At 36.4% G+C, this 72,089-nt stretch overlaps 4 protein-coding genes and 2 non-coding genes across 6 annotated transcripts in view; 3 read left to right on the top strand and 3 right to left on the bottom strand.

The window, feature by feature from the left end:
• Window positions 1-2,163: 2,163 nt before the first annotated feature.
• On the top strand, window positions 2,164-3,402 carry LOC130955879 (40S ribosomal protein S26-2-like). The gene is made up of 5 exons (XM_057882870.1): window positions 2,164-2,303; window positions 2,389-2,481; window positions 2,573-2,657; window positions 2,740-2,873; window positions 3,143-3,402. The coding sequence occupies exons 1-5, from the start codon at window positions 2,301-2,303 to the stop codon at window positions 3,215-3,217; spliced, it is 390 nt and encodes a 129-aa protein (XP_057738853.1). The 5' UTR covers window positions 2,164-2,300; the 3' UTR covers window positions 3,218-3,402.
• Window positions 3,403-22,567: 19,165 nt separating this feature from the next.
• On the top strand, window positions 22,568-22,674 carry LOC130959268 (small nucleolar RNA R71). The gene has a single exon (XR_009078361.1). It is a non-coding gene; the product is annotated as a small nucleolar RNA R71 (small nucleolar RNA).
• A 14,468-nt stretch (window positions 22,675-37,142) lies between these two features.
• On the bottom strand, window positions 37,143-37,249 carry LOC130959002 (small nucleolar RNA R71). Its single transcript, XR_009078101.1, has one exon. It is a non-coding gene; the product is annotated as a small nucleolar RNA R71 (small nucleolar RNA).
• A 7,217-nt stretch (window positions 37,250-44,466) lies between these two features.
• LOC130954359 (uncharacterized) lies at window positions 44,467-49,672 on the bottom strand. Its single transcript, XM_057881102.1, has 9 exons — window positions 49,585-49,672; window positions 48,381-48,629; window positions 47,422-47,598; window positions 47,145-47,237; window positions 46,775-46,957; window positions 46,578-46,680; window positions 46,283-46,465; window positions 45,370-45,947; window positions 44,467-45,282 (listed from the first exon to the last, which is right to left on the bottom strand). Exons 2-9 carry the CDS (start codon window positions 48,582-48,584, stop codon window positions 44,698-44,700), a joined length of 2,106 nt encoding a protein of 701 aa, XP_057737085.1. The 5' UTR covers window positions 48,585-48,629; window positions 49,585-49,672; the 3' UTR covers window positions 44,467-44,697.
• A 389-nt stretch (window positions 49,673-50,061) lies between these two features.
• Window positions 50,062-52,708, top strand: LOC130954360 (uncharacterized). The gene is made up of 6 exons (XM_057881103.1): window positions 50,062-50,690; window positions 51,071-51,271; window positions 51,357-51,456; window positions 51,687-51,887; window positions 52,000-52,062; window positions 52,369-52,708. The coding sequence occupies exons 1-6, from the start codon at window positions 50,062-50,064 to the stop codon at window positions 52,480-52,482; spliced, it is 1,308 nt and encodes a 435-aa protein (XP_057737086.1). The 3' UTR covers window positions 52,483-52,708.
• Window positions 52,709-71,847: 19,139 nt separating this feature from the next.
• Window positions 71,848-72,089, bottom strand: part of LOC130957363 (uncharacterized) — a 327-nt gene continuing 85 nt past the window's right edge. The window contains exon 1 of the mRNA XM_057884227.1: window positions 71,848-72,089. This exon is cut by the window's right edge and continues 85 nt beyond it. Coding sequence (XP_057740210.1) covers window positions 71,848-72,089 — 242 coding nt within the window.

Raw genomic sequence — 72,089 nt, 5'->3', positions numbered from 1 at the left:
ACTAGAAAGTTTGAAGCTGAAGAGGAAGTGTGGCAAGACTTCATTAAGGTATCTTAAACTTTGCTTTTATTACTTATACTATTGATGAAGTTAGTCAACGAATAATTTCAACACTTGTTTATGTAGACGAAACCACAAGCAGAAAAATGAAAAAAAATGCAAATTAAGCATTATGATACTTTGAAGGAGTTGTTCGGAGCTGATAGAGCTACTGGTAAAAGGGCTGCTACGTCACGAGAAAGGATTCAAGAAATTGATAGAGATCACATTGATTTGAATGACTCATTTGAAAACATTGGATTTTTTGACATAGATGTTAATAGGGGACATGATACCCCAACGTTTTCTGCTAATTTAGATTCACCAAGTGCTCCTCATAGTCAACCAAATCAATTAGGTGAGACTTCGACATCAAGAGGAACAAAGCGTAAGTCTCCTATGAATGATTTTTTGGAGGCACAATATGAGAAAGTTACTTTGAGAATTACTACCATGGCCGATGTTGTCAAAGAGGGTACTTATCTATCTAGTAAGCTACATGACGTAGCTCAGAGGCAGGTTGAATCAGCTGAGAGACAAGCTTCTGTGGCTAAAAGGCAAGTTTCGGTTGCCGAAAAGCAAGTCTCGTTAATTGAAAGACAAGTTACAATTGCTGAAAAAGGGTTGGCTATTATGCAACAAAGTAGACCTCGCCTTTATAGCGAATCAGATGTATGGGATATGTTGACTGACTTGGGTCTGATAGGTTCAGCTCGGATGCAGTGTTATCAGTTTTTATGTGAAAATGAGCAGAAAAAGCGCCAAATTTTTGGGATCCCACCTGAAATGCGATTGGATGCTCTTTTTCATTTCATGACAGCTGTTGGTGTTTGCTTGGGAGATATGGTACTTTCTTAAAATATTAACCATTACAGGTATAACTTTTATACGCACCTAATTTCTGATTAATTTGAGGTTATTGCTTTCATTAATTGATTATGGATTTCTGAGTGTCATATACTACGGGTATATCTTCATGTATTTAAAGAACTCTATCATTTTCTGTTTTATTAATGTTAACCATGGTTGGAAATAAATCACTTTATGTATATATACTTTGAGATTGATTGGTTGTTTAAATAGAAAGACATCAATAAAATACATTATCATGATCAACTCTGATCTTTGAATTAATTTGTCTTTATTGTATATGCTCGTGCAGAAATCATAACTTGAAGATGTTTGGGAACAACAAGTACACTGCTTAGTACAAGTAAAAATCGATCCTGTGTTAATATTTTTGACTCGGAGAAACTTTATTTTTTTGAAGTAGATGGGTAAAGATGACTCAAGCTATGTAGAATTGATTTTTTGGAAGTAGGCGATGTCGCTGACCATCAAAAATTACCCTTTTACAAAGTGTTGTCTGATGATAAAATAGTACTCTCTAGGAGTTCTTTTGGTTATTTCTTTTTTGGTATTTTGTTATATGTTTATAAAAATTGTATATAATTTTTTGTCGCACGTACTTGGAAAGAAATGCTACCAACTTTTGATAATATTTTATTTTGCAAATATAATTTAGTGAAACTTTTTTTTATATATGCTTAAAGAGATTAATTATGTAAAGTATGAGTAGTTTGTATTATTCTTTTACGAGATCATTTATTTATATATTTTTAAGAAGAATAATATATATTTTTATTTATGACATTAAAAGATAATAAAAAAGAATAAATTCATAAAAATAAATTCAAAAAAAATAATTTTTTTAATGAAAAAAACATGTTAAAATTTTGAAATATAATTTGGATAATTTTTTTATTAAAAAAATAATTTAAATACATTAGTATATTATAATTTATATATAATATAAAGAAAAGTATTAATGTAATTTCACTTGGTTATGAATTTTTCTCTTCTTATTTTTCCTTTGATCCAAATACAAGAAAAATTTCTTTCTATTTTCTTTCCATTCATTTTCTCTTTATTCAAATAATATAAAAAAAATCAAATTTTCTTTTTATTTTTTTTTCTTCCATTTTCTTTTTTTTTTTCATTTTCTTTCCTCTCATTTTTCATCTTCTATCCAAACAAGGTGTAAATAGTAAATACTGTGATATAAAGCTGATCCAATTACAATATTTATGTGTGTGTGTGTGTTTTTTTTTTTCAAACGCAGTGTGATAAAAAAAACGAAGCCCAATTCTGGGTGTCCAATAATAAAAAGAAAACCCTAGTCGTTGTGCGTTGTGCCCCTGTCCACTGAGAGCATTATCTCCAGAACCCTAGAGAGCTTCAGAGCGTAACAAGCTTCAACCATGGTTCGATCTCTTCTTCCTCTCCTCTCATCTCATCTGGGTTTCTTCTCCTTCACTGCTTAATCGTTACTTTCTCTCTCTCTTGTAGACTTTCAAGCGCAGGAACGGAGGAAGAAACAAGCATGGCCGTGGCCACGTCAAATTCATTCGCTGCTCCAATTGCGGCAAGTGTTGTCCCAAGGTACTCTCCTCTTTATCCTTTCTCCTTTCAGATTTCTTTCATGCCCTCCTTCAATCGATGAAATTTCTGGCTGTTTTTTCAAAATTAATAGGACAAATCAATCAAGAGGTTTCTTGTGAGGAACATTGTTGAGCAGGCTGCAGTTCGTGATGTTCAGGAAGCCTGTGTCTATGAGCGTAATGATTCTTACCCGATCTGTATTTTTCTTCATTCAAGATTTGAATTTTGAATGTTATTTAATTGTTATTATGTTTGTAGAATACACTCTTCCGAAACTGTATGTGAAGATGCAGTATTGCGTTTCGTGTGCTATTCACTCTCACGTTGTGAGGGTACGTTCTCGCACTGATAGGAGGAACCGTGAGCCTCCGCAGCGCTTTGCTAGGCGCAGGGTATGTCTTTGTGCTCCAATTGTTTCTTATAGATTGCTGACTAGTGCATTGCTAAGGATCACTGATTGAACATGATTTTTAATACTGTTGATATGATCTTATTTTGAGTTTGTTAGCTCTTTGGTTATTGAATAGATGGATGTATTTCTGCTGAAGCCTAATGCGATTTATGATGTGTCCAAACATCTGCTTACTATTATGAAACATGGCTTTTATGTACTGTGTTTCACTTCCTGTTGTTTGATTAGTGTCTTTTATTTCTTTTAAAGGATGATGCGCCAAGGCCCGGTCAACCTGGTCAAGCTCCTCGTCCTGCTGGAGCTGGAGCTGCCCCTCGTGTTTAAATTCATTCTATAATTTTAGGCCTTGTTAATTCAATCTTGTTAAGAACTTAATTTTCTTTTGCTGCTTATTATTTAAATATCAGTTACCTTGGGATAATGATGTTTTTTTCTTATTCTGGTTGCCTGGAATACTGAACCATAACAATTTAATGGTTTTGATGAGAATGGTTTTAATGATTTTCTTACGTCTTCGAATGCTCAAATTGTAATTTGTCAATGGGTATGCACTTGTATCTCTGAAATAAATTTGCCCCGTATGCGCGAACTGAAATTAGTCATGTAATTGGTTCTTATTTTCATCCAATACAAATCTTCATTATACTAAAGTTTGAGCCTTAGAGATGAATGGTTTGTAAGGCAACGAACCTTGATTTTCTAGTGTTCAACGTTAGGCTCATACTATGTTATAGAAACTTGGTGAATCAAAAGGTCAATTTGTTAGATAGTGATAATCAAAATTTGTTGCGGTGATTGATTTATGTTAGAAAGTGATAATCAACTACAAAGAACGTATGGTTAATACATGGAGATGGCAACGGAGCCCCCACGCCTGCCTCTAGAAATCTTTTCCGTCCGTGACGGGTAATGGGGGACCTGTACCCCAAGTCCCAACGCATATCTGGATCTTTGATTCTTTGTCGTTATTTTGCGGATTTGGAAAAAAAAAATTGAAAATTAAAAAAGAAAAAATTGAAAAAAAAAATCTTCAATTGTTATGATAAATATAATCTACATAATTTTTAAAGATTTAAATAACAAGAACCAGCAAAGAAACATGTCGGTAAAGGTAAAGCAATAACTAAAACATTGTCTCAATTCAAATACAATACTAAACATATTCATGAAAAATCAATTCTAAAAATAATTTTTAAGGCTTCTTTCATCGTGTATTGCTAGTCATGATAGATTTTGATTTGTTTAAATTCTTTATTGAAAAGAAAATAATAATTTGTCCCCATTCAAATTATTTTTATTAATCAGAAAAAGGAATTCAAAGGACTCATCAGAAGGAACAATGCGGCAATGACGAGGCTGCTGGTGGCGGTAAGGATTCTACTGGAGGTGGCATCGAAGAGTGAAGAACGATTGGAGGAGACGACAATACTGCTGGTGGCAGCAAAATTTTTGCTGGTAATGATGATGATTTAGTAGGATATGGCGATGCTATTGGTGGCTGATAGGCAAAATTGTGATTTACTCTTTTCATAACTTGAACAATTCTTAGCAATGGCTCCAAAAACTTGGTGCACACTACTATGGTTCACTCACATTCTTCACAACTTCGCACAACTAACCAGCAAGTGCACTGGGTCATCCAAGTAATAAACCTTACGTGAGTAAGGGTCGATTCCACGGAGATTGTTGGTATGAAGCAAGCTATGGTCATCTTGTAAATCTCAGTTATGCGGATAATAAATGGTTATGAAGTTTTCGAAAATAAAGATAAATAAGCATAAAATAGAGATAGAGATAATTATGTAAATCATTGGTGGGAATTTCAGATAAGTGTATAGAGATGCTTTGTTCTTGTTGAATCTCTACTTTCCTACTGCCTTCCTTCAATCCTTCTTACTCCTTTCCATGGCAAGCTGTATGTAGGGCATCACCGTTGTCAATGGCTACTTCCCATCCTCTCAGTGAAAATGGTCTAAATGCTCTTGTCACAACACGGCTAATCATCTGTCGGTTCTCGATCATGTCGGAATAGAATCCATTGATTCTTTTGCGTCTATCACTACGCCCAACACTCGCGAGTTTGAAACTCGTCACAGTCATTCAATCCCTGAATCCTACTCAGAATACCACAGACAAGGTTTAGACTTTCCGGATTCTCAAGAATGGCCACCAATAATTCTAGCTTATACTACGAAGATTCTGATTAAGGAATCCAAGAGATACTCGCTCGTTCTAAGGTAGAACGGAAGTGGTTGTCAGTCACGCGTTCATAGGTGAAAATGATGATGAGTGTCACAGATCATCATATTCATCATGTTGAAGTGCAAAAAATATCTTAGAACAAGAATAAGCTTAATTGAATAGAAAATAGTAGTAATTGCATTAAAACTCGAGGTACAGCAGAGCTCCACACCCTTAATCTATGGTGTGTAGAAACTCCACCGTTGAAAATACATAAGTGATAATGGTCCAGGCATGGCCGAATGGCCAGCCCCCAAATGTGATCAAAGATGTAAAATCCCAGATGTCTAATACAATAGTAGAAAGTCCTATTTATACTAGACTAGCTACTAGGGTTTACAGAAATAAGTCTAAGTGCAGAAATCCACTTCCGGGGTCCACTTTGGTGTGTGCTTGGGCTGAGCTTGAGCTTTATACATGCAGAGGCTTCTCTTGGAGTTAAACGCCAAGTTGTAACATGTTTTTGGCGTTTAACTCTGGTTTGTGACGTGTTTCTGGCGTTTTACTCCAGAATGCAGCTTGCGTCGTCTAAAATCTAATAAAGTATAGACTATTATATATTGCTGGAAAGCTCTGGATGTCTACTTTCCAACAACGTGGAGAGTGCGCTATTTGGAGTTCTGTAGCTCTAGAAAATCTATTTCGAGTGCAGGGAGGTCAGAATCTAACAGCATCAGCAGTCCTTTGTCAGCCTGAATCAGATTTTTTCTCAGGTCCCTCAATTTCAGCCAGAAAATACCTAAAATTACAGAAAAACACACAAACTCATAGTAAAGTCCAGAAATGTGAATTTTTCATAAAAACTAATAAAAACATCCCTAAAAGTAGCTAGATCCTACTAAAAACTACCTAAAAATAATGCCAAAAAGCGTATAAATTATCCGTTCATCACAACACCAAACTTAAATTGTTGCTTGTCCCCAAGCAACTGAAAATCAAATAGGATAAAAAGAAGAGAATATACTATAATTCCCAAAATATCAATGAATATTAGTTCTAACTAGATGAGCGGGACTTGTAGCTTTTTGCTTCTGAACGGTTTTGGCATCTCACTTTATCCCTTGAAGTTTAGAATGATTGGCATCTATAGGAACTCAAAGTTCAGATAGTGTTATTAATTCTCCTAGTTAAGTATGTTGATTCTTGAACACAGCTACTTTTATGAGTCTTGGCCGTGGCCCTAAGCACTTTGTTTTCCAATATTACCACCGGATACATAAATGCCACAGACACATGACTGGGTGAACCTTTTCAGATTGTGACTCAGCTTTGCTAAAGTGTCCAGTTAGAGGTGTCCAGAACTCTTAAGCATACTCTTTTGCTTTGGATCACGACTTTAACCACTCAGTCTCAAGCTTTTCACTTGGACCTGCATGCCACAAGCACATGGTTAGGGATAGCTTGATTTAGCCACTTAGGCCTGGATTTATTTCCTTGGGCCCTCCTATCCATTGATTCTCAAAGCCTTGGATCCTTTTTACCCTTGCCTTTTGGTTTTAAGGGCTATTGCTTTTTTTTGCAAGCTTTGTTCTTCATTGCTTTTTCTTGCTTCAAGAATCAATTTTATGATTTTTCAAATCATCAATAACATTTCTCTTGTTCATCATTCTTTCAAGAGCCAACAATTTTAACATTCATAAACAAAAAGATAAAAAATATGCACTGTTCAAGCATTCATTCAGAAAATAAAAAGTATTGTCACCACATCAATATAATTAAACTAATTTCAAGGATGAATTTGAAACTCATGTACTTCTTATTCTTTTGTATTAAAAATATTTTTCATTTAAGAGAGGTGAATGATTCATGAAATTATTCATAGCCTTAAGACATAGTTACTAAATACTAATGATCATGTAATAAAGACACAAACATAGACAAACATGAAGTTCAAAAATCGAAAAATAGAAAAATAAGAGCAATGAGATTAAGGAATGAGTCCACCTTAGTGAGGGTAGCGTCTTCCTCTTAAAGAACCAAAGGTGCTCTTGAGCTCCTCTATGTCTCTTCCTTGTCTCTGTTGCTTGATCCCTAGTGATTTTGGTGCTCCTATCCTTAGTTGCTCCCAATAATTGTGTGGAGAAAAATGTATCCCCTGAGGTATCTCAGAGATTTCTTGATGAGGGAATTCCTCATGCTCCTATTGAGGTCCATGACTGGGCTCTCTTGATGTGCAGTCAAATGCGCTACTACTGAGCTATGGACCCTTGAGATGAATCTCTCAGTCTCCCATGACTCAGAGGTGGAAGCAATTGCCTTTCCTTTCTTCTTTCTAGAGATTTCTCCGGCCTTAGGTGCCATAAATGGTTATGAAAAAACAAAAAAGCTATGCTTTTACCACACCAAACTTAGAATGTTGCTCGTTGGTGCACGAAATTGCAATCACACTTTTGCAATCTGCACAACTAACCAGCAAGTGCACTGGGTCGTCCAAGTAATACCTTACGTGAGTAAGGGTCGATCCCACGGAGATTATTGGTTTGAAGCAAGCTATGTTTATTTTATTATTCTTAGTCAGGATATTAATTAAAATTATCAGTTGGAATTATTAGAAAAATAAAAGAGTGAGGAACAGTTACTTGTTGTGCAGTAGTGGAGAATATGTTGGAGTTTTGGAGATGCTATGTCTCATTTATTCCTGTAATGTAATATTCAACTCAATTGTTTGTAAAGTTCCATCCATGGCAAGCTGTATGTAGGGTGTCACCATTGTCAGTGGCTACTTCCCATCCTCTCAGTGAAAACGGTCCAGATGCTCTGTCACAGCACGGCTAATCAGCTGTTGGTTCTCGATCATGTTGGAGTAGGATCCATTGATCCTTTTGCGTTTGTCATCACGCCCAGCAATCGCGAGTTTGAAGCTCGTCACAGCCATTCAATCCTTGAATCCTACTCGGAATACCACAGACAAGGTTTAGACTTTCCAGATCCTCAAGAGTGGCCGCCATCAATTCTAGCTTATACCACGAAGATTCTAATTAAAGAAACTAAGAGATGCTCATTCAATCTGATGTAGAACGGAGGTGTTTGTCAGGCACACGTTCATGGGTTGAGGGAGGTGATGAGTGTCACGGATCATCACCTCCTTCATAATTAAGCGCGAATAAACATCTTAGATAGGAACACACACACGTTTGAGTGAAATAGAAACAATTGCATTAATTCATCGAGACGCTGCAGAGCTCCTCACCCCCAACAATGGAGTTTAGAGACTCATGCCGTCAAAAAGTAAGTAATTCAGATATGAAAATGTCATGAGGTACAAAATAATTCTCTAAAAGTTGTTTAAATAGTAAACTAGTAACCTAGGTTTACAGAATATGAGTAAACTAAGATAATTGGTGCAGAAATCCACTTCTGGGGCCCACTTGGTATGTGCTGGGGCTGAGACTAAAGCTATCCACGAGTAGAGACTTTTCTTGGAGTTGAACTCCAAGTTATGACGTGTTTTGGGCGTTCAACTCCGGATCATGACGTGTTTCTGGCGTTTAACTCCAGACAACAGCATGTACTTGGCGTTCAATGCCAAGTTACGTCGTCTATCTTCGTGCAAAGTATGGATTATTATATATTGCTGGAAAGCCCTGGATGTCTACTTTCCAACGCCGTTGAGAGCGCACCAATTGGACTCTTGTAGCTCCAGAAAATCCATTTCGAGTGCAGGGAGGTCAGGATCCAACAGCATCAGCAGTCCTTTTTCAGCCTAAGTCAGATTTTTGCTCAGCTCCCTCAATTTCAGCCAGAAAATACCTGAAATCACAGAAAAATACACAAACTCATAGCAAAGTCCAGAAATATGATTTTTGCCTAAAAACTAATAATATTTAACTAAAAACTAATTAAAACATGCTAAAATCTACATGAAATTACCCCCAAAAAGCGTATAAAATATCCGCTCATCACAACACCAAACTTAAACTGTTGCTTGTCCTCAAGCAACTAGATAAATAAAATAGGCTGAGAGAAATTAAGAAGTAATAATATCTAAGAGTTTTAATGGAGCTCAGATTCTTATTAGATGAGCGGGGCTTGTAGCTTATTGTTTCTGAACAGTTTTGGCATCTCCCTTTTTCTTTTGAAATTCAGAATGATTGGCATCCATAGGAACTCAGAATTCAGATAGTATTATTGATTCTCCTAGTGTAGTATGTTGATTCTTGAACACAGTTATCTTATGAGTCTTGGCCGTGGCCCTAAGCACTTTGTTTTCCAGTATTACCACCAGATACATAAATGCCACAGACACATGACTAGGTGAACCTTTTTCAGATTGTGACTCAGCTTTGCTAGAGTCCCCAGTCAGAGGTGTCCAGAGCTCTTGAGCACACTCTGTTTGCCTTGGATCACGACTTTAACCACTCAGTCTCATGTTTGTAACTTGGACCTGCATGCCACAAGCACATGGTTAGGGACAGCTTGATTTAGCCGCTTAGGCCTGGAACTATTTCCTTAGGCCCTCCTATCCACTGATGCTCAAAGCCTTGGATCCTTTTCACCCTTGCCTTTTGATTTAAGGGCTGTTTGGCTTTTATTCCTTTTGATCCAAATATTTTTTTTTAGTGCTTTTTCTTGCTTCAAGAATCAATTTCATGATTTTTCAGATCATCAATAATATTTTTTGTGTTCCTCATTCTTTCAGGAGCCAATATTCATCAAATTCAAAATATAAATTATGCACTGTTCAAGCATTCATTCAGAGAACAAAAAGTATTGCCACCACACATAGTTAATTATAATTTTTATTATTAAGAACTCGAAAAAGAAAAATTACTTCTTTATTCTAATTATCTACTATTTTATTCATGCTTGATGATGATGAGAAAAATAAATTATAACTTAATTGGGAATAAAACCAGAATAGATATACTAATTACTACTACTACTACTACTACTACTACTACTACTACTATATATATCTCCTAAGGTAAATTTCTATAAAAACATTATCACAGAGATAAAGCTAAAAATTGGAACCCAACAACCTGTTGTTTTGAGAAGTAGATGTTCCTCTAATCTGTGGGGTGCTTTTCAAGGATTAATTTTTGGCACTTCAGCTCCCTTAGATCACGCCCTTGCTCTTCCTGTTCCTTAAACAGTTTGCAAAGCATGCTACTTTGATTGTTCTGTTCTTCCTTTATTTGGTCCATAGCTTCTTGCAATTTGGAAATAGAAGCCTCAAGATGTTCCCAATATTCAAATTGAGGAAGTTCTGGGAGGACTTCCTGTGCTCTCTTCTTGATTGAATCATCCTGCAGCTGTTGTCTGTCCATTGATATTCTAGTGATTGGCCTCTTAACTGAGATATACTCTGTTATTCCCATCTTCACTCCGGCATCTTTGCAGAGCATAGAAATTAAGCTTGGATAGGCCAATCTGGCGTCCTTGGAATTCCTGTTTGCTATTTTGTATAATTCACATGAGATCAGTTGATGGACCTCTACTTCTTTTCCCAACATGATGCAGTGAATCATTACTGCTTTTTTAATTGTAACTTCAGAACGGTTGCTGGTGGGCAAAATGGAACGCCCAATGAAATCCAGCCAGCCTCTGGCTACTGGTTTTAGATCTTCTCTTTTGAGTTGAATTGGGGTGCCAGTCGTGCTGGTGGTCCACCTGACTTCAGGGATGCATATATCCTCTATAATCTTGTCTAGACCTTTATTTACCCTCATCATTCTCCTATTAAAGGAGTCTGGGTCATCTTTCAGTTGAGGAAGCTTAAATATCTCCCTGATCTTGTCAGGATGGGTATGAACAATCTTTCCTCTGACTAAGGTCCGATGGTCATAGAGAGCAGCTCCAATTATTCTTTGCCTGTCTGTCTGCCATAGATTAGCATAGAACTCCTGAACCATGTTCCTTCCCACTTTTGTTTCAGGATTGGCTAGAATTTCCCAGTTCCTGTTTCGAATTTGCTCTTGGATCTCCGGATATTCATCTTCTTTCAGATCAAATTTGACTTCCGGGATCACTGATCTGTGACTCATTATTTTGTAGTAATGGTCTGAATGTTCTTTAGTTAAGAACTTCCCTTGATTCCAAAGTGGCTTTGGAGTATTCTCTTTCTTGCCTCTTGGGGTGGGTTGTTTTCCTTTAGGAGCCATGATCTTAATGAGTATGTTTTTGTGATCACGGATAACCACACCAAACTTAGAGCTTTGCTTGTCCTCAAGCAAAAGAGAAGAAAGGAGAGGGATAGGAGGAGAGCAAGTGTGGCATGGTGATGATGAGAGGGGCGCCGGATTCAATATATAGGGAGGGGGTGGGAAATTTCGAAAATAAGAAAAAGATAAGATAGAAGATATGATTTATAAAGATAGATATGATAAGAAAAAGATATAGTTTAAAAAGAGAAAGATATGAATAATATTTAAAAAGATAAATCTGAATTTTTAATTTTGAAAAATATTTTAAAAAGATAATTGAGTTTTGAAAACAAACTTAAAAGAGTTGGATTGGATTGGAAAACAATTTGTCTTTATGGATTAAGATATATTTGATATTTTTGAAAAAGGGATTTTAGAAATTAGGGTTCTTAGAAAACTAATTTGATTTTGAAGGATGACATTTTGAAACATGTTTATGCAAGAAATCATGGATTGAAACATAAAAATTTAGAAAAATTGTAAAGAAAAACGAATTTTACCTCCTCCCCACCATCCTGGCGTTAAACGCCCAAACGATGCATGTTTTGGGCGTTTAACGCCCACATGCTGCTTCTCCTGGGCGTTCAATGCCCAGCTGATGCTTCTTTCTGGCGTTGAACGCCAGGAAGTCCTTTGTCACTGGGCGTTTTTCTGAACGCCCAGGATGCTGACAATCTGGCGTTAAACGCCCAGAAGGTGCTTTTTTCTGGCGTTCAACGCCCAGAAGATGCTCCTTTCTGGCGTTTAACGCCCAGATGGCTACCCTTACTGGCGTTGAACGCCCAGTGGGTGCTTCTTTTGGGCGTTCAACGCCCAAAATGTTTCTTACTGGCTTTTTTTTCACGCCAGTGAGCTTCCAAATTTTCCTGTAACTCTGTGAATTCAATCAATTGCTATTTTTACCCTTTGAAGATACTTGGACACATACCTGTAAAAAAAGGAAATTTATTTAATTAGTAAATAAACTCTGTAAATGGCTGGGTTGCCTCCCAGCAAGCGCTTCTTTATTATCTTTAGCTGGACTACCACTGAGCTCTAAGTAAGTCTCAGTTTCGAGCATTCTTGCTCGAAGTTACTTTCAAGATAATGTTTAATTCTCTGTCCATTAACAATGAACTTTTTGTTAGAGTCATTATCCTGAAGCTCTACGTATCCATATGGTGATACACTTGTAATTACATATGGACCTCTCCACCGGGATTTTAATTTCCCGGGAAATAATTTGAGCCTAGAATTAAATAGCAGGACTTTCTGCCCCGGTTCAAAGACTCTGGATGACAATTTTTTATCATGCCATCTTTTTGCTTTCTCCTTGTAAATTTTTGCATTCTCGAAAGCATTGAGTCTAAATTCCTCTAGCTCATTTAGCTGTAGTAAACGTTTTTCTCCAGCTAACTTGGCATCAAGGTTCAGGAATCTGGTTGCCCAATAGGCCTTGTGTTCCAGTTCCACTGGCAAGTGGCATGCCTTTCCATACACAAGCTGGTATGGAGAGGTCCCTATAGGGGTCTTGAATGCTGTTCTGTATGCCCACAGAGCATCATCCAAGCTCCTTGCCCAATCCCTTCTACGGTTAATTACAGTCCGTTCCAGGATTCTTTTGAGTTCTCTATTTGAGACTTCAGCTTGCCCATTAGTCTGTGGGTGATATGGAGTAGCTACCCTGTGGCTAACTCCATAACGAACCAAAGCAGAGTAAAGCTGTTTATTGCAGAAATGAGTGCCCCCATCACTGATTAATACTCTAGGGGTACCAAATCTGCTGAAGATGTGTTTCTGGAGGAATTTTAACACTGTTTTAGTGTCATTAGTGGGTGTTGCAATAGCCTCCACCCATTTGGATACATAATCCACTGCCACCAGAGTATAAGTGTTTGAGTATGATGGTGGGAAAGGTCCCATGAATTCAATGCCCCATACATCAAACAACTCAATCTCCAAGATCCCTTGTTGAGGCATGGCATAACTGTGAGGTAGATTGCCAGATCTTTGGCAACTGTCACAATTAAGCACAAACACTCGGAAATCTTTATAGAGAGTAGGCCAGTAGAAGCCACTTTGGAGGACTCTTGTGGTTGTTCGCTCACTTCCAAAATGTCCTCCATACTGTGATCCATGGCAGTGCCATAGGATCTTCTGCGCTTCTTCCTTAGGCACACATCTACGGATTACTCCGTCTGCACATCTCTTGAAGAGATATGGTTCATCCCAAAGATAATACTTTGCATCTGTGATCAGCTTCTTTGATTGCTGTCTACTGTACTCTTTGGGTATGAATCTCACTGCCTTGTAGTTTGCAATGTCTGCAAACCATGGCACTTCCTGGATGGCAAAGAGTTGCTCATCCGGGAAGGTTTCAGAGATCTCAGTGAGAGGGAGGGACGCCCCTTCTACTGGTTCTATTCGGGACAGGTGATCTGCTACTTGATTCTCTGTCCCTTTTCTATCTCTTATTTCTATATCAAACTCTTGCAGAAGCAACACCCATCTTATAAGTCTGGGCTTTGAATCCTGCTTTGTGAGTAGATATTTAAGAGCAGCATGATCAGTATACACAATCACTTTTGATCCTACTAAATAGGATCTGAATTTGTCAATGGCATAAACCACTGCAAGTAGCTCTTTTTCTGTGGTTGTGTAATTCTTCTGTGCGTCATTTAAAACACGGCTGGCATAGTAAATGACGTGTAGAAGCTTGTCATGCCTTTGTCCCAACACTGCACCAATGGCATGGTCACTAGCATCACACATCAATTCAAATGGTAATGTCCAGTCTGGTGCAGAGATGATTGGTGCTGTAACCAATTTAGCTTTCAGAGTCTCGAATGCCTGCAGACACTCTTTATCAAAGATAAATGGCGTGTCAGCAGCTAGCAGGTTGCTCAGAGGTTTGGCGATTTTTGAAAAATCCTTTATAAACCTCCTATAGAATCCTGCATGCCCCAGAAAGCTTCTGATTGCCTTAACATTGGTTGGTGGTGGTAATTTTTCAATTACCTCTACCTTAGCTTGATCCACCTCTATCCCCTTGTTCGAGATTTTGTGCCCAAGGACAATTCCTTCAGTCACCATAAAGTGACACTTCTCCCAGTTTAAAACCAGGTTAGTCTCTTGGCATCTCTTTAGAACAAGTGCTAAATGGTTAAGGCAGGAGCTGAATGAGTCTCCAAATACTGAAAAGTCATCCATGAAGACTTCCAGGAATTTTTCCACCATATCAGAGAAAATTGAGAGCATGCACCTCTGAAAGGTTGTAAGTGCATTGCACAGGCCAAATGGCATCCTTCTGTATGCAAATACTCCAGATGGGTAGGTGAATGCCGTTTTCTCCTGATCCTGGGGATCTACTGCAATTTGATTATAACCTGAATATCCATCCAAGAAGCAGTAGTATTCATGACCTGCTAGTCTTTCTAGCATCTGGTCTATGAATGGTAAAGGAAAATGATCCTTTCTGGTGGTTGTATTGAGCCTTCTATAATCAATACACATACGCCACCCTATAACTGTTCTTGTATGAACCAGTTCATTTTTTTCATTGTGAACCACTGTCATGCCTCCCTTCTTAGGGACGACTTGGACAGGGCTTACCCAGGGGCTATCAGAAATAGGATAAATGATCCCAGCCTCTAGTAATTTAGTGACTTCCTTCTGCACCACTTCCTTCATGGCTGGATTCAGCCGCCTTTGTGGTTGGACCACTGGCTTGGCGTCACCCTCCAATAGGATCTTGTGCATGCATCTGGCTGGGCTAATGCCCTTAAGATCACTGATGGACCACCCAAGAGCTGTCTTGTGTGTCCTTAGCACTTGAATTAGTGCTTCCTCTTCCTGTGGCTCTAAGGTAGAGCTTATGATTACAGGAAAAGTATCACCTTCTCCCAGAAATGCATATTTCAGGGATGGAGGTAATGGTTTGAGCTCGGGTTTTGGAGGTTTCTCCTCTTCTTGAGGGATTTTCAGAGGTTCTATTATTCTCTCTGATTCCTCCAGATCAGGCTGAACATCTTTAAAGATGTCCTCTAGCTCTGATTCGAGACTCTCAGCCATATTGACCTCTCTTACCAGAGAGTCAATAATATCAACACTCATGCAGTCATTTGGGGTGTCTGGATGTTGCATGGCTTTGACAACATTCAACTTGAACTCCTCCTCATTGACTCTCAAGGTTACTTCCCCTTTTTGGACGTCAATGAGGGTTCGGCCAGTTGCTAGGAAAGGTCTTCCTAGAATGAGAGTTGCACTCTTGTGCTCCTCCATTTCCAGCACCACAAAGTCAGTAGGAAAGGCGAATGGCCCAACCTTGACAATCATGTCTTCAATCACGCCTGATGGGTATTTAATGGAGCCATCAGCAAGTTGAAGACATATCCTGGTTGGTTTGATTTCTTCAGTTAAACGAAGCTTTCTGATAGTAGATGCAGGTATTAGGTTGATACTTACCCCAAGATCACATAAAGCTTGCTTGGTACAAGTACCCTCTAATGTGCATGGTATCATAAAGCTCCCAGGATCTTTAAGCTTCTCAGGTAAGCTTTTCAGAATGACTGCACTGCATTCTTCAGTGAGGTAAACTTTTTCAGTTTTCCTCCAATCCTTCTTATGACTTAAGATCTCTTTCATGAACTTAGCATAAGAGGGTATTTGCTCAAGTGCTTCTGCAAACGGAATCTTTATTTCAAGAGTCCTGAGATAGTCTGCAAAACGGGCAAATTGCTTATCCTGTTCCGCTTGGCGGAGTTTTTGAGGATAAGGCATTTTGGCTTTGCATTCCTCAACCTTAGTTGCTGCAGGTTTATTACCTACAGAAGTGGGTTGGGAAGCCTTTTTAGAAGGGTTGTCATCAGCACTTGTATGTGACTGATCCCCCACTGGCATTTGAATGCCAGGGGTGGAAGCTGGAGTGGCGTTAGACGCCAACTCCTTATCCGTTACTGGCGTCTGAACGCCAGAACTGTGCTTCCTTTGGGTGTTCAACGCCGGATTCATGCTTGTTTCTGGTGTTGAACGCCAGGAATGAGCATGGTCTGGGCGTTCAGCGCCAGCATTATTCCTCTCTGGGCTCTGATTTTTCTCAGAGGGATTTTAAGTAGCCATTTGTTCATTTCTTGGCTTTCTGCTGCTTTGAAGTGAGGTATTTAATGTTTTCCCACTTCTTAGTTGAACTGCTTGGCATTCTTCTGCTATTTGTTTTGACAGTTGCTTTTCTGTTTGCTTTAACTGTACTTCCATATTCCTGTTGGCCATTCTTGTTTCCTGTAGTATTTCTTTGAATTCGGCTAGCTACTGAGTTAGAAAGTCTAATTGCTGATTGAATTCATTAGCCTGATCTACAGGACTGAGTTCAGCAGTTACTGTTTTAGCTTCTTCTTTCATGGAAGATTCACTGCTTAGGTACAGATGCTGATTTCTGTCAACTGTATCAATAAGCTCTTGAGCTTCTTCAATTGTTTTTCTCATATGTATAGATCCACCAGCTGAGTGGTCTAGAGAAATCTGAGCTTTTTCTGTAAGCCCATAGTAGAAGATGTCTAATTGCACCCATTCTGAAAACATTTCAGAGGGGCATTTTCTTAGCATCTCTCTGTATCTTTCCTAGGCATCATAAAGGGATTCATTATCTCCTTGTTTGAAGTCTTGGATGCTTAGCCTTAGCTGTGTCATCCGTTTTGGAGGGAAATAGTGATTCAGGAATTTTTCTGACAGCTGTTTCCATGTTTTTATGCTGTTCTTAGGCTGGTTATTTAACCACCTCTTAGCTTGATCTTTTACAGCAAATGGAAACAGTAATAATCTGTAGACATCCTGATCTACTTCTTTATCATGTACTGTGTCAGCAATTTGTAAAAATTGTGCCAGAAACTCTGTAGGTTCTTCATGTGGAAGACCAGAATACTGGCAGTTTTGCTGCACCATGATAATGAGCTGAGGATTCAACTCAAAGCTACTAACTCCAATGGAGGGTATACAGATACTACTCCCATATGAAGCAGTAGTGGGGTTAGCATATGACCCCAGAGTCCTCCTGGACTGTTCATTCCCACTTAATTCCATGATGGAATAAAAGAGATGATATGTATGTTGATATTATTTATTTTATAAAAATTAATTTTTATGAAATAAAATAAAAACGAAATAAATAAAAGAAATTGGAAATATTTTGAAATTGAAAATTGAATTTTTATATAAAATTTTTGAAAAAAAATGTAGTTCAAAATTAGTTAGAAAGTATATATATATATATATTTTTTTGAATTTTGAATTTTATGAGGAAAGAGAAAAATATGCAAAAGACACAAGATTTAAAATTTTTAGATCCAATGTTCCTTATTTTCGAAAATTTTGGAGGGAAAACACCAAGGAACACCAAACTTAAAAATTTTAAGATCAAAACACAAGAAAGACTCAAGAACACCTTGAAGATTCACAAGAACACCAAGAACAAAAGAAAGAACACCAAACTTAAAATTTTTAGAAAACCAAGACAAATTTTTGAAAATTAAAGAAAAATTAACAAGGAAACACCAAACTTAGAGTTTGGCACAAAATTCAATCAAAGAAAAGTTATTTTTGAAAAAGATTCCAAAGAGGATACCCAATTATCAAGAACAACTACTAAAGCTCCAGCCAATTGGGCAGCAACTTCAGAGTTGATTTTAAAAATGTATTATATTTATAGATAAAAGTATAAAATTTTTGAAAGCTAATGTTTTGAAAAAGCACCAGAAAAACAAGAAAAGACACAAAATAAGAAAAACTCAAGATCAAACAAGAAAAATAAACAAGAACAACTTGAAGATCAATGAAGAACAAAGAGCACAAGTTCAAAAATTTAAAGAAAAATATAAAAGATGCAAAAGATAAAAAATGCAATTGACACCAAACTTAGAACAAGACACTAGACTCACGAAAAATTAACAATTAATAGAGAAAAATAATATATATTTTTTTTAAAAGAAATTTTTGAAAAGAAACTATCCTACCAGAATTTGATGACTCTATAACAATAACAATAAAAAAAATAAATTATTCCTAATGTAAGAAATAAAATAAACCTTTAGTTGTTCAAACTCGAATAATCCCCGGCAACGGCGCCAAAAACTTGGTGCACGAAATTGCAATCACACTTTTGCAATCCGCACAACTAACCAGCAAGTGCACTGGGTCGTCCAAGTAATACCTTACGTGAGTAAGGGTCGATCCCACGGAGATTATTGGTTTGAAGCAAGCTATGTTTATTTTATTATTCTTAGTCAGGATATTAATTAAAATTATCAGTTGGAATTATTAAAAAAATAAAAGAGTGAGGAACAGTTACTTGTTGTGCAGTAGTGGAGAATATGTTGGAGTTTTGGAGATGCTTTGTCTCATTTATTCCTGTAATGTAATATTCAACTCAATTGTTTGTAAAGTTCCATCCATGGCAAGCTGTATGTAGGGTGTCACCATTGTCAGTGGCTACTTCCCATCCTCTCAGTGAAAACGGTCCAGATGCTCTGTCACAGCACGGCTAATCAGCTGTTGGTTCTCGATCATGTTGGAGTAGGATCCATTGATCCTTTTGCGTTTGTCATCACGCCCAGCAATCGCGAGTTTGAAGCTCGTCACAGCCATTCAATCCTTGAATCCTACTCGGAATACCACAGACAAGGTTTAGACTTTCCGGATCCTCAAGAGTGGCCGCCATCAATTCTAGCTTATACCACGAAGATTCTAATTAAAGAAACTAAGAGATGCTCATTCAATCTGATGTAGAACGGAGGTGTTTGTCAGGCACACGTTCATGGGTTGAGGGAGGTGATGAGTGTCACGGATCATCACCTCCTTCATAATTAAGCGCGAATAAACATCTTAGATAGGAACACACACACGTTTGAGTGAAATAGAAACAATTGCATTAATTCATCGAGACGCTGCAGAGCTCCTCACCCCCAACAATGGAGTTTAGAGACTCATGCCGTCAAAAAGTAAGTAATTCAGATATGAAAATGTCATGAGGTACAAAATAATTCTCTAAAAGTTGTTTAAATAGTAAACTAGTAACCTAGGTTTACAGAATATGAGTAAACTAAGATAATTGGTGCAGAAATCCACTTCTGGGGCCCACTTGGTATGTGCTGGGGCTGAGACTAAAGCTATCCACGAGTAGAGGCTTTTCTTGGAGTTGAACTCCAAGTTATGACGTGTTTTGGGCGTTCAACTCCGGATCATGACGTGTTTCTGGCGTTTAACTCCAGACAACAGCATGTACTTGGCGTTCAATGCCAAGTTACGTCGTCTATCTTCGTGCAAAGTATGGATTATTATATATTGATGGAAAGCCCTGGATGTCTACTTTCCAACGCCGTTGAGAGCGCACCAATTGGACTCTTGTAGCTCCAGAAAATCCATTTCGAGTGCAGGGAGGTCAGGATCCAACAGCATCAGCAGTCCTTTTTCAGCCTAAGTCAGATTTTTGCTCAGCTCCCTCAATTTCAGCCAGAAAATACCTGAAATCACAGAAAAATACACAAACTCATAGTAAAGTCCAGAAATATGATTTTTGCCTAAAAACTAATAATATTTAACTAAAAACTAATTAAAACATGTTAAAATCTACATGAAATTACCCCCAAAAAGCGTATAAAATATCTGCTCATCACTCGTCCTCGAGCAAAAGAAGAAAGAATAGAAGAAGAAGAAGAATATATGGAGGAGGGGGAGAGAGATGTGTATTCAGCCAAGGGGGAGAAGAGAGGGTTGTGTTGTGTGAAAATGAAGAAGGATGGAGGGGTTTATATAGTGGAGGGAGAGGTGTTAGGGTTCGGTCATGTAGGGTGGGTTTGGGTGAGAAAGAGGTTTTGAATTTGAAGGTACGTGAGGTTTATGGGGAAGAGTAGATGGATGTGAGTGGTTAAGAGGTGATGGGAAAGAGAGATTGAGGTGATTGGTAAAGGGTGTATGGGAAAGAGTGTTATTGGATTTGGTGAAGAAGCAAGAAGGTGAGCTGAGGTAGGTGGGGATCCTGTGAGGTCCACAGATCCTGAGGTGATCCTGTGGGGTCCATAAATCCTGAGGTGTCAAGGATTTACCATCCCTGCACCAATTAGGCGTGTAAAAATGCCCTCTACATGCAATCCTGGCGTTTAACGCCAGACTGTAGCATGTTTCTGGCGTTAAACGCCACTTCCATGCTTGTTTTAGGCGTTCAATGCCAATCTGCAGCATGTTTCTGGCGTTGAACGCCACTTCCATGCTTGTTTCTGGCGTTTAATGCCAGCTCTCCTCAGGGTGTAATCCTGGCATTTAAATGCCAGACTGCTGCTTGTTTCTGGTGTTCAACGCCAGATTCATGATCTGTTCTGGCGTTGAACACCAGCCAAATGCTTCTTACTGGTGTTTAAACGCCAGTAGGCTCTTTCTCCAGGGTGTGCTATTTCTTCTGCTGTTTTTGATTTTGTTTTTTAATTTTAGCAATTATTTTGTGACTCCACATGATCATGAACCTAATAAAACATAAAAGAACAATAGAAAATATAGATAAATAAAAATTGTGTTGCCTCCCAATAAGCGCTTCTTTAATGTCAATAGCTTGACAGTAAGCTCTCATGGAGCTTCACAGATCATCAGAGCATTGTTGGGACCACCCAACACCAAACTTAGAGTTTGAATGTGGGGATTCAACACCAAACTTAGAGTTTGGTTGTGGCCTCCCAACACCAAACTTAGAGTTTGATTGTGGGGGCTTTGTTTGACTCTGTATTGAGAGAAGCTTATCGTGCCTCTTTTCCATGTTTACAGAAGGATAACCTTGAGCTTTAAACACAAGGTAGTCCCCATTCAATTGAAGGACTAGCTCTCCTCTGTTAACATCAATCACAGCTCCTACTGTGGCTAGGAAGGGTCTTCCAAGAATGATGGATTCATTCTCATTCTTCCCAGTGTCTAAGATTATGAAATCAGTAGGGATGTAAAGGCCTTTAACCTTTACCAACACGTTCTCTATCAATCCATAAGCTTGTTTATTGACTTGTCTGCCATCTCTAATGAGATTCTTGTAGCTTGTACCTCAAAGATCCCCAGGTTCTCTATTACAGAGAGTGGCATAAGATTTATACCTGACCCCAGGTTACACAGAGCCTTCTTAAAGGTCATGGTGCCTATGGTATAGGATATCAAGAATTTACCAGAATCTTGTTTCTTTTGAGGTAGAGTTTGCTGAACCCATGTATCTAGTTCACTAATGAGCAAGGGAGGTTCACCTTCCTAAGTCTCATTACCAAACAACTTGGCATTTAGCTTCATGATGGCTCCTAGATATTGAGCAACTTGCTCTTCAGTTACATCTTCATCCTCTTCAGAAGAAGAATAGTTCTCAGAGCTCATGAATGGTAAAAGGAGGTTCAATGGAATCTCTATGGTCTCTAGGTGAGCCTCAGATTCCTTAGGTTCCTCAGTTTGGAACTCCTTTTTGTACAGAGGACATCCCAGGAGGTCTTCCTCACTGGGATTCACGTCCTTCTTCTCCTCTTTAGATTCGGCCATTGTGATTATATCAATGGCCTTGCATTCTCTTTTTGGATTCTCTTCTGTATTGCTTGGAAGAGTACTAGGAGGAGTTTCAGTTATTTTCTTACTCAGCTGACCCACTTGTGCCTCCAAATTTCTAATGAAGGACATTGTTTCACTCATAAAACTTAAAGTGGCCTTAGATAGATCAGAGACTATGTTTGCTAAGCTAGAGGGGCTCTGCTCAGAATTCTCTGTCTGTTGCTGAGAAGATGATGGAAAAGGCTTGCTATTGTTAAACCTGTTTCTTCCACCATTATTAAAGCCTTGTTAAGGCTTTTGTTGATCCTTCCATGAGAAATTTAGATGATTTCTCCATGAGGAATTATAGGTGTTCCCATAGGGTTCACCCATATAATTCACCTCAGCCATTGCAAGGTTCTCAGGATCATAAGCTTCTTCTTCAGAAGATGCCTCTTTAGTACTATTGGATGCATTTTGCCATCCATTCAGACTCTGAGAAATCATGTTGACTTGCTGAGTCAACATTTTGTTCTGAGCCAATATGGCATTCAAAGTATCAATTTCAAGAACTCCCCTCTTCTGAGGCGTCCCATTATTCACATGATTCCTCTCAGAGGTGTACATGAATTGGGTATTTGCAACCATGTCAATGAGTTCTTGAGCTTCTGCAGGCATTTTATTTAGGTGAATGGATCCACCTGCAGAGTGGTCCAATGACATCTTAAACAATTCAGACAGACCATCATAGAATATATCCAGGATGGTCCATTCTGAAAGCATGTCAGAAGGACACTTTTTGGTCAACTGCTTGTATCTTTTCCAAGCTTCATAGAGGGATTCACCTTCTTTCTGTTTGAAGGTTTGAACATCCACTCTAATCTTACTCAGCTTTTGAGGAGGAAAGAACTTAGCCAAGAAGGCCATGACCAGCTTATCCCAAGAGTTCAGGCTATCTTTAGGTTGAGAGTCTAACCATACTCTAGCTCTGTCTCTTACAGCAAAAGGGAAAAGCATAAGCCTGTAGACTTCAGGATCTACTCCATTAGTCTTAACAATATCACAGATCTGCAGAAATTCAGTTAAGAACTGAAAAGGATCTTCTGATGGAAGTCCATAAAACTTGCAGTTCTGTTACATTAGAGCAACTAGTTGAGGTTTCAGCTCAAAATTGTTTGCTCCAATGGCAGGGATTGAGATGCTTCTTCCATGTAATTTGGAATTTAGTGTGGTAAAGTCACCAAGCATCTTCCTTGCATTATTGTTGTTATTATTTTCGGCTACCATCTCCTTTTCCTGTTCGAAAATTTCAGTTGGGTCCATTTCAGAGTACTGTGCTTTAGCTGCTCTTAACTTCCTCTTCAAGGTCCTTTCAGGTTCAGGATCAGCTTCAACAAGAATACCTTTTTCTTTGTTCCTGCTCATATGAAAGAGAAGAAAACAAAGAGAGAAGAGGAATCCTCTATGTCACAGTATAGTGATTCCTTTATATGAGTAGAAAAAGAGGAGAATAGAGGAAAGAGAAGAAAAATTCGAATACAGAAGAGAGAAGAGGGTTCGAATTTTTGAGATGAAGGGAAGTGTTAGTAAATGAATAAATTAAATAGAAAGAGATGAGAGGGAGAGGATTTCGAAAATTATTTTGAAAAAAAAGTTAGTGATTTTCGAAAATTAAGAGAAGAAATAAAATTAAAATTAAAATTTGAAACAATTAGTTAATTAAAAAGAATTTTGAAAAAGAGTGAGGAATTTTCGAAAATTAGAGAGAGAAAAGTAGTTAGATAGTTTTGAAAAAGATAAGAAACAAAAAAAAACTCAATTAGTTAGTTGAAAAAGATTTGAAAATCAAATTTGAAAAGATAAGAAGTTGGAAAGGATTTTGAAATTGATTTTGAAAAAGATATGATTTGAAAAAGATATTTTAAAAAGATATATATGATTGAAAAAGATATTTTAGAAAAGATTTGATTTTTAAAATTAAAATTGATTACTTGACTAACAAGAAACTAAAAGATATGATTCTAGAATTTAAAGATTGAACATTTTTTAACAAGAAAGTAACAAACATCAAATTTTTTAATCAATCACATTAATTGTTAGTAAAGTTTTCAAAATTTTGAAATAAAGATAAGAAAAGATTTTGAAAATCAATTTTAAAAATTTTTGAAAATAATAAAAAATAAAAAAGATTTGATTTTTGAAAAGGATTTTGAAAAGATGGGATTTTTAAAATTGAAATCTTGACTTGACTAATAAGAAACAACTAATTTTAAAAATTTTTGACTAAGTCAACCCAAAGATTTTGAATTTTCGAGTAAAATAAGGAAAAGATATTTTTTATTTTTGAATTTTTAATGATGAGAGAGAAAAACACAAATATGACCCAAAACATGAAAAGTTTGGATCAAAACCAATGATGCATGCAAGAACACTATGTATGTCAAGATGAACACCAAGAACACTTTGAAGATCAAGATGAACATCAAGACTCATTTTTGAAAAATTTTCAAGAAAAGAAAAACATGCAAGACACCAAACTTAGAAAATTTTCATGCTTAGACACTATAAATGCAAGAATGCATATGAAAAACAACAAAAGACACAAAGCAAGAAAATATGAAGATCAAACAAGAAGACTTGTCAAGAACAACTTGAAGATCATGAAGAACACATGCATGAATTTTCGAAAAATGCATAAATTTTTAAAAACATGCAATTGACACCAAACTTAAAAATTGACTCAAGACTCAAACAAGAAACACAAAAATATTTTTGTTTTTATGATTTTATGATTTTTTTTGTGTTTTTTGAAAATTATTTTTTTGAAAAACGGAAACACAATAAAAAAATTTTGAAAGATTTTTGAAAACTTTTTGAAAAGAAAATTACCTAATCTGAGCAACAAGATGAATCGTCAGTTGTCCAAACTCGAACAATCCCCGACAACGGCGCCAAAAACTTGATAGGCAAAATTGTGATTTACTCTTTTTCATAACTTGAATAATTCTTAGCAATGGCTCCAAAAACTTGGTGCACACTACTATGGTTCACTCACATTCTTCACAACTTCGCACAACTAACCAGCAAGTGCACTGGGTCATCCAAGTAATAAACCTTACGTGAGTAAGGGTCGATCCCACGGAGATTGTTGGTATGAAGCAAGCTATGGTCATCTAGTAAATCTCAGTTAGGCGGATTCAAATGGTTATAATGGTTTTCAAAAATAATAATAAATAAAGCATAAAATAAAGATAGAGATACTTATGTAATTCATTGGTAGAAATTTCAGATAAGTGTATGGAGATGATGTGTTCCTTCTGAATCTCTGCTTTCCTACTGCTTTCATCCAATCCTTCTTACTCCTTTCCATGGCAAGCTATATGTAGGGCGTCACTGTTGTCAATGGCTACTTCCCATCCTCTCAGTGAAATGGTCCAAATGCTCTTGTCATAGCACGGCTAATCATCTGTCGGTTCTCGATCATGTCGGAATAGAATCCATTGATTCTTTTGCGTCTGTCACTACGCCCAACACTCGCGAGTTTGAAGCTCGTCACAGTCATTCAATCCTTGAATCCTACTCGGAATACCACAGACAAGGTTTAGACTTTCCGGATTCTCAAGAATGGCCGCCAATAATTCCAGCTTATACCACGAAGATTCTGATTAAGGAATCCAAGAGATACTCGCTCGTTCTAAGGTAGAATGGAAGTGATTGTCAGTAACGCGTTCATAGGTGAGAATGATGATGAGTGTCACGGATCATCACATTCATCATGTTGAAGTGCAACGAATATCTTAGAACAAGAATAAGCTGAATTGAATAGAAAATAGTAGTAATTGCATTAAAACTTGAGGTACAGCAAAGCTCCACACCTTAATCTATGGTGTGTAGAAACTCCACCGTTGAAAATATATAAGTGATAATAGTCCAGGAATGACCGAATGGCCAGCCCACAAATGTGATCAAAGATGTAAAATCCCATATGTCTAATACAATAGTAAAAAGTCCTATTTATACTTGACTAGCTACTAGGGTTTACAGAAATAAGTCTAAGTGCAAAAATCCACTTCTGGGGCCTACTTTGGTGTGTGCTTGGGCTGAGCTTGAGTTTTACACATGTAGAGGCTTCTCTTGGAGTTAAACGCCAAGTTGTAATGTGTTTTTGGCATTTAACTCTGGTTTGTGACGTGTTTCTGGCGTTTTACTCCAAAATGCAGCATGGAACTGGCGTTGAACGCCAGTTTGCGTTGTCTAAACTCGAACAAAGTATGGACTATTATATATTGCTGGAAAGCTCTGGATGTCTACTTTCCAAAGCCGTTGAGAGCGCGCCATTTGAAGTTTTTTAGCTCTATAAAATCTATTTCGAGTGCAGGGAGGTCAGAATCCAACAACATCAGCAGTCCTTTGTCAGCCTGAATCAGATTTTTGCTCAGGTCCCTCAATTTCAGCCAAAAAATATCTGAAATCACAGAAAAACACACAAACTCATATTAAAGTCCAGAAATATAAATTTTTCATAAAAACTAATAAAAATATCTCTAAAAGTAGCTAGATCCTACTAAAAACTAACTAAAAACAATGCCAAAAAATGTATAAATTATCCGCTCATCAGTGGCGGAGAAGATTTTGCTAGTAGCGGCAAGAATTCTGTAGGACGTGATGACGAACCGGCAAGATTTCTGTGTATGTGTGTGAGAGCAAGAGAGCATTGGTGTTTGCATGTGAGAGAGGAAGACGCTGTCCAAAGGCAAAGAGGGTGAGAAAAAATTAGAGTTCTCTAACTTTATATATCTATGATGAGTAATTCAGTCATTTAATATAAACTGGTATTATACCGGTAATTATGGAGGTAGGAATTTTTTCCTCTGCTCCTGCCCTGTTTATTTAATGGGTCCCTCACCCTATGAAAATCTCCCATACACCGTTTTCTGACAGGTAGAATTCCTATACTTGTTCTTCAGTGGGTAAATCCTTTCGGACCAATTTCGACAAGAAAAATTGTCATCTCTAGTTGGCTAAGTCATTTAAGAGTTGAGAAGGGGGAGTGGGATTTAGATTCGGCTCTAACTCTACTTGCAGGTGTATAATCTTTTTAAAATTTAACCACATTTTATTCATAGATTGATGTTTTTTAGTCCTAATCCTACTCGCACTCTAAAATTTCTCACCCGACCCTATCTGCAACAATTATTTTTTTTTCAATCAAATAGAATAATATTTAGCCATTTTATATGTCATAGACATTGAAAATATAAACTTAAGTCCATATTAAAAGTAAAAGCAACAAAATCATAATAAAATTCATATTAAAGTTACAAGTAACATAATCATCAATTTATTAACTTCATTATACATGTATAAAATTATAAAATGCAAAGGATGTGGGTTCAATCCCCCATAAACTTCATTATACATATATAAAATTTTTAATTACATACTACAATATATAATGGGTGCAGATAGATTAGATAAGGTTAAACCTAAATTTGTACTCGACTCTATCCGCAACTCAACCTGCTCTGTGATGATAGAGCATCTTATACCCTTTTTCATAGCATTTTTCTGGTGTTTTTAATTATATTTTATTAAGTTTTAATATGTTTTGGTATAAAATTCATTTTTTGGATGCTACTTTGAGTTTTTACGTTTTTCCTATGATTTTAGGTGAATTTCGGGCAAGTTTGGCAGAATCTTAATCAGGGACAAAGAAAGAATAGCAGATGCTGTCAATCCTAACCTCTATACATTCCAAAGAGCATATATCGATTTACAGAGATCCAATTGGCGCGGTCTCAACGATATTAGAAAGCTAACTTTTAGAGATTTCCAGCAATATATGATAGTCTATACTTCTCTTCCATAATCATGTTCAAAAATGGCATTGAACGTCCACATCTGGAGTTCAACGCCCAAGAAAAACCAGTTTCCAATATTGAACGCCCCATTCAATGCCAACTAGGGAGCAGGGGCAACGAGTTCACCCCCTAATGGGCGTTCAACGTCCATTCTCCAAGTTGAATGCCAAGCCTTGACCGAAACAAATAACCAAAGTGGGCCCAAAGTAGATTTTAGCATTCCTTAACTTATCCAATCTTATCTTTGTACTTTTTAAATTTAAAATTAACATTTTTTAGGATTAGTATTTACTTTTTAAAGAGGAGATCACTTAGGTTATATACATTCACCATCAGACAGATCTTCTTTGTTTTCTGAAAAGTTATGAGCAACTAAACCTCCTAGATTAAGGTTAGGAGCTCTGCTTATTCTCATAGATTAATATTATTATTTTTTCTATTTTAATATATGTTTAATTTCATTCTATGATGTATTGTCGTTCTTCATCTAAATGAATTTAGAGTGGAACGGAAGTATGACCCCTTGTTCTACATGAGTTCTTGCGAGTCCCTGACCGGATAGTATTGAGCTATAGTTTGAGAATACATCACCTAAACTGCAAATTGCTTGGGATAATTAGATATGTTACATAAAATCCAGTTAGCTTTGGGTGATTGAGGTTTCTGTGGCGCTAAAGCTAGAATACTGAGCTTCATTCTCCGATCCGAAAGATCTGACCTTATTTGTGGCACTTTAAGTAGGATCAAGAGAGATTGAATTGCGTGAATTTTATCATCGTTCATATTAAATGACCACTGACCCTGAAGTTTGATGTGGATTAGAGGAGATTAATTGACCACTGACCCTGGCGTTAATCACTTACAGCTTTGCCATAGAATGAATCATTCGTTGTTAATATAGTCAGTAAGAAGTACTAATCCGAAAAGATAAACATCTCCAAAGTCTTAACTGATTTTTCATTATTGTTTCTACACCGATTTCGTACTGCTCTCTTTATTATTTGGTTTTATGCGCCTACAACAACTCTCTTTTTTATTTGTCTGACTAAGTTCTGCAAAATAACTATTGCTTGCTCAATCCAACAATTCTTGTGGGATTGACCCTCACTCACCTGGAGTATTATTTGGACGACTCAGTGCACTTACTGATAAAGTTGTAGGAGTTCAATTTGGCGCACCACTCTGCTGTCAACTTTGCCAATCGTACCTGATCGATTTTGGTCGGATTAGGTACATACGGATGGATTAGTATTGCTAGCCCTACATCCTGTTCTAACCCCATTTTTTCCGATTGAATATAGATTTGACTTTGTGAGAATTGAAGTGATACAATAGCTTTTCACTAATCTCTTTCTTGTTCAACATTCCTCATCCGTTATGAAATCTCTTCTTTTAGGTCTCTCCGTTGCTTTGCCTCCATGGCCATATTTATCTGATCTATCGTCGAAAGATTTGCTCTGTTTTGGTTGTAGGTTTGTCGCACCCAAGTCTTAATACTCCATATCCAAATTGTTTCATGGAAGTCCAGACAGGAACGAGTCCAAGTAGAAAGTGTTGGGGACGTGGTACAAATATTTCCAAAAAAATAATTATATATAAATATTTGCTTCCAAAATAAAATATAAATTATTTGTTTGAGATTTAAGTTAAAAAAAGTTTATTTTCGTTAAACTTAATATATAATAATAATTATTTTGTTAAATTTCATATAATACGAAAATTAAAGATAAATAATAAAAGAACTCAATTAAAAAACAATAAGTAATTATAATTAACTTTGTTATATTAGTTAATTAGTTAATACCCATATTGAAACTTAGTTTCTTAAATGTTACTAAAATATATTAGTGATTTTTTAAAAGTTGTTTAGGATATAAAAAAAAGATATTATCAATACAATAATATTCTTTATTAAAATAGTCTTGTTTAATAGTAATTGATTTTGTTAAAAAGGTTATTTATATCCTGAATACTATAAAAATGTGGACTTCATAATTAAGTTGAAGATAACGAATGGTTAAACAATTGTTTAAAAGTATACACAGGAAAAATATAACCAATTTATCGCTGAAAACTCAGTTGAAGTCGACTTTACATAAAGTTGATATTTGAGAGTCGTTAAATAAAAATTTAGTTAACTCAGTCAAATCAGCTAACAGTTTTTAAGTATCAACTTCACGTGAAGTGAAATCGATTGCACCTGAGTTTCTACCCCAATTTATCATATAGTTAGTGTGTGAGACTGTGCGGGGCTTTGGTCTTTTTTTTTTCTGATACATTTAAATAAATTATAAATGCATCTATACTTAAATATTATTTTGTATATTTTTTTCCCTATACAATTTTATCTTGTATACTTTGGCACCTGGCTCCTATTACTAAATTTCCCGAATTCATCATTGAGTCTAAGATCAACAATACATTCAATTTTCCATAAACGGAAAAACCAAATTAGAAATTCAGGATAGGTTGCATCTCCTCAGTAACGCTCTATCTGAAAAAAAAAAAATTTGAAGGTTAAGTCATCCAACTAGAGTAGGGATGACAATACACTAAACAAGAAAGGAATAACTCTCTCTCTATCCCATATTTTTTTAATTTTTGTCTAGTTTCATTCTGCATGACAGAGAAATATTTTTGTTTACCTTATTTTCTACAAAATAATATAATCTCACAAATTTTATTCAATTTAATAAAAATTACGTTAATTCAAGTATAGTTAAAATAAAATATGTTTAATATTTTTTAACTATATCATAAAATAAAAATAATGTTAATTCTCACATATTCACTAAAAAATACCCAATACAATATGAAAAATAAGAAAAAGAAAATTATAGATACCAAATAATTCTTATCTGAAGTATTTTTCAATATGTAAGTATAAGTATTTTTATCATAAAAAGTGATGATTACTGTTTCAAGAGTTATCTAAAATTGGATTGTTTTTGTGTTTAGATGTGAGATTCAGACTCTTTTTCAAGCTGTGTCGATTTATGCAAGTATTGAGGTGCCGCCATAAGAGTTTTTCGTGAGGAGGTGAGGGTGGTACTTGGTAGACGAAATTGTGATCCTCTTTGTATTTGTATGAGATTTATTTAATGGCTATTGGCTATGTGTGGACACAACTCCGTTCAACTCAACCAGCAAGTGTATTGGGTCATCCAAGTAATACCTTACGTGAGTAAGGGTCGATCCTACAGAGATTGTTGGTATGAAGCAAGCTATGGTCACCTTGTATTTGTCAGTTAGGCAGATTTAATTGATTTATGATGAGTTCGAAAATTAATAATAAACAGAAAATAAAATAGGATAGAAATACTTATATAAATTAATGGTGGGAATTTCAGATAGGCGTGTGGAGATGCTAGAATCCTCTCGAATCTCTACTTTCTTATTACATTCATCCAATCCTTCTTACTCCTTTCCATGGCAAGCTGTATGTAGGGCATCACCGTCTTCAATGGCTACTTTTCATCCTCTCGGGAAAATGGTCCTATGCGCTGTCACTGCATGGCTAATCGTCTGGAGGCATCACCCTTGTTGATGGCTACATCCCATCCTCTCAGTGAAAATGGTCCAAATGCTCTGTCACGGCACGGCTAATCATCTGTCGGTTCTCAATCAGGTTGGAATAGAATCCCTTGATTCTTTTGCGTCTGTCACTAACGCCCAGCCTTCAAGAGTTTGAAGCTCGTCATAGTCATTCAATACCGGAATCCTACTCGGAATACCACAGACAAGGTTAGACTTTCCGGATTCCCGGGATCCTACTCGGAATACCATAGACAAGGTTAGACTTTCCGGATCCCCATGAATGCCGCCATCTATCTAGCTTATACCACGAAGATTCTGTTGGGGAATCTAAGAGATATGCGCCCGGCCTAAAGTAGAACGGAAGTGGTTGTCAGTCACGCGCGTTCATAGGTGAGAATGATGATGAGTGTCACGGATCATCACATTCATCAAGTTGAAGTGCAACGTATATCTTGGAATAAGAATAAAAGAGAATTGAATATAAAGTAATGGTAATTGTATTAAAACTTGAGGTATAGCAGAGCTCCACACCCTTAATCTATGGTGTGTAGAAACTCCACCGTTGAAAATACATAAGCGAAAGGTTCAGGCATGGCCGAATGGCCAGCCCCCTCAAACATGATCAATAGCCTCTTAACATGAAGAATAAAACAAAACTGAGACCAAAGATGTAACGTGGTCAAAAAGACGTCTAATACAATAGTTAAATGTCCTATATATATTAGACTAGCTACTAGGGTTTACATGAGTAAGTAATTGATGCATAAATCCACTTCCGGGGCCCACTTGGTGTATGTTTGGGCTGAGCTTGATCTATCCACGAGCTGAGGCTTTTATTGGAGTTGAACGCCGAGTTATAGCGTGTTTCTGGCGTTCAACTCTGGGTTATGACGTGTTTCTGGCGTTTAACTCCAGACAGCAGCATGTACTTGGCGTTGAGAGCCACTTTACATCGTCAATTTCCGAATATAGTATGAACTATTATATATTTCTGGAAAGCTCTGGATGTCTACTTTCCAACGCCGTTGAGAGCTCGCCATTTGGAGTTCTGTAGCTCCAGAAAATCCATTTCGAGTGCAGGGAGGTCAGATTCCAACAGCATCAGCAGTCCTTTTGTCAGCCTTTTTCAGAGTTTTGCTCAAGTCCCTCAATTTCAGCCAGAAATTACCTGAAATTACAGAAAAATACACAAACTCATAGTAAAGTCCAGAAATATGAATTTATCATAAAAACTAATGAAAACATCCCTAAAAGTAGCTTGAACTTACTAAAAACTACCTAAAAACAATGCCAAAAAGCGTATAAATTATCCGCTCATCAGTACTTATAAGGGGTTCTAATGCTTAAGTTATCAAGGGTTTAAGTAGTTTTATTTAGTAAATTTGGTTCTCAAATACCTGAGAGTGTCAGTATATTTATAATAGAATAGATAACAACCTTTTAGAGAATAGTTCCACCTAGGGGTGTGCATGGCCCAATCCGGCCCGAAGACCCGACCCAGCCCCGAACACTTTAGGGGCTAATTTGGTGTGATTTCACCGGGTCTAGGGTCGGGTAAGGGTCTCAAAAATAGATCCGGTCATTATTTCGGGTCGGGTCGGGCCATGGCTCAGGTCACTCGAAATCGGCCTTGTGGCCGATCATCATACACAATTAATATTTTGTGTTATTAGTTATTATAAGACTATAAGTTAATATTTTATGTTTAAAATGCATAAGATTTTAGACTAATTAATGTATAATATTGTGTTATTTGTATTGATTTAAATATTTGATATTATTAGACAATATTAGTATTGATTATGATTATGCTTTAATTTTAAAGAAGAGTTGGTTCTTGTTATATTTTTCTAAGTGAATTTTACCATGTCAAAAAATGGTTGGAGTTTTAGAAATTTGGATATTTTCACATGCTAGCTTATAAGAATGTATCAAGGTAATGTAATGTTAACGACCCGATTTTTACCCGGTATAATCGTGGCCCGAAAGTGTATAGGGTTTATGTTGTTACTAATTACAGCCTTCGGTCCAAATCATAACCATTCCACAGCCTCTAGCCCAACATATAACGACTCAACATATAAGCTACCCACAGCCTCTGGCCCAGCATATAAGCAACCCACGGCCTCCAGCCCAACATATAAGCAAACACATTTCCATCATCAATTCTTATTAACACATCGCATCAGTAACAACCTTTAGCATCACCATCGCCAGTGTAAGGGATCTCTCAGTTGTTCAAACATATACAAAACAATACAAGAAATATACAAGTATAGAGAATAGATAAAGCAAGTAGTTCAAATAGCATATAGATATAATTATTCAACAAGGCAAGCCAAATATAAGATTCATACTCAATCAATACACACAAATGCAAATGATACATGTATATCCTACTGTCCATGAGCTCACGTGCTGGTTAAATTGCCAGAATTTGACGAACCCGGTAGCTAACCTAGATATGTTCTCTAGGTCGTGCATCCCTAGAAGGAACATAAACGAAGGAGAGTGCCTTTCTACATCGAAGGAGTGTGCCTTTCCACATTCTCCTAGAGGTATTACGAAGGAGTGTGCCTTTCCACCTACAACTAGAGAAAGATGCAGAAAAAATAATACGAAGGAGTGCCTTTCCACCTTCCCCATATCCATACCATGACTAGAGAGGGAATTCTTCATCCTCAACTTGTCAATCACGAAAAGAAAGGGAATCCTTCATCCTCAACTTGCCAAAACCGTGAGCAAGACAACGCCACCGCCCTTACCGTGGGCAGGACAAAATCACTATCTACACAATGATACTGCCACCACAAACAAGCGGTATGGAACCTCCGTCTTTGATTGGTGCAGGTGCCAAACCGAATATCCAATCGGTACACAAGTGGGATAATACCCAGACCTTGCTACAAACAGATGTCCAATCAACACGCAAGCAGGATATCACCTAAACCTTGACAATCCAACTATTTAGGCCATAACCAATCTTTATCATCACGCTTTAATAATTTCATAAGCGATTTAAATCATTGACTTCAATCAGTTATCCATTTCATCCATATAAATTCATAAATTTCCTATCATGCACCGTTTTTCCAATTCTTTAACATGTGAGTGGAATGAAATATCCATCTTCACCGCGGGTTGGATAAAACCTCCATTCCCACAACTATATCGCAACTACGGAACAAGCGGGATGAGACCTCCATCTTTTCCTAGTGCAAGTTCCAAAGCAATGTCAAATCAATACACAAGTGGAATATCATCCGGACCTTGCCAAAATAGTGATTCAGATCTCATTCAATTCACAGTAAAATCTCTACTCAGTAAGTACATTTGCCACACGCCCTCATCAATACTCATTAACTTTGATCCACAATCTCATCCAAAATATCCATTTCATCTAATCCATATGTTCACACTCATTCTAGGGCTTAGAAACTAGTTATCGGACCTTAATTGGGGGTTACAGAAGCTTAGAAGCTTACCGAAAAAGTCAAACAGCCAAAAACAAAATTTAAGCGAGAAAACAGGACTTTGATGCGTGTACATCTTTAGTGTTTTTTCCTCTTATTTTCAAATGATTTATTAAGAATTTTTGTTAAATTATCAATGAATTCGAGGTTAGAATGAATATTACTTCGATTAGTTAAATTTGATTGATTACAAGATGGTTTAGAATGAAGACACAAGGCAACATAATGGAAATTGGAAACAGAAAGCTCTCTGGAACAGAAGGATACTGGAAACAAAAGCAACAAAGAAACAAAAAGCTCCTGGAAAGCAAAAGGAGCCTGGGCGTTATACGTGAACCAATATGGCATACTACATGAAGGAAGAAAAAGGAATCTGTGCGTACGCACAACTATGAATCATTAACCATCTCACGTAGTACGTAGCCAGTTTCATGTACTACGCAGGAGAGGTGCGTACACACCCACACATGCCGACGCACAACATAGGAGATTTTGGCATTGTGTGTATACGCACACACTTGTGCGTACGCACAAGTGAAATTTCACATAATACATGAGATTTCCTACGTACAACGCTAGGGCAAGAAATAAGGCAAACTTAGTAAAATTGGCTCACGTACAATGCAGCCTACTTCACGTTGTACGTGAGCCCAAAGAGGACATTCCAGGACCAATCTCTCATACCACGTACAATGTGGAACAGGCCACGTACTACATGGACCTTGCTGCCTCTTCCAGAATCTCAAATTAAGGTCTTCTGTTCTTCAACTTCTCAGCCCTTTGAAGGATCAATCACAAGGCTATTAATGAGGATAGTTATTAAAGATCACAAGCAATCAAGGAAGAGATCTTTTCGGTGGAAAATAATTAGGAAAAGATTTGATTCTGTTTTAATTTTTAGTTTTTGATTTTATTTGAATTTGCAATTAGGGTTAGTATAAAAGGGAAAAGGGTTCTAACCTCTTCTCTGCTTCATCCATTTGGAGTTTCAATTTCTTAAGAATTTAAAAAACAAGCATGAGTTTCTAATTCTCCTCTGTTAATCTTCGGAGCTCTATTAGTTTTATGGATTATACAATTACTTTTCTATTTCTAATTGATGCAATTGATTTCTCTTTAAGAAATAGTTTTCGTTCTTCATCTCAAAGGGCTTGAATATGTTGGAAAACAATTCTTTTTTGACTTGGATGTTATTAATATCTTGAAAAATTGATTAATTGAATTAAGCTTGAAAACCAATTATCATAATTCTTAAGTTTTGAAACTGGATTGATAAGTGACGTAAAATCAACTAGGTTAAATTCTTATGAATTGTGTGGTTTTATGATCAGCGGACGTTCTTAAAATCTTTTCTTGATTAAGTGACTAAGGAATTAGCGTTTAATTAGGTTAAAGAGAAATTGAATTACTAAGGGATTGGAATTTAATTACTAATGATTTGTCGTATAAGAATCATTGCATGATTAGAATAGAAAGTGAAAAGTGCTAATTCGGATGACTAACATCTCTAAAACCTTAACTTTTTCAATCATACATTACTTCATACTCACTGTTTGCTTCTCTGTTTATTTCGCTTACGTACTATTTTATGTTCTAAAGCTTTCAAAACTTTAATTTGGTTGTCTAACTAGAATAATTGGTTGATTTTGCTTGCTTAACTCGTCAATCCTCGTGGGATTGACCCTCATTCACCTGAGGTATTACTTGATTCGACCTGGTGTACTTGCCAGTATTTTGTAGATTGTAAAATCCGCATCAAATTGTTGGCGTTGTTGTCGGGAATTGATTGTGGTTAACAAACTATTGATCAATTGATTTCCTAGATTAGACCTTTTTAATTTTGTTTAATTACTGTTCTGTGTTTTATTCCCCCGCTGAGAATTCTCTTCACATCGTGAAGGGAATTCCAATTTGATTTCCTTGTTATTTTTGTCTATGCAGAATAACAGGGATAAAGAATTGCTTCAGTACGATCCTGATATTGAAAGAACTTTTCGGTAGTAGAGAAAACAGGCTAGAAACCAATGAGTTGTAAGAAGAGATTGAAAAAGTGGTTGAAAAAGAATTCTCTGAACAAGACATGACATAGAACAATGTCAACGTCCCTCCACCTAGAAGGACTCTCATCTCTTACATTAATCCCAATCCAGATAGTTGTGGGAGCAGCATCATTACACCCATTGTCCGAGCCAACAATTTTGAATTGAAGCCACAGTTTGTCACATTGGTTCAACAGAATTGCCAGTTCAGTGAAAGCCCACAGGAAAATCCTAATCTATTCATCTCCAATTTCCTGCAAATATGTGACACTGTCAAGACAAATGGTGTCGCGGCTGAGGTATATCGTTTATTGCTGTTCCCTTTTGCTATAAGAGATCGAGCTAAGCAGTGGCTAGAGAATCAGCGCAAGAAGAGCATAGCCACATGGGATGATTTAGTCACTAAGTTCTTAAACAAGTTCTTCCCACCCCAGAAGTTAACTAAGCTCAGAACCGATGTCTAAACCTTTAAACAACAAGAAGGAGAGTCCTTATATGGAACTTGGGAAAGGTTTAAGGAGATGCTCAAAAAATGTCCTGATAATATGTTTGTTGACTGGGTCCAGCTTCAGATATTTTATGATGGAAGATCTTTATATATGAAGAAAACTACTGAAGAAGCATAAGGATTGATTGAAATGGTGGCTAATAATCAGTATCTTTACTCCTCTAAAAGATCAGCAATGAAAGGAGTCATGGATTTAGATATTCAAGATACCATTTTGGCTCAGAATAAAGTTATGTCCCAATAGATCAATGCAACATCTCAACAAATCAATGCAATTACTCAACACCTAGGAGGAATGCAAGTGTCAATAGTAAGCTCTCAAGAAAATTCTTATGGTGTCAGTAATGGATTTTCTCAAGGTGAAGGGATAGAGTATGGACAAGCCTCACTAGAGCAAGTGAATTACATGGGCAATCCTCAAAGACCACCCCAAAATGACCCCTTCTCTAAGACCTATAACCCCGGATAGAGAAACCATCCAAATTTTGGGTGGGAAAACCAAAACCAAAGGCCTAATCAACTCAATAACACCCCTCAATCCACTCACTTCAATCCCCAACAGAACAACTTTAATAACAACCAGCAGAATGCCTTCAACAATCACCACCAAAACCCAAATAACCATTCTGTAAACCACCAAAAGCCACCCCCTCTGAATCCCACCCCACAAAACACCCAGAGACTATCCAACCTTGAAATAGCCCTAGAAAAATTTATGGAAAAAACAAGCCTTAGTTTTAAGAACTAAGAAGCCTCAATTAGAAATCCACAAATATTCTCCCCAATGATACAATTTCTAACTCAAATGAGGAGTGCAAGGTCATTAGCTTGAGAAGTAGAAGAGTAGTGGAAAAGACATAGATGAAGTTCTTGTTGTTGAGAACAAAAAAGAAGCTCCAGAGGAAGAAAATGCCTCTGATGACAGCATGAACATCTCTCCCCAGCCACCACAAATTCAAATTTCTAGGAGCACACCTAAAGAGAACAGTCAAGTGCTTGAATACAAGCCACGGATCCCATATCCTCAGATTACACAAAGAGGCCAAAGACCAACAGTTTTCCAAAATTTTGGAGGTTTTTAAGAAGCTCCAGATTAATATTCCTTTTGCAGAAGCTCTTGAACAAATGCCACTATATGCAAAATTCATGAAGGAGCTAATTTCAAGAAGAGGAATTGGAAGGAGAATGAAACAGTGATTTGTACAAAAGAATGTAGTGCCATCATCCAGAAAAATCTCCCTGAGAAATTAAAGGATCCAGGCAGTTTTGTTATTCTCTGTTCCATTGGTGAAGTCACTATTGAGGAGCAAGCATCAATCTCATGCCATTATCCTTGATACACAAGCTTCAAATTGAAGAGGTAAAACCCACCAGAATTTCTTTACAACTTGTTGACCATTCTCTTAAATTTTCTTTAGGTGTTGTTGAGAACTTACTGTTGAAAATAGTTCTCTTAAATTGAAGAGAACTATTTTTGACACCTTTTCTTCTATCTTTCTCTCCCTTAGTTGTGCTCTGTACACAAGCCCCTAAAACACAAATTTACTTAGTTAGCAGAGTATTTTAGAAGCAACTGAACCGAATTTTCAAGGGAATTTTTTATTTAATTTACCATCGTACGAGTTGCTTCCTTAGCTATCCGCTCGAGCAGAAGACTTCGTGTCCAGTGGGCCACCCACGGTCTCCTAGTAGTCTCAGGTGCATCCACTCAAGGGAACTTGGAATCATGGAAATATATCATCATCAAAACAAACATGCAGCCATCAATGGACTGTTTCTTTCCCTGCTTCCGGGCTTCGATCCCCTTCCTCAAGAAACTCATCACATGAGTTGCCCAATCCCATTATCGGATGTTGTCCACACAAAGGGCAGGGGGCTTATGGATTAGGGAGGCCGTGCTCACCGTCGTCGGCAGCAAGAAGCACTTCTAGGCAAAGACGACAAAAGTCCTCTTGAATCAGACTTTGACAAAGATGCCAATGTAGCACTTTTGAAGCAGTCGATTATCTGCTTGTTTTGCTCACTGATTTTGCCGTACTCAAATTTCTCAGGAAAATGATTCTCTACAACATTTTAATAGCAAAAAATCAGTAAAAATGGCTCAGTTTTATTTTTTGTACCCAAATGAACCAAAAATAAAGGAACCAAAGAACCGAAATAAGCACAAGTTGAAGGGATATTATCGCCGTGGTTTATGCCCAGTGCATCTGCTACCTTGGCAGGTGTTATGTATATTCTGCCATGCAAACTGTCCAAGTATCCATAATAGTCATCATAGCAAGCAATCAATTCTCTCAAGAACTTGTGAGAAACATTCATTTCAGGGATATGTGTTAACGAACTGAATCCCATTTCGTCGACAATATCTCTCTTTTGCTAACTCATTGCCTTGAACAACATCGCTATTGCTTTTGTCTGGCATCTGAGATGTGAGTTTTCTGCAAGGTTTTGAAATAGTATGTTATGATATATTTATAAAACAAAATAAAGTTTATTTGAATGAAAGGCGATAAATATATTTAATGTGTATATATGCTTACGTTATAGTGCGGCTTCTGTTTTTTGGTCACCATCATCTTTTTCATTTTTGTTGTAAGGACAAAACAATTTGGTCAATACTTCACTAAATACATCGACAAGCACAAGCATTCATATTTTAATCAAGTGAATGAAAATCACCAACTCCAATGAACCGAACTCCATTCATGTTTGAATAAAATGTGATAAACATTCAATCAACAAGAAAATATTTCTTCATGCAAAAGAACTCAACTGAACACACTAACAATCAAGTGAAATAAAATCACCAACTCCAATGAACCGTACAATATATCACAGAAAATAACAACACTAACCATTTGTATGCCCTAGTTACGTAAAAAAAATAGAATCAGAATAACTCGATCTACTAAACGAAGCAAATCAATCCACTAAATCTTAAATCTAACTAGGAGAAACACGAGAATGTGAGATTTTAAATGAACAGTTATTTTTCTCACACCTTTTGCAGTATCTATTCTTGATTTTGTTTGTTTCTTCTTCTTTATTTCAAAATCTTAACACGATTCTGGAGTAGAAGCAGTTTTTGCCGAGAACACGAATGAGCTTTGAGAGATTTTGAGAGAGATTTGAACTCTAGCAGTGGTTTCGAGGTTGAAGAAAGAATGTTGTTTCATAATGAAGACGCGAATGAATGTTAAACGTTTCGGGAGGTTTGGGCGCATGTAATACACGCTTATTTAATGGGATTGGTATTTTTTGTGTTGGGCCAACTTGGATGGACTTGGATAAAAAATTACATGGATGTGTAGCCCAACTATATATATATATATATATATATATATATATATATATATATATATATATATATATATATATATATATATATGGACGAAACGACATCGTTTTTGTCAAAAATGTGAAAATCGGTCGGGTACTGATTCGGTTCGACTGGACGGTTTCTAGTCAGTTCAGTGACTCAATCACGGTTTTTCGTCGTCTTTAGTTATATTTATCGTCGTTAGGGTTGGAAGTGAGTCAAGCTAGCTCATGAGCCAACTCGAGCTCGACTCATTAATAACTCTAAACTCGTGAACTGATGAGCCAAGGTTGAGCCTAAAGTTGAGCTCATAAATTAAATGAGTCGAGTTTGAGCTTGAATAAACTCAGTTCATTAGCTTGTGAGTTGGCTCAATTATATATATAATATTAAAAGTATAGATTAAATACATATAGGATATGCATATTAAAAATTATATATATAATAGTAATATATAATTTTGCATATATATTAATGTTCTTAATTATTTAAAATATTAGTCATTTTTTGATATATAATTTTGATATAGGACATAATAAAAAATTTATAATTGATAGATAGACAATATATAAAATTTATCTTTTTAAATATTTTTTAATATATATAAGTTATAATTTATTGATATAGAATATTATATTATGTTTCTATTATTTGAGCTAGCTCATGAGCTTGAGCTAGCTCGTGAGCTTTCTTTGAGCCGAGTTTGAGCTTACAAAATATGCTCAATTGTTAATGAGTCGAGTTATGAGTCAAGCTTAATTGTTGTGAGTCGTGCTTGAGCTTTGTCTAGCTTGACTAAGCTCGACTCATTTTCAGCCCTAATCGTCGTCATTGCCTCCTCTCCTTCTCCTCCTTCTTTTCTCATTTGATTTATTTTTTTCTTTCTTTTTTCTCCTGCTCTTTTATTGTCATCACTATCATAATCTTTTTCTTCTTCTTTTTGGTTAAATATAACACCGTTAGTTTAACGATAAGAAAAGTACATCATATTTCTATTATCACAGTTAAAAAATTTCGATACTATTTTTCTTATAAATTCTGCACAATTGATCATAATCATCATCGTCGTTTCTTCTTGTTCTTCTTCTTCCACCAAACCTGTTCACATTCTTGTAATTCTTATTTCACCAAACATATTCACATTTTCGTATGCTACGTTTGTTTTCAGGGACGGGATATTGAGATAGGGATATGGAGATATAAAATCGTGTTTGACAGATGAGACATGGACAAAAATATTGTGTCCAGAGATATTGAATTAGTGTATTTTGTATCCATCCTGACAGGAAGGACATAGAGACATTAACAAGAGACACAACTTATTTTTTATTTTTTCTTTCATTATTCTTGTTAATTTTTTTATAATTATATATTTTTATTATTATATTTTTCTTTTCAAATTTTTTGAATGAAAAAAAATAAAAACAAATTGGATTTTCATAATTTGTTCTAATTTATCACCAAACAAAATACAAGAATACAAAATTTTGTGTCTCTATCCTTTGTGTCTTGTTCACAATGTCTTGTCTTGTCATGTTCTCAGAAACAAACGCAACCATAATTCTTGTTTCACTAAACTTGTGTAACGATTACAAAATTTTGGTGTTAAAATTAAGAAACTTCTTCTTCACATTCTCATAATTCTTATTTCACCAAACCCATTCACATTCTCTTAATTCTTGTTTCACTAAACTTGTATAACGATTATGAAAAATCTGTTCCCATTCTCGTAATTCTTATTTCACGAAACTTGTGTCACAATTACGAAATTTCGATGTTAAAATTAAGAAACTTCTTATGTTATGGCTTCTTCTTCTTTCACCAAATCTATTCACATTCTTGTAATTATTATTTCACCAAATCTGCTCACATTCTCGTAATTCTAGTTTCACCAAACCTGTGTCACAATTACGAAATTTTAATGTTAAAATTAAGAAACTTCTTATGTCACAACTAAACAATTAAAAGGTTTCGGTATTATTTTTTTATTTCTTTCATATTCTCATAATTCTTATTTCATCCTCTTAACAAGAACTTGTGGCACGCTTGATGCTAAAATAAAGAAATTTCTTGTGTCTCCTTCTTCTTTCACAATCTTATAATTCTTATTTCACCCTCTTAACAAGAATCTGTCACAGCTACGAAATTTCGATGTTAAAATTAAGAAATTTCTTATGTCACGGTTAAAAAATTTCAATATTATTTTTTGATAAATTCTGAATAACTCAAAATTTCTCCTCCTCCTCTTCTTCTTTTTCTTCAGTTTAATATCATACAATCAATTCAATAATAACAAAACATACCATTTAATTAAAAATGTCATAGAAAATTTTGGTAAATGATATAAAAATATTTATAGAATCATAAATCCAAAACCTTAATTCACTCAACAATTTTCGGTAAATGATACAAAAACTATTTAACGAATCATGAGTCCAAAACCTTAATTCACTCAAGCGACAAAATACATTCAAATATATTTTTGAAAAAAAAATACATCAATTTATTTGTTGTAAATGATATAGAAATAGCTAAACCTCTTATATATGAATTCATACCACTCAAGTAGTTTAATGATAAAAAAGTACATCATTTAGTTAAAAATAATCCGTTAAAAAATTTCAATGTTACGGATAAAAAATTTCGGTGTCAAAATACTAAATTTTCTGTGTCATGGTTTAAAATTTTCGGTACTATTTTTTTGATAAATTATGTACAATTCAAAACCCTATTAATAATCATCATCATCATCATCTTGTTTCACATTCTCATAATTCTTATTTCACTTTATTAACAATTTGTATCACGGTTAAGAAATTTTAATGTCAAAATTAGAAAACTTTTTGTGTCACAGTTAAAAAATTTCGGTGCTATTTTTTGATAAATTCTGCATAACTCAAAACTTTTAATGATAAATTCTTCTTTGTCATCGTCATCTTCTTTTCCTGATCATTTTCTCCTTCTTGATTCACCTTTTCATAATTATTCATGTTTGAAAAGAATAAAAACAAAAAAAATAAAAAATCAAAGAAATATATATATATATATAATGCTGCAAAATCATTAAGAAGAAATGGAGGAAAAGAAAAAAAAATGTAGCAATAAAAAAATAACGATGAAAAAGAAATACGTGAATAAGAAGAAAGAATGTAAAGAAAAAGAATATATTTATATTAACGAGTGTGGGATACAAACGATCACGTCAGTGAGAAGACATACTCTCACTAATAAAATTATTTTTTTTTGGATTTAGACCAACTTAGTTGAACTTGATTGCCAATAAAACTTGATTATGTAGTAGGGCTGAAAATAAAAATGCAAAAAAAAAAAAAACTTGGGGATCTTTTACTTAAATTTACTCCGTCGTATCCAGCTATTGCATTAAAATTTCATACAACTTAATAGTAATTTAATACTTTTGTAAATGTTGACTACTATAGTATAGGACTATAGGCTTATTATAAACTATATATATATATATATATATATATATATATATATATATATATATATATATATATATATATATATATATATCAAGATTATGTTGGACATAAAAATCAAGATTTTAATTTTCAAAAGTTTACACTATTAATATATTTAAAATCGAATCTAAGTATCAATACAAATTAAAAGCTATTCAATGAAACAAATAAATTATATTTCCTGAGAGAATTGAACCACTGCTTACAAAAGATCTATTGCATAGGTATGAATTAACTAAACTGAATCACTGGTTATCAAAATAAATATAGCGAAGATTACCATCTACCACTCTCCAGTCTCCAAGCTTACCTATGATCACATCAAAGAAAAGAAAATCTTGCCTTTGATTGCAGACAAGCTTGAAAGCAAGATGTTAACAACTTTGTATCCAACATATTATGTCTAACTGACTATAAATATTAATAATTTACAAGTTCATAAGACAATGGGGATATATATCTGTTCCAAGGGATGAAAAAGTAAACGAAGCACAACAAAATTGGTTAACATCTATACCAATGGCTTGTGCCTATGAAGCCTTGAACTCTCACTAGCAACAAATTCTAGTTTATCCCAAATTTACATCTCAGCAACTAAGAAAATAAATGGAGAAATTGACTATTACCACTATTTACCTTAACTGATGTTATTCTGAATATCCTATAAACTATCTTTCAGTTAGATACTATTCGCCCCTCTTCACATCACTCTGAGAACATTCTTTGTTCCTCTGCTTTGCCATCCCTGGAACAACAATCATTGTGCTCTCAGATGACAAAGCGCTGGAATCCGCCTTCTTATCAATTGTTGGCGAACTCGGTTCTGATTTCCTGTAACTTCCGAATTTGATATCGAGTTGACATAAGGAGGAATTCTTGGCCTGCTCAGAGATAGTAAAATGAATAGACTCCTGGACTTCTGGTGTGCTTTTTTGGTGAATGCTTGAAAGAAGAGGGAATTCTTCCTTTGCAAGCTCAAACGGCCTTGAATTACCGTTTGCGCCAGGTGTCTCATTGGAATGAACCTCCTCTGGTGGCTGCTTTTTCTGAGGTGCTTTAGGCAATGCATTATGACTCATGCCTGAAGGAATTGCAAATTCTTCATTTGCAACCTTGACAATATTTGAATTACTGTTTGTTTCTTTGGAATGAACCTCCTCCGGTGGTGGCTTTTTCGGAGGTGATTTTGGTAACACATTATGGTGATTCACAGGAGCATTTCTCCTTGGTTTGTTCTCCTTTACGCGCATATCCCAATAAGAATTACGAGTCTGCAAGATTCAACAATGTTAAGAGATGACATAGCTAACAAAATCTAAATAGATAGAGAAAAGTTTGATAAAGAAGAAAAAATGTACCACATCAGGTATGTATGTGCCAGTTCCTCGTGATTTCCGTATTTCTTCAAGGCCGAAAGTTGCATGCGGAACATTCTGTCGATAGAATGTATGTGCTGGGGCATATACATCGGTTTGTATAGGGACATATACATCATTCTGTATCGGTACATAAACATCAGGACATGTTGGGGCATATACATCTGTCTGTATTGGTACATATACAGTAGCACCACTTTGATAATACAAATTCCAGTTTTGCTGCGTCGATACTGCATGGATGTCAGCCTGAGTGGCTGATGATTGTGAGCTTGGAAGTGCAGATAACGGCCTGGGAGAGCTACAGTATAACTGAAGATATTGTAGGGCATCATAGTAATTTTCACAATCTCCATAGAGTACAGGTTCTTCACATCTTCCAGTACCAAATGCATGAACAGGAACTTCAACATCTGGCCTTTGCCCTTTCCCATTTCTGTCCAAAGTGTTCATGAAAAACCTCTCTAGTGCTGAACCCATCTTTTCCCCAGGAAGTGCAAGGATCTCCTTAAGCTTTCGAGCTCCAAAGGAAAGAGCAAATCTAATTCGATGCAAATTTCCTGCAGGCAATAAGGCTACGACTAAGCAAAGGAAAAGTGTGAAAATTTACAGATTTGAAATTTCATAAAATACCATGCCCAATAGCTTAGTTACTTAAGCATCATATATAAAACACTAGAAGAGACCAATAGATATATAAACATCTGCAAAGATGTTGAAGCAAGTCTTGATGCATTTGTTAATTGTATGCAAAATTGTAGTGAACTCATACATGGTTTCCAATCATGTATATATTCCTCCAAAGTACAATAATTTCCATGAGATAATGTTAGAATCTACATAAATTTCTCAAGTCCCTAAATTGTTATGAAGGATCAAGTCCTTAAAATATTACCTCTGCTGACGCTACGACCTAGGTTGTTGTCGTTTCTTAGAGGATCCAAAATGTTCATATACTTGGTGGGAAATTCATGAGTTTTAGTCTCAGACTCTTTTGCTAAAATAGAGCACATATCCCTGTAATTTTTCAGAAACTCTTTGTCAAGCAAAAAACCGCCCCGCTCACATTCTGGTGTCTCTGCAACATGCACGAGTTGAGATTATCAATGACGAACACTTGAAAACTAAACAATCCCATCGTCATATATAAATCCAATTGCTAATATGATCCAATAATGCTTATCACATACCAATAATTTCTGGAAGTGAAGATAAGGGCTTGGAACCATCAATTGTGACATAGTTACTTTCCCAATCAAACGCACTGTAGTAGTCCAAAAATTTGTACAACACCTGCTAACAGTAGCAGTCAGCGGGTTTCTTCTTCACATATATGCAAATTGAAGCGATGACAGGACAAACAAAATTTACTCAAGATTCAATTTACCTCTAGAGGACCACGCAATGATGAATGATAAAGATTGATAATATACAAAACTAATATTTCCACTGCATATGTGGATAACAGGCCATGGTGTGCACCAAGAATTCGGCTCTCATAATAGCACCAAGCTTTGATTAAGATAATACTGCGCTTCAAAAGATGGTTTTTCCCAGCAAGTTTGTCAACCTGAGAAGTTTTTAAACAAAAATATAAAACTAGAATTAGCAATTCACCATATTAACAGGAAAAAGAAATGAATTGTAGTCAGATTTGGTTAAAAAAAAATAAAAAGTCGAGCAACAATCATTTCAAAGAAACATAGCATCAAGAACTCAACATGAATAGTAGGGAATTAGCACAAATTAGATTTCACCTGCTCAAGAAAGTGCATAGCACAAAGTCCAGCCATCTGATTGAAAGAGATGTCAACTGCAATATTCTTCACCGTGCATTTCACAACTTGGACCTGCAGTCCATCATCCAAACATCAAAATCAAGTCTAGTAAAATTGAGAGTTAGCGATATTGTATGAATAAGATTCATATTCGATTCGATAGTTTGTTTTTTAAAAAATCAAGATAGCATTTGAAATACAAACATTAACTTCAAAGTTCTAATCAAAACAAAGAATAAGATAGTTTGCCCTTAACCTTTGCATGTATATGTTGTATGTCTGTCACCTGGAATTCAGAATTGCCTTTACTTTGGAGCATACTGCATACCATGTTAGCCAAATCCTCCTCATCCTTTTCATGACTGAGAGCTGTCAAGTCAATATCTCCATCTGGAAGATAAGTTTTTAGGGGGACTGAACCAAATGGAAAGACCTGTACATGGCCCAAAAAAGGGAAAAACATTCATATATGGCCAATGCTATAAAATTGGTATAATGCATATTCATGAATAAATGAACTTGTTATTAGCAATTAAAAGTCCAGGCTTTTAAAATTAGAAGTAATGACGCATCAACTAGAACCAGAAACAAGGTTAAGAAAATCATCGATGTTTGAATTGAAGGCAAATGATTTTAAGAGATTGTGTCCAATCCCCAAGACAACAAATGGTCCGAGGAAGTGAAGATGCGCATTCAAACTTTCAGCTGATAGGGGACAATGGTGAATTTCTGTAATTGAGGAAGTTCAATGTGTAAAGCGAACTGAACGCATCACATGGAAGGTTGAAGAAAGTAGTATCATATTGATCACTAGACTTAAATTGGAAATGATAACTTTCATCTTCCATGGATAAAATCTATTTTAGATTTTGAAGGAAATCAATTTAGTCATATAAATTAAGACTGCGGCATACAGGAGAAAAAACAAGGTTGCTGTACCCTAATAACATTAATCCATTAAGAAAATAATGTAATATGGCTTCTTAGGGTAGTAAAAACATACTAGAATCTAAATGCTCTTGAAAGGAAAAGAAAGATAGGATAACCAAAAAGGGATATATAAGTACCAACCAACCAATCATCCATAAACAAAACAGACATCAAAGAACATTCAATGCATGATTAGGCGGACACAAATGCAACAGATTAAAAGAAAAGGCCAATGTTGCACCAATGGAAATTACAAATATGCAAATTGGATCAAAATATTCTAACCTCTGCTCCATAGTAACCTCTAATCAGCCTCCGAACATATTCAATAATCTCCTTTCTAGTCACCTCAGAAATTACATTTGGTTGAATTGTACATAGTATCTCTTGGGCCCTTTCTTCAGCCATCAGCCATAGTTCCTCATCGAAGAACAGCAGTTGTTGGTTAGGCAAGGATGGGGGAAACAAATTTTCTTGCCTATTTTCCATGGTAGCTGCAAATACCAAAACTCAGATATCCTGCAAATTAAAATCCTAGAAAAAACCAAAACACAAAATGTCAGCATTGTATACAATCACTGTGCATAAAACAGTAAAACATACCCCAAAAGCATGGATCTTTTTACAAGGAAATGAAGTTCATCAAAACAGAACCAATTAGCCAAATTACATTCCAGTGAACCTAGGATGATGGATAAGATAGAACAAGCAGTACTAGTTAGTCAAATCTACAGTGAATGATGCAAAGTTCTATAGTTGAAAGTCACACAATGCGGCCAATAAGCCCCCACCCAAACCATCAATCACTCCTCATCCAATCCAAATGCTTGCGAAAGAGAACTATGCAGGAAAAGCAGTCACATGATACAGGAACAAAAAAAAAAAAAAATAATTGGAAGGAAAAACTTGTAAAATAGAGCAGTGACAAATTTGAAGAAACAATGATCATGAGTTAAGACTGCAATTGAGGTGAATTCTGATGGACAAGACATGCAGAAAACTTCTCTCACAATTCACCATCAAAATCAAATTGTAACTCCAATAGTGAGTTCCTTTACTTTATATTACAATGAAGTGAAGCCTGCATCATTAGTGAACCAACACAAAACCAAGCAAGCCATTGATGGCTGAGATGCTGAGTCAAGGATAGGAGAGAAGGAGGTCCTTGTTATGGTTTCAAATGTCATAACATGTATGATATCAATATTTTGACAAATTCAAATTCAGCACTTACGTTTGATGCAGAAAATTTAGATCACTAACCATTCAACCATGCAGAGAGGAACATAAAAGAATGTACATTGAGCTGAGATGGCACCCAAAAACCAAAAACTAATGGCCTTCTGAATTTAAATAAAAAAATAACAACTATATAGTCACAGAATTTTCCCTCCATGAAAAACCCCATTGTGTCCTCTCACTCACCTCAATAAAGGTGATCAGCCATAAGAGCAGAAGTGAAGAGAAGCAGAAGGGAGAAAAGTAATACCTTCAAGAAACGCAAAAGAAAAAAAGGTGATGACTTTTCTGTTCTGTCGGTCACCTTTCAAGCTGAAACAAACACCGACAGAACACCATCGCCAATGGCAGAATGAGCAGTAAAATCATAAGCCCTAAGAGGCACAGAAACTCATTCTCTCAAAACTCAAAAGCCCCCAATTGCTGAAAAGCACTGTAGAGTTACGGTGGTCCCCACCAACTATACACCGGGGTTGGTAGCCTCTGAAATCTGATGTGTCTCGATCATCTGGTTCCCTTAAATACCCAAAAAACAGAACCTTTTTTGGTAAAAAAAAAAAAACACCTACACACCCCCAGATTTTCAAAACCCCAAACTTCATCCACAAACACGTGTAATCTGCATAGGGCTTTTGAAATTTTGTCATAATTTGATTAAAGAAACCGCACATAAATACAAAGACGGTTACACAGACTTCCAGCAATTCTTCGTCATCAGTTTCCCGCCATGTTGACGGCCGCAACTCTCACTCCTCTATCCTCATCTAATTTTCGCATTTCACGTAACTCAATTCCTCAAAATCCGTGTCGTAGCTCCAAAGTCAACACCTTTCTACCGAATTTCAGGGGTGGCTGCAAATGTGAGACTCAAACTGAAAGGGGGTTAGAGTTTGAAATTGGCGGTGCATTCTACCGGCAAGAGAGCGCCTCCGGGAGGGATCTCGGAGTACTCGCCGCTTTCTTGCATAAGAAGTCCAATGGGAGCTTGCGCGTGCTTGATGCGCTTTGCGGTTGCGGTGTTCGTTCGCTTCGGTACTTGGTTGAAGCTGAGGCTGATTTTGTTGCTGCCAATGATGCGAATGATAGCTATGGAAGCACCATTGCAGAGAATTTGTCGAGGGTGAAGAAGGGTTCTTGTGATGAGAGTGGAGAGAGATGGAAGGTTACTCATTTGGAGGCTAATCGTGTGATGGTGGATTATTATCTTCAAAAGAGTTTTTTTGATTTCATTGATGTTGATTCTTTTGGGAGTGATTCATCTTTCTTGAGGTCTGCCATGAATGCTTTGAGGCTGGGTGGTTTGCTCTATGTGACTTCTACTGATGGATACTCTTCTGGTGGACACCGTCCCCATCAGTAAGAATCTAATATTATTTAGTTTTTGTTTTATATTTTTTTATGTCATAATCTTAGCTAGTTCAATTATAGATTTGTAGGTCATTCATTCATGTCTTCTAATTTATTCTTGGTTTTGATGCTTTCCCTAGTTTTGATGATGTTTTGTAACACAGTTGTACAAGTGTTGGTGTCTGTTTAAACATGTGACAGTTGCGATGGCTGGTTTGAGAGGGTTTTAGTAGTTTTGATGATATGTTGTGACCAAGTTGGACTAATCTTAGTGTCTGTGTATGAACAAGTGAAATTTGCGGTGCCTGGTTTGTGTTTGTTCTGGGAAATTCAATGCGACTAGGCAAGTTTTGACATGTTCTGTAACTACTATCTGTTTTTATTGCTAGTTCGTTAGCTGCATATGGAGCCTATGTACGCCCTATGCCATATTCGAATGAGGTTGGTTTGCGAATGCTTATAGGTGGAGCTGCCAGGGAGGCTGCAGTGTTAGGGTATCATATTACTCCCTTGTTTTCGTACTATGCGTATCACGGACCTGTTTTCAGAGTCTTACTCAGATTAAATCGTGGCAAGATTCATGACAGTAGGTAATGTACTTCTCTGCTTGTGTTGCACCTTTGATCTTGTTTGTGTTACTCCCTTGATTTGATTTATAACTCATACTTATTGTAGGCATTATGGCTATATTGGTTATTGCCACAAATGTGGAAATTCTCATGAATATTCTTGGGATCAACTTGGTCAGATTAGTTGCTCTTGCAGTATGCCGATGGTATATTTCAGGTCTTCCATAAGATTTCTTGAAGTTTGTTTGTTTGAATCCTAAGTTCCAGATATATTTGTTGCTTTTTCCTATTCAATATGCTTTGTAAGTTATGTAGCAGCAACGAATTTATGTTATGTAACACTTATGTTTTACTCTTCCATTTCTGTCATTGCTTAAATTATTGACTTATATAACTATTGAAGCTTCTGTAATCTTTTATTACTTTTTATTTTCAGGTTTCAAACTCCCTTGTGGTGTCTGGACCGCTTTGGACCGGACCTCTTCACGATGCTGCATATCTTACGGACATGCTAAATCTAGCGAAGGAGTGGGAATGGGTTGAATGTGACAGTAAAAACAGTCTTGGAAAGCTTATAAACCGAATGATTGATGAAAGTGACCCTAAGTTGCCATTTGGGTATATCAAGTTGGATGAGGTGCTTGTGCTTCTTGTTGAAGCGTTGTCTTTATTATTGAACTGTAGGAAAGGAATGTTTAGCTATTTGGTCAGAATAATAACTTACAGTAGTTCTTGTTGTACTTACTCAGATGGCAAGCCGCGCAAAAATTAATTCTCCATCTCTAAAGGCCTTGATGAATGCCATGCACCAGGTATTCTATAACATGGTAACAGAATCAAAGTCATAAATTGTGTAGTTTATTAGTTACGCATTTCTCCATTGGATGATCTTTGTTAAGAATATATTTTATTTCACTTTATTTCAAAGTTGATGATAGCCATCCTAAAATTAAAATTTTTAACATCGTAGAAAATAACCTTACTGCTTACAGTAGACATGAGAATGATAGGAAGCAATGATATTCTTGATCTATATAGTCGACCTCACTTAGTATGATAAGGTTTCGTTGTTGTTGTGTTGTAGAAAATGATTTAGAAACTGTGTTGTTTGATTGCAGGAGGGTTATGCTGCAAGCAGGTCTCACATAGCCACAAATGCAATCAAGACCAATTGCCCCATGACAGAATGCATTAGGATTGCAAAAGAACTATTACAAGTTCCTGTTTCATAATGGTTTCGTTGCTAAACCTATATTTAGTTGTAAAACCGCACAGGTAGTGCCACCCAAGGTCTTCATGGTTTGATGCTCGAAAGTGTTAAATGTAGAATCTATTTTTCTAGGTCAAATCAAGTTTTGTGCCCTAATTTGGTGTTTCAATTAACAGCGAGATAGATATGCATTACGTTTATCTCCCAGTAAGAACATTTTTCAGGAAAACTATTTAATAATATTGATGATCGAGATTCTAAACTCCATTATTCATAATATTTTTTCTTTTAAACACTTAAAACTCTGTTTAGAATACACAAACACTTCTTTCATCACACTGTAGCAAATTACCAATCTCTCTAATACTGTGATTCTAGGTTTTTTTCCGCGTTTGGATGAGGCTGAGTGTTGATAGGGATTTTTTACGGAAAAGTATATTTTTTTGTCTCTAATATTTACTATAGTAAAAAGCATTCATGACGTTTAAGTTGATTCAATTTTGTGTTTAATATTTTTGATTTATTTAATTTTATCCTTAACATTTTTTATTTTTGTCAAAACTATCCTTTGACATTTTTTATTTTGGCCCTAGTATTTTAGATGGAGTTAACATCTAAAGGTAATTTTGACACAAATAAAAAATTAAGACAAAGTTAAATCAAATTAAATGTTAAAAATTAAACATATATATATATATATATATATATATAAAAACAAACGTTAAGGACAAAAAAATTATTTTATTTTTTTTAATATATAAGTAGATTCAAATTCCTAACAAGAGAACAAATATGCTAACTAATGGAGCAATTCAAGTTATATTATTACATTCTTTGTTGATTAAATAAATATTAATTATTTATTTTTTATATTTTATATCAATGGTCAAATTTAAAAAGATACCATGTTATTCAGGATAACCATCTTCTACGGTAAGATTATAAAATAAAAGTAAAATTACTAAATTATTTGTTACCTCTAATAATAAAGCATTTCTAAGGACTGAGCATTAAGCTCTACTCTTCACATGCCACAGTAGCATTCGTCTCAAATAAGTATAATGACTATAAATTTTTTTCTCAATCTAATAATCATCATATTATATTATTCTACCATTAAATATGCTGACGTAACACATTATAGCGAGTCTTTATATGATTATCTTTTAAATATTATTTTTGAAAAATATTATTAATGATAAAATTTATTAACAATTAAAGATTAATTATGCGTTGTGAATTTTGTTAATAATTTTAATATTTTATATCATATTTTTTTAATAATTATATTGATTCTTTTTTATATCTATATAACATTATAAATAAAGTGTTTTATTTATGATACATGAATGTAAATTCTAAAATCAAAATTTATTTATTTTTTCATTTTTTTTACCTTCGTTAACTATTTCATATGAAAATAATGTATTTTTTCTTTTTTACTTTGTAATGCAATTGCTTGTTTACTATAGTCATTTATAATAGATCATATCTATAAAGTTTCATCTTTAAGTTATATTCATTAATTCTAGTGCTAATTTTATTTACGTGAGAGTTCAGTGTAAAAACTATGTTAAATATGTTATTTTTAACTCTTTTTAGAATGTGGATAAAGTTAACTTTCTTAAAAATAGTTCAATTTATTATTTAGCAATTATAATTTTAGAGATTCGAAATTTTATCACCATAATCATATTTCAGTGCATCCAAATTTTCTATCTTCGATTGATAATCTTTAAAATAAAGTATATAATGAAATCACATTTTTTTTATTTTAGGTTCGGTTTTCAAAAACTTGTATAAAATTTATAAATACAACTTGAAAGATTTATGCAGGTTTAATAGTCTATCTTTTATTTTCTTTTTTAATTCTAAAATAACACTTCTTACTCATGGTAATTTTATTTTAATATTTGAGATACTATTAACTATTTAGTATGTTAATGTATTGCTATTGACGGAACAAGGGGCAATATGATCTCTTAATATGATTTTTTTTTTTGAACCAAGTAAGCTCAACACAGAGGTGGAGCAGGAAAGTACAAGAAAAGTTTAGAGAAAATACAGGACCATGAAAAAGCAGAAAAGGTATAATCCGTTATTTCTGGCATAACTATCAACAACCAAACGGATTAACATGACACCATTCCCTGTAACTCAAAACCGATTTGTTTATAATTCCATCAACTCCCGTCTCTGATTTCTGAAAAACTCTGCTATTCCGTTCCAACCAAATGTTTCAAATAATCGCGAAGAAACTTATCATCCACTTCTTGTGCTCCGAACTACGACCAGGTACTCCAATCCAACTTTCAAAGAGTCCTTTGATAGTCTCCGGAATAACCCAAGGCCTATCAACATACGTCAACCAAACGCACCACACCTGCCACGTAAACTCACAGCCAAGAAATAGATGATGCACAAATTCTACCTCTTTTTTATACAATACACAAATATTATCATTTTGGTGAATAATTCCTAGCCTACTCAATCTCTCTTTAATGTTAACCCTGCCTACTAAGACAAACCATGCAAAAAGCTCAACTCTTGGAGGAACCCATCCTTTCCAGATGGTGCTAGTGAAGCTGTAGCTTGTGATGTCTTTCGAGAGGGTCTCTTTCTGCAACACCTGCACAAAGGAGTTAGTAGAAAAAATACCTGTTCTGTCAAATTTCCATATAACTGTATCCTCTCTATTTGCAGATATTCTGACAATTCGTAGCCGATCGTGAAGTTGATTAAGAAGCTCTAATTCCCATTGGAATAAATCTCGCCGCCACTGAAAGTTCCATACCCACTCTAACCCACCCCAAAACCCACAGTCCCCTATTACAGATCCTGTTTGATTCGAAACAGAGAATAGCCTCGGAAAATTCTCTTTCAAAGAGCCACTTTCTAGCCAATCATCCTCCCAAAAACGGATATGTCTACCATTTCCCACTTCCATAGACAAACCACTAATAATCTTCTCTCTTACCTGTTGCTCCTGAATATTAAGCTGGCAGATATCTCTCCATGGGCCACGTCTTATCGGTAGAGGCTGTTTTGACAACATTACATTTGGGTTCAGCTGGTTACAGGAACATACCACCTTCTTCCACAGCGGACAATCCTCCTTGGAAAAGCGCCACCACCACTTGAACAAGAGTCACATATTTCTGATCAATGCATCTCCCACCCCTAAACTCCCTAGCTTTGTCAGAGCTTGCACCACCTCCCACTTCACAAGCGGTATACCATGGTTCCCATCTTATTTACTCCATAAAAACCTCCTCTGTAATTGAATTAGCTTTTCTGCCACCGACTTTGGCATCTTATACAGGCTAAGGTAGTAGACCGGCAAGCTATTGAGTACAGATTTTATGAGAACCAGCTTGCCAGCTTTGTTGAGAGACTTTGCTTTCCATAAACTGAGCTTATCTTCCACCTTGTCTATGATCGGTTTCCAGGTCTTCACCAACCGAGGATTCGCACCTAGGGGGATTCCTAAGTACCTAACAGGTAGAGCAGCCTCTGTACATCCCAATAGACCACACATATTCGTCACCCACTCCTGCTCACAGTTAATGAAAATCAAGTTCGACTTATCAAAATTAATACTCAAGCCAGACATCAACTCAAAACAACGCAGAAGCCTCTTATAATTCATGATTGTCTCCGTTTCCTGGGGGAAAATATGATTGTATCATCTGTAAATTGCAAATGCGACAGCTCGATGTTGTCCCTACCAACCAGCAGTAGAGAGATCTGCCCATTCCTGACCACCTCCCCCACCATCCGGTGCAAGACGTCAGCTACAAGGACAAACAGAAAGGGAGAAAGAGGATCTCCTTGTCTAAGACCTCTCTCCATATTGAACGGCTTAGATGGTGACCCATTAATCAAAATCGACATAGACGCTGTAGTCACGCATTCCTTCACCCATGTCCTCCATCTCAGACCAAAGCCCATTTTTTGTAATACAATATCCACAAAGCTCCATCTCACTCTGTCGTAAGCCTTCTGAAAGTCTAACTTGATTATTGCCGCCTTCTTCTTAGTCAACTTCAACCATTGGACCGTCTCACAAGCAATAAGCGCACCATCATGTATTTTGCGGCCCTTTACAAACACAGACTAAGTCTCTCCCACTAGCCATGGCATCACTGACCGCATTCTTCTCACTAGAACCTTTGATATGACCTTATACACGCAACCAACCATACTAATTGGCCAAAGGTCTCTTATTTCCTTAGCTCCCACAAACTTTGGAGCTAGCGCCATCCATGTTATATTAGCATCCGTCGGTAACCTCGCACTTTGAAAGAAACCCAACACAGCTGCAGTAAATTCCTGGCCAATCTCACTCCAAAATTTCTTTATGAAGTTCATATTAAATCCATCACTACCTGGCGCTTTACTGGACTCACATTCCCAAACTACCTTATGTATTTCCTCCGGTAATGGCATCACCTCTAACCCTGATGCCTCTTCATCATCAATTTGCTTTACCAACCCATCACGGAACCCGATTAAAGGGGCATATTCCTGCCGATACAGTTCTTTATAAAACCCTCTGATCGCAATCTTTATTCTGCCCTAATTCCGCACCAACCTTCCATTAATTATCAGAGAGTCAATTCTGTTGTTCCTCCTTCTAGCCGACGCTAGGTTATGGAAGTACCTAGTATTATTGTCCATATCTCTCATATGTTTAGACCGCGACATCTGTTTCCAGTGAATCTCCTTTCTGGTATACCATTTTGCACAACATGTCACCAGGGCTTTCCATCTAGCCTCCACTGTGCCGTCATAATTGCCAGTACTTACGAGATCATCAACCTTTTTAATTTCTTCCTCCAACTTCTTTATCTGGTTGTCCATGTCCCCAAAATTGTCTTTATGCCATCTTCTCAAAGGTACCGTCAAAGCCTTGAGCTTGTTAGTGAATTGAACATTGCCCAAATTCCTCCATTCATCCTTCACCATTCTTAGGATACCCTCATGACTAAACCAGGAATCCAGGCTTCGAAATGGCCTCGGTCCCACACTTAGTCTTGTATCTTCTAGGATCAATGGGCAGTGATCTGATAGACCTCTAGGACCCCCTTTTAACCGAGTATCTGGGAACTCCTCGAGCCACTCTACACTGACAAGGACCCTATCAATGCGGCTACACGATTGGCCTCGAAACCATGTGAACTTCCGATCCGTCAGCAGTAAGTCGACTAGCTGTAAATCTAGCACCCAATCCTTAAACTCTTCTGCTGCTGCCGATAAACTAGTAGCGCCCTTCCTTTCCTCTACCCGAAGTATCTCATTAAAGTTACCCATGAAACAAAACGGAACCTGACATAATCCCACAACATAACTCTTGCCACATCACTAGTTTCTCACTCCGCCCATGAGCCCCATACACCAAGCAGAATGCATAGTTGAAGTTATTTTTTGTTAGCAGACCTTCAACACACAGCCAGCCATCCCCTTTATAGCAGTTCAAACGTTTAAATAACAAGTCATCCCACATTAACATTAAACCTCCAGAGGCACCTATTGATTCCACATACTCCCAGCCCACCCTGTCACAACCCCACAACCGTATTACATCAAACTTAGTCACAATTTCTCGCTTAGTTTCAATCATGCATATTCAACCTATTCTTTTTCTTTAACTCTTTCACCATACTCAATTTCCCGATCCCTCCTAATCCTCTAATATTCCAACAGCTATAAATCATTTTAAAATATTTTTACATACCTTGATATGTTTCTTGGGCCTGCTCCTCCTGGCTTTCTCCTTCTGTTTTGCCATCCTTCTTTTTGCCGCGATAGCTTCATTCTGACTTTGTAAAATCGCCATAATGTTTACATCTTCATCATATAACACTGCACTAGACTTCACTCCCAATTGCCATGTTTTCTTGTTTTCATCTAACTGTTCTTCCCTCATTTGCATTTGATCAAGCGTTTGATTTGTCTCTTGTACTCCTGTGGTTAACCCAACATCCTTGCTAACCGGCTCTCTGTCCTTCCCATTACTCATAGCTTCATCCATACCTTCTATCCTTGGCACATTGGTCTCCATTACATGGGGTTGAAGCCGTTGTCCTCTCTCTCTACTAAGCCCCCATGCACTTTGACTCCGCGCCTCCTGCTCCTCCAAACGGTCAGCCCCATCCTCCATTCTCCAGCCCGTCACCTTCCAACAGCCCCTATAGACCCCAACTTTCCACAGGCCCACGAACTAAGTGGCCCAAAGGGGATTTGGCCTTGTAGCTAAGTTTTTGACCCTCTCCATACTTTGTATCATAGCCCATATAAAGTTTCCTTTGTTGTCTTATTTCCACATTGTTAGGTTCGCTTTCCTTATGAACGAGTTCCTCTGTAACCGTTCTTTCTGATTCAAACTCCCCACCCTCATTAGATCCCTCACAATCAGCTCTCTCATTAAATCTATTAATTTCAAACGTAGCTGTTTTTTGTTGGAGATGATATGGAATTAAATTCTTTTGATTATACTCATTCAAAAAAATTTCTTGTGTTACCATTGTACCCTTGTCATCAACGTCGCCTATGGTCCATGGTGTAACTAGCTCAGCCGCCGGATCCCAAGCCGCCGTCTTCAACAAATTTCCTCCGGCCACAACACTAGAGTTTTCATACATTGACCTCTCGATAGTATCTTCCAACAAACATTTCTCTTTGTAGTCCTCACGGCCCACCTCCTTTACAAAAATATCGAAGCCACTAGTACCAACTGTGATATGAATCCATTCATGAATTATGTCGAATACACACGTATCAATTAACACTCTTCTAGCACTGAACGATAATGTGGATTTTGTTACTTCATCACACTTGACTGCTTTCCCCCATAGGCCGCCTATCTTGTTGAACGTCTCCCCTGACCATACATGCAGTGGCACTCCATGACATTCCAGCCAGACTCTTATAGTCTCACTACACTCTGATTCCTCCCATCTCCATACATTATGGAAGAATTGTAAAATACTATTCATTTTGAAGGTGTATGCTTCCTCCGCATTTTTCACGGTATCAAAAACTAATAGGGCTTTATATGCTCCAATCTCTCTGACTTCAGCCACCTAAGGGAGATTTTTACTGATCGCTCTCTTTAGCGATTCAAAGTTGATGGCCGACGTCGTTCCACCTACTAAACTCCTTAATAGCCAATCGAAGTTTTCTTTTGCTACCGGGACTTCGACCCTCTTCGTCCAACCATTGCTGTGCGGGTCTTTAATGGAAGTAACATTTTTTCTTTTTGTTTCTTCCACCCTTGTAAATCCATCTCCTTCCCGATCGTTTCTATGCTCCACATCAATTCTACCAATATCACCCTTCCGTATATCAGTGTTCGTTTCCGCTGTAACCCTTCTATACTTTACTTCCCCTACCGAGATTCTCATCCCCCTCAAATTCATAGGATACATTTATGCTATAGACTTTATTGCTCCTCCTTTCGTCGTATAGCGTACAAACACAAACAGGTATTCCTTCCCATTTTTAAGCTTCCGGCCAAGATAGATATCGTTGATTCTTTCCGTCCAATGGAATAGGTTGAATAATTCCTTCTTCGAGATATCTTGCGGCAGATTATTAACAAAAATGGAGAACGAATCATTTTTCAAGCGTTGATACTCTTCTTGATTCCAAATCCTAGGATCCTTTTTCTGTACATACCTAGTTCTACCCCACTCAGTGTTTCCCCCCCACTCTCTCTCGTTTTCTCACTCTCTCTCGTTTTTTCATCTCTAAATTAATAGGTGAGTAAGACTAAGAAACTTAATATGGTTATTAGGGCAATATGATCTCTTAATATGGTTATTACAAAATCTTGCCGAATTAAATGGATATCAGATAATGATGAGGTTTTTTAACAAAAAATAGTTTAAATTATATATTTAATTTGATTACATTATTTTTATTAAAAAAATGACTCTAATTTATATTCATCTATACCATAGAATCGAATAATTTAGATATTATTTAAATGAGTTAATAGTTAAAATCGTCCCTAAAAGATACTCCGATTTCTATTTTCGTCCCTGAAAGATAAATTTAATCAAAATTGTCTTCGAAAGATTTAAAATTAATCACGTTAGCCCCTCTGCCTATTCTATTACTAACAACATTAATTTTACTGACGTTGCACGTTAGTTTTTTTTGTCTTTTTGGTCATGGGCTATTAAACCCAAAAAATAGAAACATAACCCTAACTACCCAGAACCCGACCCACCCGTACCCGTCCCGAAAATTCCTCCTCAACTCGTCTGAGTAGCTTCGAACCTCCATTCCTGTCCCGCTGTGACACAACCTCCGCAATGGTGGTTCTTCAAGCTTCACGCTACACACCGTCTCCAGTAACCACCGCAAAGAACTACATCAACTTGAAGAAGCACGCAAACAGCAACAAAGCTATAATTTTGAAAGCAAACCCCAAGCCCAAAATTTTTGCTAAAAGCGACAGGGCAACGAATTGGATTGGGGATGGAAAGCGAGCACTATACCATTGATGCGGCGGTGGCAGCAGCTGTGGAGCAGGGGATCTAAGACGCTTGATAAGTGTCAGAGGTTCGCGTTCAGGTAAGGTGTGGTATCTCTGCTACATCCGGCGACGACAGAGGTGGAAACTGGAGACGGTGCACAGCGTGAAGCTTGAAGAACTACCATTGCGGGGGTTGTGTTGTAGCGGGACGCGAATGGAGACTCGAAGCTACTCAGATGGCTTGAGGAGGAATTTTCATGGCAGGTACGGGTGGGTCGGGTTCTAGGTAGTTCGGGTTCTGTTCCTTTTTTTTGGCTTAACAGCCGATGACCAAAAAGACAAAAAAAATTAACGTGCCACATCAGCAAAATTAATGTTGTTAGTGACAGAATAGACGGAGGGACTAACGTGATTAATTTTAAATCTTTCGAGGACGATTTTGATTAAATTTATCTTTCGGTGATGAAAATAGAGACCGGGGTATTTTTCAAGGACGATTTTGACTATTAATTCTTATTTAAATAGTTTAGTTTTAACATATAGAGTAATTCTCCACATCTAAACAATTTTACATCCAAGTTCATCAAGGTGATTTAAGTTATGTGTTTCTTTTTTCCATTTTCTTCCCCCTTCCCTTCACTTCTTCTTCTTCACTCCGGATACTACTTCTTTTTCTTCTTCTCCTCCTTTTTATTATTTTTCTATTTCGTTACCATCGTCACCAATAACACCTCTTCCTCTTCCTCCTTCTATTGAAATTTCGTCTTCTCCTTCCTTTTCATCATTCTCCTCCTCCATCATCATCATCATCATCATCATCATAATCATTATCGTTATCGTCATTGTCTTCTTCTAATATGTATCGTCGTTATCGTTATCATCGAATTCAAATTTATATAATGGACAATTTTGTGTTCATTTGGTATTATACAATAATTTTATTTTGAGCTAATTTTCGGTTCATTCGAGACGTGAGTGTTTCTGAATTCGAATCTATTTAATAGACAATTTTCGGTTCATTTTGTATTATACAATGGTTTCATTTTGATAATATTTTTGGTTCATTCGAGTCGCAGGTGTTTTTGAATTCGAATTTATATAATGATTTCGTTTTGATAATATTTTCGATTTATTCGATCACCACAAAGAATCAGAATCAATAAAAATGTTAGAAAAATATTAATGTTGTTGGTGATGACGATAATGATGATGGAGGAGAAAGAACAAAAAGAAGGATAAGATCAAAGAAATTCAAATAAAAAATAAACAGAAAAAAAAGGAGATAGAAAAAGAAATTGTTTAAATGTGCGGCGCGATTCCTCAACATAATGATATGGGCATATGGCTAATTTTGTTTTAATATATATTAAATTTATAACTTTCATAATTTTAACCTTTTATTATTGTCTATGTTTTTAAATATTCAATTTTCTATATTAATATTACATCCAGAAATGATCAATCAATTATTCTCCCTGTAAATAGAATGAATTATAAGTGTTTAGAAGTCTGATTAGAATAAATTCTTCATTTTTTTAGGTTATATTTTTTATTCTATACTGTTATCTATATGCTTTACGACTTACAAAATTTTAACCCTTTATTAATAATATTATTGTTTGTATTTTTAAGTATTCAATTTCCATATATCATATATAGGGAAAAAAACAATAAATTATTCTCATATATCCAATTATTCTCATTGCATTGTGATATATATAATTAAATAATAATAGTATTACATATAATAAAAAATCAATCAAATAAAAATACGTATCAAATATGATTTTTTTAACGAGTTATCAAAATTATACGATAATGGAAGATATCATACTATTGTAGTTAAATTAGAGAATCAAAATTATCGTATCATTAATTAAAACAATATTTTCTAAGGTCAATCTTACCTTATATAGTTATAGTTATATATAGAAGACCCTCCTTAATATATTACCCGATTGTGACATTTAAAATTACAATTCCGTTAAATAATTAATATGGGTCTAGCCAATTTTTATTAATTTTTTAATAGATTGGATCTTAAAATTTATCGTAACAAAGATAAGTTAATCTACGTGGATGATATTTCTTCTATTAAATATCAGGATATTTTTTTACACTAAATAAATATTTTTTTAATATATTTTTTAAATTCTTTTGTATTACAATTATAGATGTCTCTATTTCTTTAAGAATTGTATAGCTTTTTTTTAATCGTATTCACGTATTTTTTCATATCGGTCTGATTGTTTTTATCAAAATATAAATGAACATTTCTTCTGTTAAGTATTAGGATGTTTCTTTTTCATACTAAATAAATGTTTCTTTATATATTTTTGCAATTTATTGCTCTATCGACTTGCTCTCTACGGGCGACAATGGCGGCACACTTTTGAGGTGGCGATGTCACTAACTACGCGACGGAAGGCGAAACGCTACGACATCATCGGTGTGGGTACAATAGCTTGGACGGAAGAAACCTTCAACCAGCGAAAACGGCAGCGGAGACGATGGTTGTTACAGTGGATCGATGGCGCGATCGCGTGGTGAACAAATTACCTATCAGCTAAAAAAGTTGGCACACCAAGGAGACAATGATGCGGTGGCTATGGCGATGAGACTGGCAGCGCACTAGAGTAGCAACGAATCGGCACGTTAGACGAGAAAAAAAACCGACGAAATGAGAGAGAATGGTGATCACAGTCCTTCCTGAGGAGGGGCAGTAATCCCTGGACGATGAAGCGACGGTGCGACGATAAAGCGAAGGAGAGGGGACGACGAAGCTACTTCTGATTTCCATCACAGCGATGAAGAGGTCACTGTGGGATGTCACCTAACGGCGCAGTGTTAGGTGTCGCAGCGGCTGCGCCAACTGAAAAGGAGTGTGGACGACACGGCTGTGAAAATGGGAAAGAAGGAGAAGAGTTTCTGTGCTCGACTATGGGAGTAGGAGAGAAGGGGAAGGGTTTCTACACTTTTTTATTAGGGTTTACTTAATCAATTCTTAATTATTCAAACATTGAATTTAAAAAATTTAAAATTAATTATTAAATAAAATTGTTTAAAAAATTGGCTGATTTAAATTGTTTACTGATACGTTTAGGTAGCGTTTGTTTTGAGGTATTGAGACAAAGACTGAGAGACTGAGACTCAGTATCATGTTTGTTGGTTCAGAGACTGGTACTAAAATTTCTGTCTCTATCTCCAAAATTTCAGTATTTCAATACCTCCAAAAAGTGGGGACACAGAAGACTAAAATTTTTAGAGATGAAGACTGAAACTTTAATAACATTTTATACCTAAAATACCGTCATTTCAATTAATTAATTCCAATTTACCGTTTGTGTAAATTAAATTAGAGTTTCATTCTTGTTTCAATTTTTGTCTCCCATTTTGCACCAAACAAAATATTGAGATTTATTTTAATCTCTGTCTCTTAGTCTCTGTGTCTTTGTCTCAATCTTTTTGTCTCTGTCTCTCCACCAAACACTACTTTAAAAACTAAAATTTTAGACTCAATAACCTAAAGCATAAATAGTGTAGGAATAATAGAAATTTTAAATTAATGGTAAGTCAATAACTTCAATCATAAATAATACATGTAATTATTGCAATTGGTAATAAGTTAAATGATAATTAATGTAATAAATAATTTACATAATTAATTATAACTAATTACATCAATATAAAAGATAATTTTAAGAGGAATACTAGATGACTATCAAAATTTATTATTTTTAGTAATTAATTAGTTATCAGTATTTTGAATTATTCTCCACATACAAGCGTTTTCTCATATAAGTCATTTATATTCACGCACTTTCACATTTTTCTCCGTGCCTCATCTTCTTCTTCTTCTTCGTAATTTTTCTTTCTCGTTATCATCGTCATCAACACTACCTCTTCCTCTTCCTCCTCTTCCTCCTTCTTTTTTATTGAAATTTCTTCTCCTATTTTCTTTTTCTCTTTCTCCTTCATCATCAGTTATCTTTGTTAGAATATAATCAATTAGAATCAATTAGTATTATTTAGTATATCTGAATATTTATTATAGGAGATTACGTCTTTATTATTACGATTCTCTTAGTACCTATAAATACCCTTTTATATTGTATCATTCTAGACAACTTGAATAGACAACTTGAATACACTCAATAATACACAAATCCTTTCTCCTGTTTAGTCTCTTGTTTCTAACATGGTATCAGAGCCATGGTATCCTCCTTGAAGAGGATAGATTGTTTTCCTTGTGGTGAACTCACCGTAGTTTTTTGTATTTTTTTCTATGCCATTCTTCTTTCCCTTTTGTTACTCCTTTGATGCTTTTACACCTTACCGACTAACCTATTTTCTCTATCTTGTGTTCTTTTTCGAGTCGAATGATCAAACACCATTGTCATCCGCTGCTTACCTATTCTTATGAAGAAATCATATAGTTTTCTCTCTCTTTCGGCAGTTCCACCTGCGTTCTCTCGTGACAGTTTCGTCTGCGTTTTCTCGTGGCTTCTCTCGTGAAAGTTCCGTTTGTTTTCTCTCGTGGTAGTTCCGTCTGTGTTTCGTCTGTGTTTCCTTGTGGCAGTTTCGTTTGCGTTTCTTTCTAGCAGTTCCGTCTGCACTTCCTTCAGATAGCAGTTTCGTCTGCGCTTCCTTCCGACAAGTGGCAGTTCCGTCTGCGCTTCCTTCCCACAAGCGGCAGTTCCATCTGCGCTTCCTAGTTCCTTCAAACAGCGGCAGTTACATCTGCGCTTCCTTTTGGCAGTTCCGTCTGCACCCGTAGCAGTTCCATCTGCGCTTCCTTCTGACAACGACAGTTTCGTCTGCGCTTTCTTTTGGCAGTTCCGTCTGCATCCGTTCTATTAGTTTATGCATTTTTTATTTCGTTGTATTAATTTTTAAATAAGTTTCAAACTCAAGTTGTCACTTGAGTTTGAGGGGGGATGTTAGAATATAATCAATTAGAATCAATTAGTATTATTTAGTATATCTGAATATTTATTATAGGAGATTACGTCTTTATTATTACGATTCTCTTAGTACCTATAAATACCCTTTTATATTGTATCATTCTAGACAACTTGAATAGACAACTTGAATACACTCAATAATACACAAATCCTTTCTCCTGTTTAGTCTCTTGTTTTTAATAATCTTATTGTTGAAAATAATAAATAATTCAGGTTCAAATTGTCAATTGAATCAGAACAAAATTTATTATTGTTTTGAATCCAATCAAGTGGCTAAGGTGTAGTTCAATTTAGAAGAAAAAATATAGCATTAGAGAAAATATTTTTCTGCGGTAAATTTGGGTGTAGCACGAAGATATTTGTGTGTAACACGAAGATATTTGGGTGTATTTTAAGAATTTTTTGGTGTATTTTTGTTCTGATAAGTTCTGCATATTTTAAAACTATTCCTCTTCCTCCTTCTCATCTTCTACCGTTTCTTCTTCTTTTTTTATCATCATCACCATCTTCTTCTTTTTCTCTTATTCATCTTTTCCTTTTTATTTTACCTTCTCAAGTTTTTTCTTGTTTTACTCTCTTAACAAGAATAAAAACAAAAAATCAAACAAAGAAGAAGAAGAAACACATAATGCTGCAGAATTACTTGGAAGAAGATGAACTTACATTCATTTAACTAAAAGAAAGAAAGAAAAAAGAAAAAAAGAAGAAGAAAAAAATTCAATATTAAAGAAAATATTTTTCTGTATTTGCAGCAAATTTGGGTATAACACGAAGATATTTGGGTGTATTTTAAGAAATTTTGGGTGTATTTTTATTCTGATAAGTTCTGCATAATTTAAAACTCTTCCTCTTTTTCATCTTCTACTGTTTTTTCTTTTATCATCATCACCATCTTCTTCTTTTTTTCTTATTCATCTTTTCCTTTTTATTTTACATTCTCAAGTTTCTTCTTATTTTACTCTCTTAACAAGAATAAAAATAAAAAAATCAAACAAAGAAGAAGAAGAAACACATAATGCTGCAGAATTACTTGGAAGAGGATGAACTTACATTCATTTAACTAAAAGAAAGAAAAAATGCAGCATTAGAGAAAATATTTTTCTGTATATGTAGCAAATTTGGGTGTAACACAAAGATATTTGGGTGTATTTTAAGAATTTTTAGGTGTATTTTTATTCTGATAAGTTTTACATAATTTAAAACTCTTCCTCTTCCTCCTCTTCATCTTCTACTGCTTCTTCTTCCTCATCTTTTTATTTAGTTTTCTTATAATTCTTCTTGGGCAAAAAAAATCAAACAAAGAAGAAAAAAAATACATAATGTTGCAAAATCAATAGAAAGAAAAGGAGGAAAAAAATGCAACAACAACAACAGTAATAAAAAACAACGATGAAGATGAAACACGCGAAGAAAAAGAAGGAGAAACGCAAAAAAGAATGAGAAGAAGAAGAAGGAAGAGGAGGAGGAGAAGGAGGAACGTGAAGAAGAAGAAGTGTCTTCCATAATGGTGAGTGAGAGCACGCTTGGGAAACGGTTGAGTGATGCGTGTGTTATCACGCTCCAGTGGGTAAATATAATTTTTGTTAGACTTGGCCCAACTTGTAAGACTTGTAAGTCAAAAAGACTTGTATGTGTAGCATAACTCATTTAAAAATGTGATGTACAGTACGTTGTTAGATTATTAAACTAAAAAATTGAGTTGATGATTAAAAATGATAATAAAAAAATAAATTTTAATAATTTTATAATATTTTTATTCCCTTTTCTATCTTTAATAATTATATTTTGTTTTAATTTTATTTTTAATGTTGTTATGATGGGTAACCGGAGATTAGTGGGCTGGACTAGTAAGGTTGGCCCAATCGCTTGAGGGAGGAGTCCTTCGGACCTGGTTCCCGTCTCGGAGCCTCCATCCGACTTGTGTGTGTGTAATGGAATGGGGGGGGTGGTACCTGCAAAGACATTCCGATGCTTAAGTTAGCAAGGGTCTGTGCAAGTTTGAAGAGTATGGGAACTTAGAGATACCTGAGGGGTGTCAGTATATTTATAGTGGTGAATCCATAACTACCGTTGGAGTGGTTCCACCTTTTAAGGAGGATAACCATCCATTTATCTTAAGGAAGTTAAGATATGACTCCTGGAAGTGGGTTGAGAGATTTTAGGGGCAGTTACCTATTCAAATAGGTGTTATCTGCCAGCCAATCCATGTTCCCGACTTCCTTGTGGTGGATCCTGTGTCGAACCCAACCTCATACGAGGAGGTCAGTTAAGGAGGGATACCAATCTCATGAATTGTACCTTTTTATCTTATTTGGACCTGGGTCTTGGTGTTGGGCCAAGGTATGAACGGTGCCCCAGCTCGAGTCCAAGTTCTTTTGTGAGTTGGGCTCGAGTATGTGAATCGGGATCGTAGCCGACGTGGTGAGGAACTGACGTAATTTTTCAGGAACTAACGTGATTTAAATTCCTCAACCATCGTGTCTAATCAAACGTCGCATCTCTTCAGGGGTCTCAGCATTTACACGCGGGGAGCAGTTATATTGGTAACGGCGCACCTCTTAAATGGTTACGTCGTTTTACCATTATGCCCCTAACGTGTTTATAAATACTTTTCCTCTCTTTCCTTGTTTCGTTTCTGAAAAACTTTCTACTTGCACCCTTTGCTAAAAGAAGAAACTCTTTTCATTTCGAGTGCTTTGGCTATTTGTCGCACCTGCCTTCTGTGTAAGAAAAGGTCAGTTTCTTTCTTTACTCCTCTTTTTACAGAATGCTTTTACTTGCATGTTTTTTGTTGGAGGATTGTTGGCTGTAGACCTAGTAATTCTGCTTGTTTGAGAAACCTGCCTTAGACCCTTTAGAGACCCTATTTTTTTATTCTTTTTCTTTTTTCTTTGTAGGATTCGTCACCTTTTTTAAAAAAAAGATGTCTTCCCTAGAGTCTCTTTCTTTGTGGGTCGATGGTACCGTTCTTGGGGAGAGCTCTCTGGTAGATACCGACTATCTTACCGACCTGCATACTCATCATAGAATTTTCACTTTTGATGAGGATGAGCCGAAGTATGAACTGGTTGCCCCGGGTCCAGAAGACCGGATTTGTTTTGGGAGAGCTTCTGATGCATTCCCTTATTTTTTCTTTATGTATGAAACCTTTTTTACCCGTTTGGGTGTTTTCCTTTCTTTTTACGACTTTGAGATAGCCATTTTATCTCATTGTCGTGTAGCCCCTACTCAACTTCACCCAAACTCTTGGGGTTTCCTGAAAATTTATCAATTCATTAGCCATGCGTTAGATTTTCTGACTTCTTTAAAGATTTTCTTTTTTCTTTTTCCCATAACCAAGCCCTTTAGTGGGCAAAATAACAAATAGCAGTGGGTGTCTTTTTGGGCCATCCAAGGCCGGAGAGTTTTTACTCTTTTTGATGAATCCTTCCATGATTTCAAAAACTTTTTTTTTAAAGTACAAGCTGTAGAGGGTCACCACCCTTTTTTCCTGAACCAGAATTCTTCTCCTCATTTTCTCCTGTACTGGTTAGAGGCCTCTCCCGTAGAAAAATATAGCCTAGATGATCTGAATGAGGTATAAGCGGCCATTGTGGGGTTCTTCCGAGAAGTATGGGGAAGAGCCCCTTATCTTGATACTAAAAAGTTCCTTCAGGGGTCTCCGACCTTCGTATAGGCTCAATTAGGTAGCTTTATATTAGTTTTTATACTGTTTTTTTGGCTTGATTGTCATCTGAGTTGTTTTCTCCGACTTATATGCTTATTCTTCTGTTACCTAATGGCTTTTGCAGAAATGGCGAAGAAGAATTCCAGCTCCTCCTATCAGAGAGTTCAGGATGTCAAATCGAGGTCCCGTGCTAGAGTGGGTGCCGCCACGGCTGCTGGCACTCCTCCTGCTCCTGTTCCTCCCCCTTCTCTTCCTCCTCGCAACTTGGGGACCCCCTCCCGACCTATTGTCATATCTTCCTCTACTTCTCTTCCATCTTCTCCGTCCCGATCTTCCCCTGAGCCAGAGAAGAAGAACCACAAGACTTTAGAGTCTGGCTCTTCTTTCAAGGGTGAGGCTAAGTCTAATGGGCCTCAATTCATTCGGAATCATATCTATCCTCATATTCATATAAGTATGGATGATGCTTCAGTTCGAAACCACCTTAATGCTCTGGTTCAGGGGAGTATCCGGGCGGCTAGATTAGGTACAAGGCTTCTGGATATTTTTGAAAAAACTCTCGTCAGCTCTTTGGGTTCATCCCTAAAGGTTGAGAAGCTAGAGGGGAGAATTTTCTTATATCAAGAAGAGGAGAAGAGGTTGAAGGAGGAGGTCACAGAGTTGAAGGAGGAGAGGGATCACCTCCAGAAGAGGGAGAAGAGGTTGCTGGGCTAGTGTGCCATGGCAGAAGGCCTGAAGGAGAAGGCGGAGCAGAGTTACATGAGGCTGTTTGGGGAGAACCTGGACCTGAAGAAGGATTTGGCCGAATGTCGGGAGGCCTTCCAGGATCTGGAGGACTCTGTTGCAGAGGGGGCCGAGGAGGCCTGTAGGATCTTCAAGGAATTGGTCGGGGTTATTGCTCCCGACCTGGATCTTTCTCCCCTCGACCCCGATAAGATTATGGTTGATGGGGCCATTGTTTATCCTCCTCGGCGTGAGACTGACTCTGAGCTGAAGACTCAGGGGCAAAGAATAATGGAGTCCCCTCCCCGACCAGAGGATATCCCGAGTTCTTCAGGAGCTCCTTCTCAGGGTCCCAATCAACCTGTTCTATCCTCTCCTGGTGCTGCTCCGACCTCTCTTCCTGGTCCTGATGGTGTTCCGACTACTTTTCCTGGCTCTGGTGGTGATGGCCCTTCTCCTGGTGGTGGTGACCTTCCTTCTTCCAACTGATTTATGGCTATATGGGGGCCGGCCTGTGGGTCCCCCGTTTTTAAACAATTTTTATGTTTTTGTTTTATGGTGGTAGTTTGCTAACGATTTTGGCCCTTTGTGGCCGTAAACAAAATTTAAAAAAACTCTTTTTTGGATAATGGTTTTAGGCTATTGGTGTTGTGTGCATGCTTTTCTGTTTAGGTTTTTGAAAAACCTTTTTGATCTTTTCGAAAACCTTTTGTCTTGGCTGGCTGCCCTTTGTCTAAGTTACCTTGAACTTTTCTAAGAGACTTGGGACAGCTTCTGCCTTTGGTTTTTCAATGGGTTTTTTTTCTCTCTTTTTCGTATTCCTCATACTCAATTTTCTTTTACTGAGTTTCCATAACTTAGGTTATTTTCGCGGTGCATTTTGTTTCTTCTCGGGGTCTCCGACTTGTAAGTCGATTAGCCTCTGAGTTCTTACATGACCTACTTTTATAACATCTTTACACCGACTTGTACCTCGTCGTTTTATCCTGACGACCAGCTAGGTCGGTTCATGAGATTTTTACGTTTTGTCGAGGTTAAGTCGGCGCATTTCGTAGAAAGAATAATACATCAAGGAATTTATAAAGAGATATGGAAAAAGATATTTATTTATTTGCAAAGGTACTTTTTGCTACTAAGGGTTTTTATAATTCATTGGCCCTTAGTCCCCACTTTGATGCCTCATTAAAAACACCCCCTTCAAGAAAATCCTCTCTTTGGGAAAAACCATGAAGTTGGGAAAAGAATACATCAGGGAGTGGAGTTCACTTTTTAACTATAATACCTTTTCATATTACAAGCATGCCATGACCTAGGTAGTTCGGTGCTGTTTAAGTCGGTCACCTTATAGTAGCCTTTTTCTAAGACCTCTCTAATTTTGTATGGTCCTTTCCAATTGACAGCAAGCTTTCCATCCCCAGATTTGTTGACTCCAATGTCATTTTTTATTAAAACCAGGTTGTCTGGGGTGAAACTTCTCCGAATGACCTTTTTGTTGTATCTATTTGTTATCCTTTGTTTCAATGTTGCTTCTCTTATATGGACTCGTTCTCAGACTTCGGGGAGTAACTCAAGTTCTTCTTTGTGCCCTTGTATATTTCCGACCTCATCGTAGAAGCTCACCTTTGGACTTTGCTCGCTGATTTCAACTGGTATTATGGCTTCTACGCTATAAGCAAGTTGGAAGGGTGTTTCCCCTGTGGCAGACTGAGGTGTAGTCCGATGAGCCCACAGTACTTGTGGGAGCTCCTCAGCCCAGGCTCCTTTTGCATCTTGCAACCTTTTCTTCAACC

The sequence above is a fragment of the Arachis stenosperma genome, chromosome 10 (genome assembly GCF_014773155.1).
Source record: "Arachis stenosperma cultivar V10309 chromosome 10, arast.V10309.gnm1.PFL2, whole genome shotgun sequence".
Lineage (NCBI taxonomy): Eukaryota > Viridiplantae > Streptophyta > Magnoliopsida > Fabales > Fabaceae > Arachis > Arachis stenosperma.
The sequence above is the reverse complement of the archived record's forward strand: the minus strand, read 5'-3'. Positions and strand labels throughout refer to the sequence as shown.

Excerpts from the sequence above, each read along its gene's own strand:
- LOC130955879 (XM_057882870.1), top strand. Across the intron at positions 2,658-2,739 it reads GGAAGCCTGTGTCTATGAGC|AATACACTCTTCCGAAACTG; the intron begins GTAATGATTCTT and ends TTATGTTTGTAG. Across the intron at positions 2,874-3,142 it reads AGCGCTTTGCTAGGCGCAGG|GATGATGCGCCAAGGCCCGG; the intron begins GTATGTCTTTGT and ends TTTCTTTTAAAG.
- LOC130954359 (XM_057881102.1), bottom strand. The coding sequence starts at position 48,584 with ATGGAAAATAGGCAAGAAAATTTGTTTCCCCCATCCTTGCCTAACCAA. Across the intron at positions 47,599-48,380 it reads GAGGTTACTATGGAGCAGAG|GTCTTTCCATTTGGTTCAGT; the intron begins GTTAGAATATTT and ends GGCCATGTACAG. Across the intron at positions 46,958-47,144 it reads CTATGCACTTTCTTGAGCAG|GTTGACAAACTTGCTGGGAA; the intron begins GTGAAATCTAAT and ends AAAACTTCTCAG.
- LOC130954360 (XM_057881103.1), top strand. The coding sequence starts at position 50,062 with ATGTTGACGGCCGCAACTCTCACTCCTCTATCCTCATCTAATTTTCGC. Across the intron at positions 50,691-51,070 it reads GGTGGACACCGTCCCCATCA|TTCGTTAGCTGCATATGGAG; the intron begins GTAAGAATCTAA and ends TTTTATTGCTAG. Across the intron at positions 52,063-52,368 it reads TGATGAATGCCATGCACCAG|GAGGGTTATGCTGCAAGCAG; the intron begins GTATTCTATAAC and ends GTTTGATTGCAG.